General features: G+C 41.6%; 1 protein-coding gene across 3 annotated transcripts; it reads right to left on the bottom strand.

The window, feature by feature from the left end:
• Positions 1-7,997: 7,997 nt before the first annotated feature.
• LOC147018869 (C-X-C motif chemokine 10-like) lies at positions 7,998-39,962 on the bottom strand. 3 transcript variants are annotated; one of them, XM_085898981.1, is made up of 5 exons: positions 39,824-39,927; positions 39,276-39,356; positions 16,591-16,720; positions 8,493-8,619; positions 7,998-8,258 (listed from the first exon to the last, which is right to left on the bottom strand). In XM_085898981.1, exons 1-5 carry the CDS (start codon positions 39,924-39,926, stop codon positions 8,253-8,255), a joined length of 447 nt encoding a protein of 148 aa, XP_085755107.1. In that variant the 5' UTR covers position 39,927; the 3' UTR covers positions 7,998-8,252. The 3 variants fall into 3 exon arrangements, with proteins under 3 accessions (XP_085755107.1, XP_085755106.1, XP_085755108.1); XM_085898980.1 differs by having other exon boundaries at positions 39,276-39,398; XM_085898982.1 differs by lacking the exon at positions 39,276-39,356 and having other exon boundaries at positions 39,824-39,962.
• Between the last annotated feature and the right edge of the window lie 32,127 nt (positions 39,963-72,089).

The following is a 72,089-nucleotide window of genomic DNA, read 5'->3' on the forward strand; positions in this document are numbered from 1 at the left end:
TTCTGGTATTGAACGGGCTCCCAGTGGTAATTGGAATTGGTATGGGCAATGGCCAAGAATGACCATGAGAGCCGAGCATGTGGACCGGGTGGAATGGGTTAAAATATTTGTGTTGTGAATAAAATAATTTCCACTGCTGGTTGTGTTGTTTGTTTATTGGTGATTTAGCATGTATGCCGGCCATGGCAGGTAGCAACACCACAAATAGCATGTATTGCAGGTGTAGGTGGAGAATGTATGGTCCTGGGGAGGGATCATTGTGTGTAAGGTTTGTGGGTCGGGAAGTAGTGTGTATCCGCATGTGGATCAGGCTCTCAGGGAGAGTGAGAAAAGTGGAGCTCTGCTCTGCCCCACCCCCGGTCGCCCAGCATGTGAATGAGTATGGGAAACTCTCCAGGAGGAGGATCGGTTGGGTCGGCCATAGGGCGGAGGACCCCTGGTGACCATAGAAGGCCACAGACAGCCAATGGGTGACCCCCTCTGGCAGGGTTGTGCAGCAAAGAATGGTGTTGTGGTGCTGGGGGCGAGGATGGGGAGTCCAGGGTTTCCCTTGAGATGGGACTTTGTTTGTGCTGTGGGTACACGCACACTGCTACACCACCACCGTCACAGTTAAGGACCTCCCCACTGCTGAGTTGAGGCTACACCTGCAGGTAATTGAGGTGCCATGGCCTTGCAGGGAATGACTGGTAGTTCTGGTAATGGTGGTGGTTGTTGTTGTTGAGTATGAGTGTGGGAATGTTTCACTCGATCCCATGTGACTTGATATGTGTGATGGAAGGCAGGTAGCCCATGAAATTGGATAGGTAGTTTCTAAATTGGGTATTTGGACTCAGCTGACATTTGGAGCATGTGACATCCACTGGGGGATTATGGTCAATTAAATGGGATTGTTTATTTGATAAGTTGAATTTTGGTTAAGGTAAGCCTGCTTGCTTATTGTTTTTGGAAGTCGTTCTCTCCCTGTCCCAGGACATCAGAGCAAAGAGACAAGAGGGAAGACCATTGCACATAAAAATTGTACATTTTTAAATTGATTGAAACAAAGGGGGTAGTGTGTTAAGTGTTAATTGAGTGTTAAGAAGAGTAGGTAAGATTAGCTGTGGTTTGCCTGCCACAGCCCTCTCCAATTTATTTGGGAAGTTAATCAGGTGTGTGAGAGTAAGAGCTAAGGCCAGAATCTTGAATTCCCGATGGAAAACCTTGGCAGGTGCCTAAGGCTCCGGGGAGGGGGCTGTGTTACATGGAAGGAAGGGGGGGGGTCCATAGCTAGACTGTGGTAAGCATAGTATGGTCCTTGTGTGTTACGAGGAGGTTAGATTGCCGTGTAACAGGGATCTGGCAGAGTAAGTCATTTGTTACACATGACGCCGAGGAAGCAGTCAGTGTATGTAATTTATAGACAGGGTAGACAAATTAATTATGCATGTGTAAATACCTCTTGTTTGTAGGCAAGTCGAGGTGAGGACTTGCCATCGCAGAGGCACACGTCGCATGTGTGCAAAAAGGCCGATTATGATCTCTCTCTCTCTCGTCAGTTTGTGCCAGCCATTATGGTGTAGTGGGCTATGGAGCACAGAAGAAAAAATGTTTATTTATTTTTATTCGGGCCAACCCCATGGGCTGCACCTCAGAGGAAGACTTCGCTTAGGAGGAAGACGAGAATGTGAGGCCACCAGGTTTGGATTTGTGGAGGCTCGTGTGTCCACCAGGAGAGGAGGAGAGATTTTTGTGAAAGGAGGACAGACACTTCATTTGGAGGATTAAGCCTCGTGTGAAAGGAGCACAAACAAATGGTTCATGGAGTTTTGTCAGGAGACATTGATTGTGGCCGAATCGTAGGGTGGTGGGCTTGGGATCCAAGGATCCTGAGTTCAAATCCCACTCAGCTGTTGAATTAATACCAGGTGGAGTTGACTCTGCCTGTCATCCTGAGGTCGGCAATATGAGTGCCAGCTTGCTGGTATCCTGTGTTGGAGTGGCGACCCATCCAGGATTGTGCCCAACAGCCAAGGAGACTGCTGAGGCAGCACCAACACTCTGCATAGAGTATGGTCCCAATGGATGGATAAAGACCAGGAGGCTTCTGTCTACAAAGGACAAATGGGGCCACGATGCCTGGTTGAGGAGCTACTTGTCGCGACCACTCCTCGAAGCTGGGTCACTTGATCGTACTCTGGATTTCTTCATCTTTGTGGCTATCCATTGCTGGTCCTGCTTGTTACTGGCTCTCATCTCTCTCCCGGTCCCTCAAGCGGGCTGCATCGGGTCCTGTGTACACCCTATGCATCGTAGAGCCAAAAGGGAAGTACCCGACTGCATTATTGTGTTGTTATATAAGTGTGATCTTTTGACATCACTTTTTGTGTCTTTTGACTGACTTGGTTTGTTCCGTTTATGATAGCATCTTGTCGACCCTATTCTCTGTACTTTGCAAAACAAAATAAATCCTTTAAAAGGTAAGAAAGCGTGTTTCAGCCATCTGCTTTTCATGTGTGTTTGCCATTGATTTTGGCTCATTTGGGTGACCTTGGGGAACAGTAAAGTAGAGTAATACTGAACACAGTGCCATTGAAAAAGACGTCCCGGCTTTGAGGAATTCCATATTAATGGGTACTCAGACGTGACAATATCTTTCAACTACGTCAATATTTGGGCCATTGCTTTGACCAAATAATACATTGATAGGTCAGCTTGATGTGATGTGGATATTGGATAAATTGGGCCTGCATTCATTATATCAGAACTCTCATGTAACTGTGCAGCACAATTTACTTTATAAACATGAATACTACATATTCGTTTTTACAACGTGTGTTGCACCAAAAAGTGTACCAAGATAGAACAACCTGGGCATTGGACCACGATCTGGGGCCTTGGCTGAGGAAGCGTTAATTAAATTATTTGATCTCCCTATACTCATATGAGTGAATTGTGCTGCATGGGTGGGAGGTATAATAGATTAGATATCGTTTAAATGAAGATGTTCTTGTTTCTCTCTCATAGGCAATCACTCATTGGAACTTTGCCATGACTGCCATTTACTGATTTACCTAGATGTGCGTCAAAACCAGAGTATCGTATGAAATGAGTGAGATCATCAACCTTCAATCGCCATATGCAAGAATGTATTTAGATCGGAGGGATTTGTTGGAAGTGGGTGGTAGTGTGTAGTTTGAACTGGGAAAATGGAAGTCTTTGACTGTATTTTGTGAAAATGGTGATGTATCTAATCATGATTCGTCTTTGATTGATACTTGTTATCACTTGTGAGAGCAGATGAAGCAATGTGATGGAAAAATGAAATGTTTCCTTTTGGAGGATGCAAAAGTCTTGAAAGTCTTTTGAACACAATTTCCTGCTAAACAGTTTCAATATAACAACAATAGGAACTCCAAATTACATCAAACGAAAGAGGAATTGTGAAATATTATTACAAAAATCGAAATTTTCAATTTTTTTTTCTGAATGCTGATTAGTTCGCTGTTTTCGATGACATGTTTTGCTTCTGTAGTATTTTACCTTTAAGATACTCGTGATTATTACTATGCTGCTAAAAATTGTTTAGTGTGTATATATATATATATATATATATATATATATATATATATATATATATATATATATATATATATATATATGTGTGTATGTGTATGAAGCTCTTTCTAACCACCGACTCACTGACTGACTGATTGATATTAGAGATCTGTACCTCACAAGTGACATAGAAAGCTGAAATTTTGTGTGCCGACGGACATCGAAGCCAATACACTGGGAAAAAATTGCAGAACCATCAGACAACATCCATAAATGAAAATATAAATAAATGAAAAAAATACAGAACATAAATAACTGAAAAATCAAATGCAGGTGAGCGACATGGTTTGTATGCTTGCACAATGTTCAAGCATACCCTGCTAGAATGTATATATATATATATATATATATATATATATATATATATATATATATATATATATATATATATGTCAAAGTGACATGAATGTAAGATCCAGGAATCATGTCATTGGTAACAGCCAGCAGGGTTTTCTGATTGAACAGCATTTAATTGGACATGAGTTCAAAGTTCAAAAGCTAGTATTAAGATGCACTACATAACATTGATAATATAGTGATTATGTCAATGTGCGTTGATATATGTAGTGCAGAATGAAGAACAAGTCAGACCTCTGACACCATTCCGTCGATGCATAGACTTCTGACTCACTCCTAGCCGAAACCAACATTCACCCCGATCCCATCTCCCTCTTCTGCTCCGTTGAAGGGTCATACCCTATATCAACCTTTTCCCCTATCCTGCTTTCATTTTTGTTCCGACGAAGGGTTAATGCCAAAGTAGTCCACTTCTCCTTGTTTCCCATCGCAGTTGGTCCTGTTGATTTAATCCATTGTTCTACCTGTCGGCTGATGCTGCCTTCAACAGACCGACAGCAGCCAACAACAGCATCACACAGTGATTAACCCTCACTTTACCTCTTGATTATAGAGTGATTTTACACTGAAAGTAATAAAATGATTACTATACCAATCACCATGTTGTGTGGATAGATGGTGACAGCTTCCTTGCTTGATGTTCAGCATTTAAAAAGCATGTCATGAAATTAACTAGCTCACTTCCAGTCCATCTAAAAGCTATTTTCTCTATGCTTTGCCATGCTGTTTCCTTGATCCCATCATCCAAAAAGTGTATGCAATAAATAAATATATCAGTATAATCTTCATCTAAGTTCTTTATCATTCCATTTCATAAATTCTACTTCGTCATTCTATGGTTATTGAACAAATCAAACCAAAAGATATATGATCAATGAGAAATATTGCAAGGTAAGTGGAAAGTATTTTGTATATAATTATTATTTCATTGGAATTGCCCGAGTCCTTCGTTCACATCTCAAGTTGCAAGGTTTCAATTCCGGACTGGTCCGACATCTCTGCTATAGCCTTGGAAATTCTGTCAACAATAATGTATGCCTTCTAAAATTATTGGACAGGAAACTGGCTTGTTTTTCATTTTGCAGAGAGGTGTGCTTGTGAAAGGCAACAGCATCCATTACAATATGTCTCTAGAAATCAGCAATGCTTTGATGCCATAAGAAAAAATATATGTGAATATGTCACCCCTTCAACACTACTTTGAAGGGGTGACATATTCACAAAAAAAAAACTTGGGAAAATAATAAACAAAATAAAAAATAATTATATTTTTGCTACCTTTTTGGGTATAAATTGCAAAGATAACTTCATTACTGCTGCACGCAAGTTGATTTCAAGTGTCGACTTCATAAAGTACTAAATTTGGCAATTCCGCACCAATACTTAAATATTATAAAATCACTGACTGTCTTGAGTTGTTTACACCCTTCTCCTACACCTGTCCTCTTTGATTCATTGTTCTGTGTCTGTCCGTGTTTCTTGTCTGCCTATTCCTCTCGCCTTTCCGTTTGTGGGTTCACACTCTCTCTCCCTCTGTCATCTCGCAGTTTCACGAGCCTTGACCTTTGTATGAAAAGACATTGCAACCTTGAAGGTCGCTGGAGTGTGGCACGGTATATGCTCTGACGTTGTTACAACGTCATCGATTTTGTTAAACCACAATCGTATCAATTTGAAAGATTTTTGTGGTGACGTGGAACAGCACTGTTGACATGCGGAGCGCAGGTCTGGCCGGTTATTTATTCTTCTTCGTTCCTCAATAAGTGCTTCATCGATCATATTCTTGGTGCCTCATCAAGGCAGTAAAAGCATCAGACGGAGGAAGATGTTTGGGGACCGAGTGGGTTGGCAAGGTGATCTCGAGGTACTCACACTCTGCTCTCAGCTGTTTAGCCTGGGTTTGAATCCTGACGCAGCTCTAAATTGTCATCCTGGTATTTCACAGGTAGAGCGATTCATCAATGTGTGTGCCATCCCTCGGAGGACGTTAAATGGGAATCCTGTCTGCCAGAATTAGTTTGTGGATGTTAATGATCCCACAGTGTCCTTCGCGAAGAGTAGGCGAACTATCACCGGCACCATGACCAAATTCCAAATTCCTGCTCTCACCAGCAGAGGGCATTGCATCAACGGAATAACCACACCCTCAGCCAATGATGCTACCCAGCCAATGATGCCCAACCATCTTCAATCTTGAATTTGTGAGGCTACCTCTATGTAATGTTCACACTACTTTGGAAAGCATTTTAGGAGGTCTTCACGTTCCGTAAAAAAGTAAAAACTTCTACGGTCTTGGTGTCTTACTCGACGGGACCACACATTTTCTGATATTGGCTTTAAACTGGAGGAGGTTGCAGTTTGCTTTTTGCTGCTTGAGGCTCCTGTACATTGCGTTCATCAATGTGGTGCATGTTTGGTGAATGAAAAAAACAGTTCAGCATTTTAACTTTAAGTTCAACTAATGAAGAGGGTTGGAAACAGCTACATTATGGATGGCTTTATCATGATAACTCCCTGCTTCTCCCGTTCTTGTGATCATGAACCAGGCATGGCAACCAATTCCATTTGGGAGATTTTGGTGTAATGTACTGACCTGTGCAGGAAATTGGTCGGACAGCCAGGATTTTAATTGGTTAAAAGACGTGACAACTGCTTAAAAGATCAGATATACTGTATTTTGCTTCCATGTCAAGTGTACACGAGACATTATCTATATTTTAGTGATAATGAACTATATTTCTGTTGTGGTATAGTTCATAGGGGATGGCCGAGAAGTACGCACACTCGTCTCAAAGCTGTCTCGCCTGGGTTGGAATCCCAACCCAGCTATAAACTGTCATCCTGGTGTTTCACAGACAGGGTGATTCATCAATGTGGGTGCCGTCTCTCGGATGGACGTTAAACTGGCATCCCATCTGCCGGCATTAGTTGGTGGACGTTAAAGATCCCACGGTGTTCTTCATGAAGAGTAGGTGAGCTATCGCAGGCACCATGGCCAAGTTCCAAATTCGTGCTCTTATAACTGCTGGGAAGGCAATGGCAAACCACCCAGTTTAACCTTTTCCAAGAAACTGTTTCGGTCGCACCAACGCTCTATAAGAGAGGATGGTACATCAGAATCAGATCACTCATAAAGAATTCAGACAGACAGAATTAGGAAGTATCCAGGCAAAAATACCATTCATCATTTCCTTTGACTCAAATTGATTGGTTCAAATACTCTGATGAGAGGAAAACAAAAGTTTTTAAAAAAAACTTTCAGGATGTTTCCAAAAACAATCGAGTTTCTTGATACACTGGTGACCAGACGTATATGCCTGGTGTTGGCTTAATGGTTAGGGTGGTGGGCTTGGGATCCTAGGATACTGAGTTCAAATCCCACTTGGCTGTTGAATTAATACCAGGTGGGGTTGACTCTGCCTGTCATCTTTCCGAGGCCAGCAAAATGACTGCCAGCTTGCTGGTATCCTGTGTCGGAGTGGCGATCCGTCCAGGATTGTGCCCACGAGCCAAGGAGTCTGCTTTGGCAGCACCAACGCTCTGCACAGAGTATTGTCCCAATGGATTGGATTGGACCAGATGTATGTGTGTTTATGCACCAGCAATGCAACCATGATCACCATCAGATGAATTCAATGTGAAGCCGAGAAATCAAAAAACTGGTCTCGCTCATCAACGACCATTGAAAACCTTCCAACGTTATGTGTGGTACACTATAGATAGCACGGAACATAAGGAATGGGAGTGCAAAGTTTATGATGCTTTGTAGAAGAAAGGGGTGCGTGCAAAGTTAGTAGAAGTTGAAAAGGCACATTTGGCTCAGAGAGCTGCAACATCCACATGATTTATAGCATGAGAAGCTTAAAAGGAAGAAAAGTGGTGGAGACAGTGCGGTGCTTTATCACAAGTGCAGCTTATCAGACGCTCGCTTGTCGAATATCTGCGGAATGAGCTCCCAAGGACCCCGCTTAGCCTTGGCTCTGACTGTGGCCACCAAGCTGAACACATTTTATAACTGCCTCGAAAAGAACAAAGAACAAGTGTGCACTGAGATTTTTTTATTTGATTCATTCATTGGTTCATCGGCAAATCCGTGCCCCACAAAAATGATACAGCCATGTGCTAGATCTATTGGCAGGCAGATAGTACGCAGGTCATTTGTACATCTCTAACAATAGATGTCGATTATTACATCTCTAACAATAAAAAAAACAACAAACAATTGGTGTAAATACAGTAGATTATATAAGAGCCATGCATTATAATGATGTTAAAAATGTCGACTTCTTCTTGAAGCTCTAACCCTATAATACAAAAAAAAAATAGGAAATCAAAAGAGGTGCATTAGGGTTAGGGTATTGGTCATGGAAGTACACTGTGTTTGTGATGAGTTTACACAAATATTAGGGGAGATAATAATACAATGGAAGATTTTGTCTGGCAACAGATTAAAAGGGGAAAACCACAAAATAATTTAAACCCCAGAGCCTGGGATGATCGCCTGCAATCTCCCCTACATGTGCGTTTGTAGCCCTTACCAACTTTGCTGATCGACGTCGCATATTCCGACTTCTATGGCAGCGCCTATTCATTTTTTTAAGCAGATTTCTAAATGATGTGCTTTTCGGATCCAAGCAGAACTCCGATCCAGTGTAAGTCCGCACTCTGCAAGAAAACAAATATAAGGGGTTAGTACTATCGCTCTCGTCTTTCTGGTTTTTTTTTGGCACAAGTCCAGTTATATCTATGTCAGCATGTGTATTATTCTTTATTGCAAAGCAGCACAGGCATGATGTAGGTTGAACGACCTTTTATGGCTGTGATCTACTGTCCAACAGCATTCATTCTTTGGTGTTTGTGTTGTTTGCATTGACCGGAGATTGTTTTCTCTCCTTCGATACATCGCACCCTTCTCTCAACCTTGTGATTGTTGTTGTATGGAGATGGCTGTCATTCGTTTCAACCTTGCTTTCGTTTTGGCACACAAGTTTGAAAGTTTGCAACAACATATTATCTCCACAATATGACTACGTTTTGTCTCTGCACCTCTATCAAGATTTTTTTTAAAAAAAATTCTGATCCTAAGTTAACCTTTAACTTCATGCCAATATATTTGCTTCTCTTCAGTACGTGCCATCAGACTCCCTGCCAAAAACCTTGCCCTTGTCTGTCCATGAACTTTTACCAGCCTCTACTCCTGCGCCGGCTCTGACGGACCCTCCACATCCTTGGTTGTAAAAATCCGACCTTCACAAAGTAAGTTTTGGCAGCTCAGATTTTGAGCTGTTGGCCACAGAGGCACCAGACGGCTCTGTGACTTCACCTTGATTGAGCTGTTGTGGCTATTGGATGGAGGGACTGGGTCCTATTGAGTAGAATATCCACTTGTGGTGTAATCATTCTGTCCTTGAAACATCGGTGTGCAATGAAAACTTTTCGACAGAAATAAAGTAGTGAAAGCTTCTGGAGAACTTTTGCACATATTCGAGAAAATAATTGTGTACATCCCGAAGAAAATGTGGTGAAATGCAGGTGTCTGTGAGTGTGTGTGTGTGTGTGTGTGTGTGTGTGTGTGTGTGTGTGTGTGTGTGTGTGTGTGTGTGTGTGTGTGTGTGTGTGTGTGTGTGTGTGTGTGTTGTTTCAGTTGGGAATGGGTCGAATTTCCATTTTTAGGCATCACTATGTGAATGCAAGGTGTGAAAAGTATGGGTAGGGTGGGGGGAGCACAGGGTTTGCGGGGATGGATGAGCAAAAAAATTGAGAAAAGCAAAGGAGATCAGGAAAGAGATTGTATGAGGCACACCAGGGAGGAGAAGGAGGTGTGTGTGTGTGTGTGTGTGTGTGTGTGTGTGTGTGTGTGTGTGTGTGTGTGTGTGTGTGTGTGTGTGTGTGTGTGTGTGTGTGTGTGTGTGTGTGTGTGTGTGTGTGTGTGTGTGTCATTGAATGTGAACTCCAGCACCCCTGTCTGTTTGTTTGTGTGCAGGATATCTTCAAAAGTTATGCACGGAGTTGGACGAAACTTGATGGACAGGTAGGGTATTTGATAAGGAAGAATTGATTCGATTTTGGTGAACATCCGGATCCGATAATTAATTTTTTTTTTTTTAAATGATTCTTTATCATTGAGGAATGGGGCCAAAAATGATATACTGTGTGGCGCGGTATCTCAAAAAGTTGGGTATGGATTATGATATTGCAAAGCTTGGTGGACGAGTTGGTTCGGTGACGAGAACAAGCCAATTCGGTTTTGGTTAAGGTTAGCAGATCCAGATCCGGTCTATCATTGGGATACAGAATGTAAACTAATCAGCCTGGCAGAGGGACACACTCTACCGAGTGCAGTTCTAGTTTATTATTTGTTCCCCTCCACTCGATATTCGAAAGCCCATCAATAATAATGCAAACTTTTGAGCTTGGATTCCGAAGAGTATAAACTGTCTCGTTGTGATTAACATCACGTTTGTTTCTACTATCACCCTGAAGAGGAGGTAGGCCATTACAAAAACAAAACAAAAACAAAAAACAAGGCAGTTTGAAACTAGTGAACCCCATGAGGTTTAGTTCTTTGTGTTTTGTTGGTTTGCAATGGGTTCCCTCTTGCCTTCTTTATTGATAGAGTTACGGATTTGGTGTTGCCTCTTCAAGTTAGAATTGTGTATCGATGTTTTGGCAGATGAAATTTCTTATGGCTTTTTGGATGCATATTGTAGCTTTTATGAACCTGATTGATTGTTGAACTTTTTGTTGTTGTTGTTGTACAAAAAAAAGCTTTATAATACACTAGCGGGGTGTGCTTACACATTGTGTAAGCATGCGAACCGTGTTTCCCCATTGTCTCGGGCCCCTCATCTGCATTTGATTTTTCATCTATTTTATTTACTTATTTATTTATTACCCTTGCTGGAGGAGGGGGTATTACATTCAGGTCCGTTTGTTTGTTTGTCTGTCTGTCTATTTGTTTGTTTGTCTGTCTGTCTGTCTGTTTGTTTGTTTGTCTGCACAGAACGTTAGTGTTTTTCTCCATAACTGCTTGTCGGATTGAGATGAAATTTTCGCCATCGGAGCAACTACTCATGTGGAATGTTTAATTGATAATTATGACATCATAGGTCACGTGGTGTGGCAGCCATGTTGGAAAAACAGAAAAACGTTGGACCTCGACATCTCTGAAACTGCACCAAGGGGAAAAAATAATTGAAACTTGGCACATGGCAAGTACTCCCCATGGGGAATGTGTGACCTTTTATGACATCATAGGTGCCTTCATTATGACATCATCATTGCATTATGTAGAACACTACATCTGATCAGTATGATAATTTTTGAGGGTCATCTAGGGATAAAATGGTCCATCGAAAAATATTTGATGACGTCATTGGTTACGTGATATGGCAGCCATATATATATATATATATATATATATATATATATATATATATATATATATATATATATATATATATATATATATATTTTGTTTGTTTTTGTAAAAACCTTCAAAAATCTTCTCTGAAGTGGCTGAACAGATCGAGATGAAACTTTACATGTGTGACTGCCTGTCCATGAGGAACAAGAGGTTCACACATATGATGTCATTGGTCACATGGTTAGGTAGCCATATTGGAAAATTCCCTAAAACCTATAAAAGCTCTTCTTCTCCAGAATGGCTGGACAGATCGAAGGAAAACTTCAAACACATGTTCCCCAAGCCATGGCTGTACAAGTTTGTGAAGGAATAATTGACAGGTCACATGGTTTGACCACCATATTGGATTTAAGAAAATATTAAATAATGTTTTCTCTGGAACAATTCAATTGATGTGTAACTTCACAATTATGATCTCGTAATGACGGGGAATATATGTTTTAAATTTCAACTTGATCAGACACATGGTCTGGCAGCCAGAATTATTTAATTTTTTGATCTGGTTTTTTTTTGGGTTTTTTTTAATAAGGCTCACTTGGCTGTGCCTCGATGGGTTTGAAGGTAGAGAAGTAGCAGCTGAAATACAATTCCTATCCAGGTTCCTGCTGATGACTTCATCTTTGCTTTTTGCTTATTTTGGTTCCTTCTGATTACTCCATTGCAGGACTGTACCTATTTGGTCTTCCATTTGATTTGAATTGAATTTATTTTAATCCCATTCTAAATTCAAATGAATAATAATTAAAAAACGTCATGGGTCAGGGTCAGCTGTCCAATCAAAGGGGGGTTGTATCAAAGCAGGACATCTTGGTACCCGGTCATCACTGCCAGCAGTTATACAGTGACAGTTCTCGTGATGCTGTTATGAATTGTGTAACACCAGTACAAAAACGCCACACAAAGTAAGTCCTGGCAAGGGTCTGCAATCTCTGATTGCTCTTTTTCTTGTTTACGTTTTCATTGACAGATGCTTTCCGACAGTTCTGTGATTTTTCCTGGTGTATCGGCTTCGATGTCCGTCGGCACACAAAATTTCCGTGCTTCCCCATTGTCTTGGATCGCTCACCTGCATTTTTTTCATTTATTTATGTTTTCATTTATGGATGTTGCTTGACGATTATGTGATTTTTTTTTCCAGTGTATTGGCTTAGATGTCCATGGGCATGCAAAATTTCAGCTTTCTACGTCACCCAGAAGGTACTGATCTTTAATATCAGTCAATCAGTCAGTTGGTCAGTCAGTGGTTCGAAAGAACTTTATATATTAGATATCTTTTTGTGAACAATATTTAAGTTGTGGCAGAAGGGCCGGCAGGATAGGTTAAAAGTATGTGCGCTCACCTTAGAGCTGACTCGCTTGGGTTTGAATCTCAACCCAGCTATCTCGGCAAGGCAATGCATCAATGAGTTTGTGCACTGTTGTCCATTGGAAGGATGTTTCAGTTGGAGGACCTGTCTGCCAGCACTGGTTGTTCATGAATGTTAACAGATACCATGGTGTCTTTCATGAACATATGCGAGTTATTGCGGCACCCTTGAACAAATTACAACTTCATGGCACTTTCAGTTGAATGTGAGGCTTAGTCAGCTGGTTCATGATGGATTTGGGCCAAAAACGACCAACCACACAAACAACTTGGAATAATTGAAGCCGTTAGTGAAGTTGTGGTTGCAGTAGATTTATTATGTTCACCCACTCTAATATATGCCTGGTGTTGGCTTAATGGTTCTGGGGGTGGGCTTGGGATCCTAGGATTCCGAGTTCAAATCCCCCTTGGCTGTTGAATTAATACCAGGTGCAGTTGACTCTGCCTGTCATCCTTCTGAGGTCGACAAAATGAGTGCCAGCTTTCTGGTATCCTGTGTCGGAGTGATGACCTGTCCAGGTTTGTACCCAATAGCCAAGGAGACTGCTGAGGCAGCACCAACACTCTGCACAGAGTATGGTCCAAATGGAAGGATGGATGGATGGATAGATGGATGGACTCCAATATACATTTACATTTGTGGGTGTTTTTAAGATTATGCACTTGGTGAGGGAACAAAATGATATGGACATCTTCTGATGTTCTTGATTGCAACCTTTCCTGGGTTATATGGGGATGCATGTAAATGTTTGATCTATGTGAAATTGTTGTCGCCATCAGATAGTAAATGTATAATGATGAAATTGTCCAAAGATATAATGAAAATGTTAATTAATTATCTATTCTCCCCTATTGACTGAATCTGATTCCACGGAGTACATTGTTCTTTAGAGGGCATGCAATTCATCAAGAAGAAGGGCATTTTGGCCAAAGTAAATCAGTAAATAAAGATTTTTGCTCATTCACCATTGAAATTGTACGAACACCAGCCTGATAAGCCCCCATAAGCAAAAGATCCCTGTTTGGATGGATTCTTTAAAGATAATTTTACTCAACATAGTTCAGTATTTCCCTCATTAGGAAGTGCGAGTGGCAGATGTGATCTGATAACCCATGGTGAAATCAGCAAAGGAAAGACCCATAGGGAAGTACTATGCCTGTCGAGCTTTATGCTTTGAAAAAAGGCAACGATTTGGTAAAACAGCCATTTAATGTTCTAACTGAGTGCTGAAGAGTTGGATAATTACCTTCGCATTCTGCGAAAGGTTATGTTTTGGTCGGCGTGTATTTATTTATTTATTTATTTATTTGTAATCTTGTGATTCGTATAACTCAAAAAGTATTAAACCGAATTGCATGAAATTTGGTGGGATGATTGGTTATTAGCCAGGAAGCATTCGATTAGATTTTGGGATCGTTCGGGTCAAAGGTCAAGGTCAAGGTCACGAAAAGGTCAAAATCGTCTTTTTACAATAACACGGTCAATTTTTATTCAATTTGCATGCAACTAACGCCAAAATGTTCAGAATTCAACGCCTCATCTTGTGATATGCAATATGACACAATGATGCCCATACTCTTGTTACCGGTTAGGGGTCAAAGGTCAGGGGGTCACGACCTTGAAAAATATGCGGTTTTTGTCATAACGCGGTCAATTCTTGTCCGCTTTACATGAACCCAGCACCAAAATGTTCAGAATTTAATGCCCAATCTTGTGACACAATGACGTCATAACACATGTCACCGGTTGGGGTAAAATGTTGGTGGGGGGTCACGCCCTTGAAAAAATGCGGTTTTCGGCATAACTCAGTCAATTCTTATTCGATTTGCATGAAACCAGCATCAAACGAGATTACCTTCTCTTGTTGAAACGTTGTATTCACCGAGCTTGCGAGTGAAGACTCGCCAAAACGACGTGAGTTGATTGTTGTTTAGTCCGTAGCCCCCGAAAGTCGGGGGGCGGGTCATGACATTATAGATATGTGGTTCGTGTCATAAGACCATTCATATGAAACCAGTTCCCCACACTCATCCCAAGAACAAAAAAAGTAGTGGCGGCAAAGGTATGCGCTCTATGAGTGCCCGTTCTAGTTGCAAATGCATGGCGTTGCTCCTTGGGAGAGGGGGGGGGGGATGGATCTGAGTGTTTCATACAAAACCATCCTTGTTTGCTTTTTTTGTATGCAGTGTCGAGGCTTGTGGAGGACCGAGCACACATCACTGATCAGTATGATCAGACCGAAATTAACAGTAGAAACAGAGGTTGATAGTGGGTACAGAGCATGGAGAGGGCAGAGGGTGCAAGACCAGAAAGTAAGTGGTGGAAGATAGAAAGACCAATGACTTGTCTGCGATGTGAAAGTGATCGGCCCATAAACTCAGCTTCTTGTTTCTTTGTGCGTTGAACACCCGAATATTTTTGGCAATTCTCACTCAGCTGGTTCTCAACTGCAAGGTCCTCCAAAGATTTTTGACCAATGTTGGCAAATTCCACTTCGATGTCCTAATCCTCGCATCGACCTCAGTATTTTTACCGTGTTTTTCACATGTTGTTTCTCTTTGAGCATCTTCCTATTTTAGTGTTATTAGCCCATCTTCCGTTACAGCGGGAGGTGGGGTTTTGGAATTGTGTGTGTGTGTGTGTGTGTGTGTGTGTGTGTGTGTGTGTGTGTGTGTGTGTATGTGTGTGTGTGTCTGTCCAGGCTGTAACTTTTCCTCCATTTCGGCTTTTGTTTTTCAACTCATCAAACTGTTTTTCAACTGTTTTTATCCCCCGCCGTGTGGCAGAAGGGGGATATTGTTGTCACCCAGGTCGTCCAGCTGTCCGTCCGTCCGTCTGGGCGTCAACATTTATAGCTGTGAGTGCGATAACTCATAAACTGTTCACCATGTCGATTTGAAATTTGGGTCACACATGTACCACCTTAAAAGGAAGAGCCCTATTGATTTTGGGCGTGGCCGTATCCAATATGGCCGACTGGGGTGGCCATCTTGAAAAAAAATGTTTTTTGTAATAAATGGAAAACCGCTTATCTGATTTCAATTATTTTTGGTTACTACGTTCCTCACCCCTGGGGAACTTTTTGAGATGATGACCAAATGGTGTCTTGTTTCCAATTCACCTCCCTCATTATCTGGAATATGTATGACCTTTTTCATTCAATGGTGGGGGATTCCCCATCTCTGATGGTATATTTCAACTTTGTTGTCATCAAATTTTCAAAAAATCTTTATTATGAGGATTTGGAGAAGAATAATTAATAATTGGGTCAAAATGTCAAAGGGCAAACTTGTAGTAATTATAAATAGCCCTTATTAGCTGTCTGTGCTGCACAATATTGGCTGCGTGAGATGGCAGTTTTTTATTTATTTATCATTTTTGTGATCATTTATCATACCGAATGACGGTGAAGCTCTTTTGATGCAACACCCTGCCTGCAAAGCATTCGGATGAAAACTTCTAGTCTAGCCTGGAATTGAAATGCCAGTGACAACATTGCCAAATGTGATGTTCAAGATTCTGTTGAAATAAGATGACTATTATGAATGTTCTCCTCTTTGAACCAATTTTGAGTGTTGCCAGCAGGGTGGGTTGCTGCATTCATGTGTGATAAGTCACATGCTGCCAGATAATTATGTGCAAACACTTAGATGTTGCAATATTGCAGTTCGGTTCTTCTTCAGCACTGTATTTGCTTCTGTTAAAAAAAAAAATTGGGGAAAACGTTCATGTTGTGCTTCTACTCGGCTGGTGATGTTAATCGCATTCCAGATGGTAAACTGAGCATGCATTGTATTGATCTCGTGTCTGATGTTGTGACATCATCTCATGCAGTCAACTCACATGATTTGCCACACTGGGCACCAAAATGTGGGTGGTGTCATGTTGAGTGTCTGCACTGAGCACCGTGAAATGGGGTATTTGGACAACACTCGGCAGCGGCAGCGAGAGCGATACGTTGGGATCGCATCACCTGATGAAGAAGCTTTTGGTTAGAAGCACATTCTCTGAATGCATTTGCATTTACAATGGTTTATCATTTATATGATGATTTATAATCATTATATCTGATTACATTTGTAAAAAAAAAAAACATTCATTAATAAAATTCCTATTCAATTTGGTTGATGTATATGCAACTCTGTGTAGGTCATACTGCTCTTCCAACCAACGATGAAAAAGGTTTCTTAGACTCAAGGGCATGAGATTAAGGGCAGGAGTAAGAAGGGTGTTTAAATTAAAGTTATGGGTGAGGTTAATAAAGCTAGTGTAGCACATAAAACCCAAATGCAGCTGTAATCATTCAAATTGTGAGAGAAGCATGAAATTAATCATGAATAGTCCTGAAAAGGAACATTTTTCAAAAAACCCATTGGACATCAAAAAAAACTTAAAAACAAATAGGGTACGTTCAAAGTACCTCGCACCCATGCCAAATAAACAAACAACAAACCCTCCAGCGCACGACATTGCCAGGGCGCCTGGCGATGCTGTCGTGCAGCACATGGAGACGGAATTGGGAAGGAGCGGTGTACAAGAATTGATTGATTAATTGCATAATTAAAATAAATAAATAGTCATTGTAAAATAGTAAATTTCTTAATGAATTGACTAATGGCATACCAAAACCACCACTGTTTCATCCGAATCTGTACCTTTCTGAAAATTATGTAATTCATCAAAAAATGAATAATTAATTGATTAAGTGGTTAATCAATAAATCACAAATACCCTTTATAGACAAATCGTTGTTCACTTTCATGTCCAAATATCAGCTTCTTAGCTCAAAAGGTGCCTGATATATTGCCCAGATGAGAAACAAAATAAATAAGTTAATAAAAATCGACATTAATTAATTGATTAATCAAAAATAAAAAAGTACCATTTTTCCAAAGCAGATCTTCACTTTTGTCCTCAAATTTCAGCTTCCTCGCTCAAAGGACGGCTGAGATATCACCCGGACAGACAAACAAACAAACATACGCGTTGCTCGGATATAGAGTTGGGAAGGAGTGGTGAACAAAAAAATGAAGATGAATCCTACAAAAACATTTGCTTTTGCCTCCTTTCCATTTGTGATTTCTTTCTCACTTTGACCTCATTTTTCACAAAGGTGTACCTCGTTTTGAGGAAAGTTGTTTGATTGGCTTAACGTCGAATAGACCTCGCATTGATACATAAAGATGACTTTAAATCAGTGCAAGAAGGTACATTCTATTATTTGGGGGAAGCCCTCCCAATATTGGGGATGGAGTCTTAAATTGGTAGATGTAATCACGAACGCAAATTATGTGTTAATAATCGAGATTTGTTATGCATTTGCCAACTTTAATTTTGTATTTAGCGGGTGGGACCGACTTTTTTCTTCCGTGACATCCCTACATCGAGAGTACTAGTGCACTATGATACCCACACTCTCAGTGGCGGAGAAATCAACAGGGTTGGCGAGTTTAATATTTTCATCCGAACCCTGTGACTTGTAACCCAGGTTCAAATCCCATATACCATAGGTGTGTTGTTCATTGTCCACAAATGCTCTTGTAATTCCTGCTAAACTGGTGCTGTTGATTCTTCTGAAGTCTTTTCCTGCATGTGATTTATGTACAAGATCCTCCATGAGCGTGAGATTACTACATCAAAATTAATTGGCTTTCTCTGTGTGAATTCCATGACATTTTGGTATTTTCAGCAGGAAGGAAACAAATAAGGACTGAAACATCGATGTGTATTGACCTTACGATATAAGCACCAAAAATAAGAGTCTTTTCAAATCAAGTGCTTCACCAGGTATTCAGTTCAGGAAACAGATACTGTTTAAAGCCTCATTATCTAGTTTGGCTATCATGTGTAGTTTTGCACATTTGCTATCTTATCTTTATTCATTTAGGAAAAATTGATACGCATGTCATACATATATTATATGTTGGTTGGTTGTGATCTTACACATACACAGTAATTGCTTGTAACTGGCTCGCTACCATGTGCAATGCTAAAGGCTGACCACACACACAGGATTTTACAATATCACTTCAAGGGTGCTCATAGGGATATTTGTTTTACTATTTTTTGATAATAATTGCTCAAATCGATTATTTTATGGAGGTTTCATTGAACGTATTTTAACATTGACACGTCAATTTTAGCACATTCGTTTCTGATTTAATTCTTTACATTTTCAACTAACAGGGTACCCGTGCTGTACGCACAGTTGGGAGCCCGAAGTCTCAAAAAAAGAACGTTTTGAGAAATTTTATAATTACAGCTGTACGATGTAAAGGTTTATTTATATAAGTTGGTTGTAAAGATGACATCTATTTGCCAATGTTTGCAATTACTTGTAAAAGTGATGACATCACTGGCCGACGGCTTGCTGGACAAAATCATGTCGGCTGACGTTGGCCTAAAGTCAGTGTGTTAGCTTAGCTGGGTTATCACACGTTTAGAACTGTCCTATATTATTAGGGCTGCGACTCATCACGAATGTGCTCTATACCCCCGCCAGGAGCGTCGTGGTACACTGCCAGTGTTTCAATGAATCGCTCAGAGCCGGTGGACCAGATTGAGTTTTCAGTGACTTAGTGAAAACTGAAAATAGAGAGGGGGGGGTGGGGAGAAGGATGAGGAACGAGGGAACTCTCTTTGAAATTGGGGAAGACGTGAGAAGTGGGAGAGCAAAGTTGTTTTATGAATGGATCTTCAGTCCTTCACCACCTTCGATGGTGGCTTGGGATCCTAGGGTCCTGAGTTCGAGCCCTGTTAGCCACTGAATTAGCACCAGGGGGTTGACTCAGCCTGCCATCCTTCTGAGGTCGGTGAAATGAGGCACCAGAGTACTGGAAATAGGGGCACTGCATCAGCGGCATAGCCACGCCCCTCGCCAATGATGCAACCACCAACCAAAAAGGCTGTCCATGATCGGAACCACCTTCGCGCGGTGCTAACAAGTAATAATTGCAATCTATGGTGAGGAAACGCTTCACTATTATTTACCGAATGCATTTCATGCTCAGAGGCTGCCCAATTATCACGTACACAAATATGGCTGAAATACGAAGGTATTTTCAGGAGATATCACGAGCTTAGGGTTCAGCATGGCAGTTAGCTGAGAAATGATGACGAAAAGTGAAAAGGTGAATAAAGATAAAACTTGAGGGCCCCCATCCTAAGCTCCTTGGGCCCCGTTGTTAATCCAGGTGTGAGGTGCAGGGACCCCAAAAGGTGCTGCACAGAAAATAATTTGGTGGGGTTGGCCCCAAAACTGCGGGAGTAGTATTGTGTAAAATCAATGTACCTTTCATGATGATGATGAAATTGATAACAATGGCAATGGTTTACTGAACCAGTGAATGTTTGCACATGCGGTAAATGGTGAAACTGCTAATGCCGAACCCTTGAATGCTTCACATGTGGAGAGAGAGTAGTTTCCTGCAGGTGGAAACTCCAAATTATAAATTTATGAAACTCCCCACCCACCTTAGGGTGGACAAAAAGCAGCGTCGTTCAGGTGGAAACTCAAAATCACAATTGTGTTAAAATATTACAGAGCCAGCAAATGATTCCACGTGCAGTAAATGGATAAAACTGAATGCTGAACCCATGAATGTGTTTACAGAGAGAGAGAGAGAGAGAGAGAGAGAGAGAGAGAGAGAGAGAGATAGAGATAGAGATAGAGATAGAGATAGAGATAGAGATAGAGATAGAGATAGAGATAGAGATAGAGATAGAGATAGAGATAGAGATAGAGATAGAGATAGAGATAGAGATATTGGATAGAATAGATAGATTTCATAGATTTCATACAGGTGGAAAATCAAACTGAGAAATTTATGAAATCTCCGACCCACCTTAAGACTCCTGCTTTTACTCCAAAAGCTTCCCCAGAAAGTGTGGCGGGGCTCACCCCAAAACTGAGAGGGTAGTTTGGGGAAACTGAGGGAGTCCTGTTTATTATTCCGATAATACATGGTCTCATGGTATAAACCACTGATTTCTGGTGCCCCCCCCCCCAAAAGTAAAGTGGCGTTAAATCTGGACTATGTGGGGGGCAATATATCAGTCCAAGACGTCTTATCCACCTCAGAACCATCGTCTCAGAAAAAACAAAAAACTAGAGAGTCCATAGAACACTTCACCTCACACAGACTTGAGAAACAAGGACGTAGGCATATGGGGCTTACGAGCAGCAAGTTTGATTGGTCAAGATGATCGAAAATGCCGTAATATTTTGTCCAAGGATTGCCAAACAGAAGGATTTTGAAAGTGCAAAATAGGAGATTTGTATTCTGCAGTGTTCAAGTATATAATTAATCTATACTAATGAATGTCAATGTGTGTGTGTGTGTGTGTGTGTGTGTGTGTGTGTGTGTGTGTGTGTGTGTGTGTGTGTGTGTGTCCCATAACTCCAAAACTATAAAACCTAACAGCCTGAAACTGCATGCAAACGAAGAAAACTCCAAGGAAGTGAATGAGTGAAAATTGGGTGTTTGAGTTAATTAAAACTCCACTTTTGAAGATAATCAACGGTATTAGCGAACGCAGTGAGCTTCATACTTAACGCGTGCACGTGAGAGAATAGGAAACAACAACAACAACACAATAGCCCTGGCTAGAGTCCCTTTATAGAGAGAGTAGCGACATAGAGGGTCCGGAAAAATCTAGTCACGTGATTGCGTGGAGTCATTTTGAGTCCATCGCGGACAGGATCGGACGCATATCGTTCAGCGTTTTAACGTTCCCGCTGTACGCAGCGGTCTCATTCGTGTTTTACATCGATTTTACGACAAAATGACAGGTTGTTGCGCCTTTGGGCGCACAAATAGAACGGAGAAGGGATTCAAGATGTATAGATGTCCATCAGATGCTAAAAGACTGAAAATCTGGGAGAACAGAGTCATTCGTGTTGGATGGAAAGCAACTTCTTTGTCAGTTCTCTGCCAGGTCAGTGTGATTGTGGTCATGGTCCCATATGCATATATTTGTGTGCTGCGAGTGAGACTGGCCTTTGCTTTGGCTTTCCAGGCTTGTTATCCATTGCTCGTGGATTAATTAGCACTTGAAGGGGAAGGAATCTTTATGTAAAATTAAGTTTGAGTTGGAGTCTTCAAGCTAGATCAATTAATATCGGGTCTAGATCATGTCTCCAAAGTCAGACTCGGACTCAAAGTCACTAAACTAAAGTCAAAACAAAGACGAATGAATGGAGAACGGGCTAACACGGCCCACTCTTCAAAGGCAGGGTTAGGGTCAACACTAACCCTAATTCTGACCCTAACCCTAACCCTAAACCTGACCCTAAACATAAATCTAACCTTAACCCTAACTTTTAAGAGTAGGTTATACCAAAGATTTAAAATCCATTGGTGTGGGTGTAGACTGCCAGATCTCAGGATACTAAACAGGTCGACACCCCATAGAAGCATAGAAGGGAGCCCATCTAACTTCGGAGTGTAGAATGGTCGGGACTGGCTTTTACCTTCAGGGAATGAGGAAAACATGAGGGAAACATAAGGGAAATGAGGGAAACAGGGAATGAGGGGCTGGGTGGGGTGGGCTACTCTATTTTTGGTGGGATTAATATTTGATCGGCAACATGCAGCAAAGTTTCGATTAATAATTTAAATATGAAAATTAAACAAACACAAATATATACCCACACACGATAAACAAGGTCAAGCAACTGCAGAAATACAAAGATAACTCTTAACATTGTATTGTACATTGTACACGTATAAGCAGGGAGGTGAGAGTTTGAGTCTCGCTCTCGCCTCCCTGAAATTAAAATGAGGCTGAAATAAGCAGCACGTGTACTTGTCATGTTCATTCCTTCTTTGTCATGATTCTAAATGTCTGTGACTGTTAAATCACAACCAGCTCTGTGAATTTCTTCTTTATCATCTGGCTCTTAGTTGTCATAAATCTTCTATTTTGTCATCTTCACATAATTTGTTCATTATCAACATGGAAAAGACCATTCCCATCTCTCATACACGGAGAACATAATGGAATACACGGTTCAATGCACGAGCGCCATATGGCGGCTCCGCACGCTCATCGCACTGAATGGACTCAAAATGGTGTCAAATCGTTCGTTGTCGCTACTCTCTCTATAAAGGGACTCTCGCCCTGGCTATTTGGAATCCGTGTCGTTGGCTATGACCTTTTGCTTCCGGTTGTTGTTAAACGCTGTGCGGTGTATAAACACGATTGGGTTTTATTTCTATCTTGTGAATATTACTGAACGCGTGCACATGAGAGAATAGGAAACAACAAAAACAACACAATACCCTGCCAATTGTGAATCCGTGTCATTGGCTATGACCATTTTGCTTCCGTTTTTGTTTTGTTTGTGTTTTTTTTTTTGTTTCCGGTTTTTGTCATGGGGAATGATGCATGCCGGGAGATCATGACCAGAAGTGTTTATTTATTTATTCAAATAATTTTTTTCCCAAAGATAATTTTATTCTTCCGAAAGTGATTTTTTTTCATGACAGGAAGTGTTTATTTTGTATTTCACATTACCGGGAGTGATTTTGAAACTCTTTCCGGAACTTTTAATTTCTTTTATTCTTGACCAGAAGTGATCGTTTATTTATTTATTTATTCAATTATTTTTTTCCCAAAGTTAATTTTTAATAAAGACATCTCCCGCATCATGAAAAAATATTTTTTAATCGTCATTTACATTATTTGATCGCTGATCCCGAATCCAGGCCGAAGTAACCGGAAATTGCGTCAACATCATCAGCTGTACGGCGCTTACACGTACCACGGTATGGTTGACAAGTATATAGTTGTGAACAAGTTTTATGTAAAGTCAGAAGCGAATGTAAGAAGAATTCTACGTTCGCTTCTCGGCTTTGCCTATTCCATATTATTTAATTGTAACCTTCATCAGGCGATCCTCGGCCACCTCGCTCTCTGGGGTCTTCAGGTATTTCCTGGGTAACCTCACTTGGGTCTGAAGCCGCCATGTTTTTTTGGCCTGCTCGACCACGCCTTGACTTGTAACAGGCCGCAACGATTTCTGAATGATAAAGTTTTTTTTTCACTTTCCTCACTCATATTATCGAATGCCTGTTCATCAGAGCTCGAATCGCTGTATACATCCCTTTTGTCAGTAAAATAGTTTTCAAATTAGGAACTTGGAGCGATTTCATGCATTATATGATACAATTTTCCACGATTTACTCCCATGGATGAATTAAAGGATTGCTGAGAAATCTGAGAATTAAAAAAGAACTAACGAGTCTGATAACTCGGCCGATATACCTATTTACTTCAAGCAAGCAAGACTATGTTCCCTCCTCCATACATCCACAAGAAAATGTGAAATTTACAAAGCATTGAACTTATCTGCTTCTACTGCTTGGAGAATTACATAGAGTGAAGAAAAAATTTAGGAACGTGCCAAAATTAATGAGAGTCATTGAGCTATATGATTTAATACATTCACTGCAAGACCTCGCGCCCTGTCCCCCAGAGGGACTGCCTATCCATGATGTCTGCCAGATCTGTGTCTATATTTTCAGAGGTTTCGCAAGGTGCTCTCCAGGGAATCAAAGAAAATCTAGTAAAACATGGACGTTAAAAAAAGGTATAACGTTTGCACGGACCCCGAACTACGCCGCGTGACACGTGCATAGACGAGCATGCAACATGGTGGATTTATATATTCATTTTAATTCATTAACTGCAGTGTGTGTGTGGTGAAGACCAGCTTTAATGTTAAAGGGATCCTTTATGGTATGCAGCGACAGCCTGGCCAACTGTTCCTTATCAACCATTGAATTGGAGTGCATAAGCCACTTGACGAGCACCCATTGTCGATAGCGTTACCGCGCTACGTCATCCTGAGCGAATCGTTCACTCACTGTGGACGTTTTTTCCATTCATTCAAAGCGAGTCATTCCATTCTGGACTTCATTCAGAGCGAGTGGGTCATGCTCCATCATCCTGAGCGAGTTGTACGTACACCGTCATCCCGAGCGAGTGGCTTGTGCTCCATCATCCTGAGCGGGTGGTTTGTACACCATCATCCTGAGCGAGTTGTTTGTACACCGTCATCCTGAGCGAGTTGTTTGTACACCATCATCCTGAGCGAGTTGTTTGTACACCGTCATCCTGAGCGAGTTGTTCGTACACCGTCATCCTGAGCGGGTGGTTTGTACACCGTCATCCTGAGCGAGTTGTTTGTACACCATCATCCTGAGCGAGTTGTTTGTACACCGTCATCCTGAGCGAGTTGTTCGTACACCGTCATCCTGAGCGGGTGGTTTGTGCACCGTCATCCTGAGCGAGTGGCTTGTGCTCCACCATCCCGAGCGAGTGGCTTGTGCACTGTCATCCTGAGCGAGTGGTTTGTGCTCCATCATCCTGAGCGGGTGGTTTGTGCTCCTTCATCCTGAGCGGGTGGTTTGTGCTCCATCATCCTGAGTGGGTGGTTTGTGCACCGTCATCCTGAGCGGGTGGTTTGTGCTCCGTCATCCTGAGCGGGTGGTTTGTGCTCCGTCATCCTGAGCGGGTGGTTTGTGCTCCATCATCCTGAGCGGGTTGTTGTGAAATAACATCCAATTTCCGAGCCGTTTGCCATATTAATGTTTTGCTTTGGCTGAATGCTTGGGGTCATTGTCCTGTTGGAATGGAAATCTTCACCACAGTCTCAGGTCACTGGCACACTGAAGCAGGTTCTCCTTGAGGATTTGCCTGTATTTGGCACCATTCATTGTTCCCTCTATCCTTACAGGTATGTGCCTGGTGTTGGCTTTATGGTTAGGGTGGCAGGCTTGGGATCCAAGGGTCCTGAGTTCAAATCCTGCCCAATCACTGAGTTAATTCTAGGTGGGGTTGACTCAGCCTGCTATCCTTTCAAGGTCAGCAAAATGAGTACGAGCTTGCTGTGATGATTGATCCGTTCAAGTATCCTGTGTTGAAGTCGCAACCCATCCAGAATTGTGCCCAATAGCCCAGGAGACTGCTTCAGCAGCACCAACACTCTTTCCAGAGTATGGTCCCAATGGATGGATGGAGCAAGTCACAGATCTCATCTGGCCTGACCTAACAATAGCTGCAGCGCACTGCTAAAGTAATGACAGTGCCTCTAAAAAGTCTACACCCCCTCTCAAATTTTTCTCCTTTTGTTGCCTTATAGCCTGGAATTAAATTGCATTAAATCAGACTTTTTCCACCTTTATTTACACATCATAACCCAAAACTTCCAAGTGAAAAACAAATTCAACAAATTTCACAAAATTAATTTCAAAAATACAAAACTACAATATCTTGATAAGATTAGTGTCCACCCCCCTGAGTTAATACTTGGTGGAAGCACCTTTGACAGCAATTATAGCTGTGAGTCTGTTGGGATATGTCGCTACCAACTTTGAACAACTTGATTGGGCAATATTTGCCCATTCTTCTGTTCAAAATGTTCAAGCTCAATCAAGTTGCGCGGAGAGCGTAAATGGACAGTAATCTTGAAGTCGTACCACAGATTTTCTATCTGATATCGGTCGGGGCTCTGACCAAGGACATTTATCTTTTTGTTCCTTCGCCAATCCAGTGTAGTTTTGGCTGTGTGCTTCGGGTCGTTGTCATGCTGAAAAGTGAACTTCCGTCCCAATTTCAGCTTGGCCACACAGTGACCACTCTTGGCCATAAAGGCATGTAGCTTTCTCAAAGTTGCCATTGGCCTCTCTGATCAGTCCCCTCCCTGCTTGGCCATCCAGTTTGGAGGGACGGCCTGATCTAGGCAGGCTCTTGGTTGTACCATACACCTTCCACTTCTTAATGATTGTCTTGACTGTGCTCCAAGGGATATTCAAGGCCTTTGAAATATTTTTATACCCATCCCCTGATCTGTGCCTTTCCACAACTTTATCCCAGAGGTCTTTTGAAAGATCCTTGGTACTTATGGTTGAGTCTTTGCTGTGAAATGCACCACCCAGCAGAGGAAACCTCCAGGAACAGCTGATTTTATTCTGAAATAATCAGAATCACTGCAATTTAACAGGTGGAGACCAATTAACTTGGTGTGTGATTTTGAAGGTGATTTGTTACACCTGAGCGAATTTACAATTGCTGTTGTAAAGGGAGTGGACACTTATCCAACCAAGATATTCAAGTTTTGTATTTTTCATTAATTTTCTGAAATTTGTCGAATTTGCTTTTCACTTGGAAGTTGCGGGTTATGATGTGTAAATAAAGGTGGAAAAAGTCTGATTTAATGCAATTTAATTCCAGGCTATAAGGCAACAAAAGGAGAAAATATTGAAAGGGAGTGTAGACTTTCTATCGGCACTGTAGTTATTGTTATAGTCATGATATGATTTGATATCTAGATAGCCATAAGATACGAGCTAACTTTCATACAGTGTGCACTCTACATTTGTTGTACCTTTCCCTACACAGTTTAGAGTTCAGAATTTTCACATGCTCAAAGTACACTTCTCTTGGCACCTTCATGTCGTGCTTGGGAATGTAGTTAGAAGTATTACAACAGTCAGGGTTGTCCAAGAACCCAGACAGGTTCTATACTTTATTTGATATGTACTCTGGATGGATGGATTTCTTTTCCTGTTCACACTTTGAGTGTGAAGCAAGATGCAAGGATGGACTTTGTATATTTTTGTGCGACCATCTCTACATCGCTTGCATACTATTTGGCATCGCCATCCTTGTATTGCTTTTATGTTTATAAATACTCTTTTTGCCTCCACCACCGAAGGTGAAGGAGGTTATGTTTACACCCCTTTCTATCTGTTTGTTTGTGACTTGCAAAATCGAAGATTTTTCAAGAATATTGGTCAGTCGATTTTGTTATTTTGTCTGTTTGTCTGTCTGTTTGTCACCTACAAGTCATAATCAAAAACTGATCTTCACGAAGCTTCACCTGCATATCAGGTCACTGAATTCAACCACCAATTATTTCTGAAGTCAAAATAGGCGAAAAGGTCAACATGGGCAAAGATCAACTTCATATCAGTGAGATTTATAATCTTGTTTCTAAAATTGTCAATTTTTATCCATTTGACTTAAATTTGAAGAGGATTTTTGTATTTTGTCATTGAATTCAACCACCAATTATTTTTTAAGGTCAAATTTGTTTTATGGATTTCACAAGTATCGTGCTATGTATGACATCATTCTTGTTTGTTTATTTGTTTGTTTGTGTGCAAGATATCTCAAACAGTTGTGGATAGATTCAGATGAAAGTTGGTGGATAGATTAGGTGTGACAAGGACAAATTGATTAGATTTTTGAGAAGATCTGGATCGAGAAACCAGAATTATTTAAGTGATTCTTCACCATTGAAAGATAGAGTCAAAAACGATATGTAGCAGAATATATCAAAACGTTGTGGACGGTTTCAGACGAAACTTGGTGGACAGGTTGGGTGTGTGACAAGGACAAAATGATTTGATTGTGGTGAAGTTCCGGATCAGGATCCGGGTGGAGGTATGTACTCTACGGAGTGCCCTTCGAGTTACCCTCGCCAAAGGAGAGGCTATTGCATTTCGGTCCGTTTGTTGGGTGGTCGCTAGAGTACCCTTATTGTCGGGTTTTCCGTGTGTGTGTGTGTGTGTGTGTGTGTGTGTGTGTGTGTGTGTGTGTGTGTGTGTGTGTGTGTGTGTGTGTGTGTGTGCAACGCGAGGCTCCACAGCACAAACCAGCAAACCAATTTCGATGAAACTTGGCGAACAGGTGCCATATGGGCTGGGAGTGTGCGCGTTTGAGTTTCGTTGCTAAGCAATTTTCAATACTTGTCCTACAGTTTTGAATGTGGAGAAACGAGACTTCGGAATTAAACACTTCGAGATATTTAGAAAATTTTATGTGAGCTGATTTTTGATTTCGGTTTTATTTTTCAAATGGTCGTCCTTCAAAAATCGGGTGTCTATTTACCGTCATTTTTTTTTGTTGTTGTTTTGTTTGTTTGTATGTAATGGACAGCTCTGGAGGCCAGAGGAGTCAACCGATTTTGATGAAACTTGACAGGTAGGTTCATATCAGGATCTAGTTCTATGCTTTTGAGCACCGTTGCTATGGACACCACCGTTGCCTAGCAACGGGACTTTGAAATGTTTGAAAAATCATAAAAAATTAATTTTTTTCGAAAATCAAAAATGGGCTTCCAGGCTTTTATGCGCACTACAATCATCCTCTTTGTCAAAAAATTTCAGCCCGATCCGTCAAAAACTGTATGACTCGTATGCAATTATGTTGCGACCACCCATGTCGCCTACCGGCTTGTTTGTCTGTTTGTTTGTCGGTTTGTTTGTCCACACAGAACTTTCGTGTTTTTCTCCACAACCGCTTGTTAGATTAAGACGAAATTTTCACCATTGGTGCGACGACTCGTGTTGAATGTTATAATGATAATTATGATGCCAATTATGATAATTATGGACCTCTGTACCTCTGAAACCGCACTAAGGAAAAAATTGAAACTTGGCACATAGCAAGTACTCCTAATGAGGAATGCTTGATTTTTTAATGAAGTCATAGGTGTCCTCGTTATGACGTCATAATTGCATATGAAGGATGCCACATCCATTCAGTATGAAAATTTTTGAGGGTCATAAAATGGTCCACAGAAAAAAATTTTTATTACATCATCGGTCACACGATTCGGCGGCCATATTATTTAATAAAAAAAACCTTTTAAAATCTTCTTCTATGAAGTGGATGAACAAATCGAGCCAAAACTTTACATGTATGACCGCCTGTCTATGTGGAACAAAAGGTTCACACATATCATATCATAGGTCACATGGTTGGCAGCCATATTGGATTTATCCAAAAACTTATAAAAGTAAACCACTCAAAATAAGTTCTGGCAAGGGTCTGCAATCGCTGATTGCTCTTTTTCTTGTTTAGTTATGTTTTCATTCCAAATTAAATGTGCTGTTAGCTCAGTTTTCATCTCAAATTGAAGTGAATTTTTTGCTTTTCCAAAGTGAAACTTCAAATTTAAAGGGAATTAAATATGCAGGATTTTTTTTCTTGAACCCATTCCATCTCCCCATCACATTCCCCATTTTTCCCACCACCACAACGCACAAATGGCTAGGTAAAGAAAGAGCGTAGTAACGATTGGAGGGATGTGCAGGGGTGAATGGAGATTTATAAAAGGTAAAAATTATTGTGGGACCATCTTTGATGCTTAAAATTTGTAACTTAATTATAAATGAATGATAATATTATTAAGTTAGAATTTATTCACCCATTAATGTGGTAAGGTTATTATAAAACATTAGTAAATTGATAGACTAGCTTCATGGGTTAGCGCTTTCAAGAAACGTCAAAGCTTCTTAAATATCATTGACACATTGAAATGAAATGAACAGTTAACATTGGAAAAAAAAAATCAGAGGAAAATGTGACAAGTAAAACATTAATATTTATTGAAGGTGATTCGTACGTTTGTAATGGCGCATTGAATCTCCCACCTCCTTGTTTTTAATATAGGGTAGTGTGGGGAGAAGTGGTGCCCTGTCAATTATCTTATATTCTAAATCTGTAATGTTGGAGCTGCCTTCATTCCGATATGTGTAAAGAACAGCGTTTGGAGGTGAGAGATCTGTCGAAAACAAGTATACACGAGAAGGGCACTCGGTATAGCACATACCTCCGCCACACAATGCCTGATCCATGAAAACATATCGGGCCCATTGCATTTTTGAGATATCGTGCTTTATATAGTTTTTGGCTTTATCTCTCAATGGTGAAGAATCACTTAAAAAATTATCACACTCGGATCCGGATTCGGATCTTCACCAAAATTTAATCATTTCTTCCATGTCACACATCCAATATGTCCACCAAGTTTTGTCCAAATCCGTCCACAACTTTTTGAGATATCCTGCACACAAACAAACAGACAAACAAACAAACAAGAAGACACCGTCGTGCAGAGCACGATACTAGCAAAATCCATAAAACAAATTTGACCTCAAAAATAATTGGTGGTTGAATTTAATGACCAAATATGAAACTCCTCTTCAAATTTCAAGTTAATCGTATGAAAATTGACAATTTTAGAAATTCAGCCTATGTTGACCTTCTGACCGATATGGACCGACAAAACAAATGGTGGTTGAATTCAGTGACCTGAAATATACATGCTCTTCAAATTGCAAGTCAATCGGATGAAAATTGACAATTTTAGAAATTTGGCCTATGTTGACCTTTTGGCTGATGATGACCTCAAAAATAATTGGTACTTGAATTAATTGACGTAATATGCAAAACAAGTTCATATTTTTAGTCAATCGGATGAAAATTGAGGATTTTAGAAAATTGACATTTGTTCACCTTTGGCCGATGTTGACCTTTTGACCTCAAAAACAATAGTTTTCTTGCTTACGAGTAACTCGACCATGTGATGAAGTTTCGTGAAGATTGGTTTAAAATTGTGACCTCTAGTCAATAAACACAAAAAACAGACAAAGAGACAGAACAAGTAAAAAAGATAAAATATCATTGTCCCCGCTCTTTTAGTAATTTTGCTGTATGGAGTTAAAGGGCTAGCTCATATTGATGTACAACTAAAATGGACGACAGTCCAACAGTCAGCTATCTTTGATCAGATCGCAAAATAAAGTAAGGGGCACGTATAGGCAATCATGTACGGTGCTTGTGGCAAGTTTGAACAAAATCGAACCATGCATGTTGGAGAAATGGTTGAGGACACGTTTAAGTAACAAAATGGCTGCCAGTCGGCCATCTTTGATTTGATCTCGAAAAAAAATGATGTGCATACCATCATTCGTTATCTCTGTGCCAAGTTTGAACAACATTTTGACCTCAAAAATAATTGGTGGTTAAATTCAGTGACTTAATATGGAAATCCTCTTCGAATTTCATGTAAATAGGATGAAAATTGAGGATTTGATAAATTTCACATCGTTGTTGTCCTTTGGCCTATGTTGACCTTTTGACCTCAAAAACAATAGGCTTCTTCCATATGACAAACTCTTCCAGGTGGGGAAGTTTTGTGAAGATTGGTTTTAAATTGTGACCTGTGGGCGATTGACAGACAAACAAGATGAAAACGTCGTGCAGAGCACGATACTTTCAAAATCCATAAAACAAATTTGACCTCTAAAATAATTGGTGGTTGGATTCAATGAGCAAATATGCAACTCCTCTTCAAATTTCAAGTGAATCGGATGAAAGTTGAGGATTTTAGAAATACCACCTTAGTTGTTGACCTTAGGACTATGTTGACCTTTTGGTCGATGTTGACCTCAAAAATAATTTGTCGTTGATTTCAGTAACCTGGTCTGAAAATCCTCTTCAAATTTCAAGTCAATCCGATGAAAATAGAAGATTTTAGAAAAACAATCTTAGTTGTTGACCATGGGCCTATGTTGACCTCAAAAATAATTGGCTGGTTGAATTCAGTGACCTGAAATATATATCCTCTTTAAATTTCAAGTCAATCAGCTGAAAATTGAGAATTTTAGAAACTCCACCTTAGTTGTTGACCTTGGGCCTATGTTGACCTTTTTGTGGATGTTGACCTCAAGAATAATTGGCTGGTTGAATTCTGTGACCCTGAAATTTAAATCCTCTTCAAATTTCAAGTCAATTGGATGAAAATTGAGGATTTTATAAATACCACCTTAGTGGTTGACCTTGGGCCTATGTTGACCTTTTGGTCCACGTTTGCCTCAAAAATAATTGACTGGTTGAATTCAGCGATCTGAAGTATAAATCTTCTTCAAATTTCAAGTCAATCGGATGAAAATTGAGGATTTTAGAAATACCACCTTAGTTGATGACCTTGCGATTATGTTGACCTTTTGGTCCATGTTGACATCAAAATAATTGGCTGGTTGAATTCCGTGACCTGAGATATGAATCCTCTTCAAATTTCAAATCAATCAGATGAAAATGGAGGATTTTAGAAATCTCACCTAAGTTGTTGACCTTTTGACCTCGAAAACAAGAGGCTACTTCATTATGACAAACTCTACTATGTGGTGAAGTTTCATGAAGATTGGTTTCAAATTGTGACGTGCAGGCAACAAGCAGACAGACAAACAGACACAGACAGACAGCATAACAAATTCGACTAACCAATAAACTTGAAAAATCTTAGATTTTGCAAGTAATAAACAGACAGACAGAATAACGCACACAACCAACCAATATACTTATATTAAAAATTCTTCGATTTTTGCAAGCAACAAACAGACAGACAGGGGTGAAAACATTACCTCGGTCAGTGGCGGAGGTAAACATACAGTGTGGAGATCCGTTTTGGTGGAGGATGGAAGTGGTGTGGGGAGAGGGGACGGTGGATTTCAAGATAAATATGTTTGTTTATGTATTTGATGCCAAGTGTTAATTTTTTGTTCTTATTTAGTGCTGTTTAAAAGTTTCAATGGTGGAATAACAATAAAGTAAAAGGTTTTCGGTTTACATCATGTGTTAAGGCCCTGTCACACCTTGAGGAATGAGCCAGCGTATGCCTAACGTATGCAAAATTTGGCTAAAACGCTGGCACACGTCAAATACGTTATGGGTAAGTTTATATACGTTAAGAGCACGCTGGCATACGTTGTAGTACGCTGGCTTTTTTTCGTAGTACACTGGCATACATCGTAGTACGCCGAGGTGTTAGACAAATTTTCCATGCTTGAAATTTTTCGACGTATGCCAGCGTATGACTCACACGTTCCGCATAATGCTGGCCATAAGTTGTAGGCACGTTACGCGATCGTTGACACACATCGACACACGTTACTTGTAAGTTACTCATAAGTCGAAACACGTCAATGTAATGGTTAACGTCAGTGTTCCAGACTCCCTGTTTTTTTTTTTTTCGTTTTTTTTTCTTCTTCGGGATGACGGTGATGTTAATACATCGATTTCTAGTGCGGTTATAATATAATATAAATGATAGGCTGCCGCTCAATGATTTAAATCATAAGCGCACTGGAAATTGAGGTGTCAACATGACCGTCATACCGAAGAAAAAAATAAAATAAAAAACCAGGGAGTCTGAAACACTGACGCTAACCATTACCTTGACGTGTTTCAACTTATGAGTAACGTACAAGTAACGTGTGTCGACGTGTGTCAACGATCGCGTAGCGTGCCTACAACTTATGCCAACGTATGCGGAACGTGTCATATGCCGAGTACGTTGAGAAATTTTCAACATGCTGAAAATTTCTCGACGTACTCGGCATATGCCAACGTACTACGATGTATGCCAGCGTGCTCTTAAAGGCCCGGTCACACCTTGACGTTTTAGCCAGCGATGGCAACGTATTAAAATGTATGTAAAACGCAGGCTTACGTTGAACTTTTGATGTTTTTTTTTTAAAGATTCGGACGTATTCATAACGAGTTGGTCTTATGTATAACGCATTGATAACGGACACAGAACGTTTCGTTGTGTTATAGATAACTTATACCAATGAATGCTGAACCTGTTGTCGGCCTACACAACTGATGCCCAACGATAGTCTAACTTAGGCATAGCGCGTTGCACGCATGGCCGACGATGTCGTGACGTAGCCTATTAAAAGGCTGACGCACAACGATTCGAATCATAACTGCCGTAGAAATGGACGTGTCAACATCGCGGTCACACCTTGGCGATCTTGCCAGCGTATGCCGACCTAAGAAAAATGTGTCTAAAACGTTGGGGCACGTCAAATACGGTATGAGTAAGTTTGGTATACATGAGTACAACGCTAAAGTACGCTATCATACGTCGTAGTAAGTAGAGTACGTCAAGAAATTTTAAACATGTTCAAAATTTTACGACGTACTCGGCGTATGACACACGTTCCGCATGCGATGGGGATAAGTTTTACACACGATATGTGGACGATAGACACACGTCCACAAACGCTACTTATAAGCTACTCATAAGTCGAAACACGTCGCGGTAATGTCTTTTTTATGCGAAACTTATTTCTAACTTATGTTTGACGTGCTTTGAACCAATTCTGTACGTAGTCCCAACACACATCGACGTATGTAGACGTATTCCAATGACGTCTTCCAGTCGACAAAAAAAATAAATGAACGTGTTTCTAGCTTACAACTGGCATATAAAGACGTGTTCCCAGCGGTTTTGGGAATTGGTAGATAAAAATGGTGTTCATAAAAGGGGAACCCAACAGTGTTTTCGAGTCCTTTTTGAGTCGATGTCCATGTCAGCAGTAACAGTATCAGTATTAGTATCAGTAGTAGTATTAGTAGTAGTTTGTTCATTTTGGCAGTAGTAGGTGAGGGGGAGGGTGTGGGTTATGATGGATCATCCTTGCGTCCGCGTGTCCACGGGTAGGAGACATCTTTTCACCATTGTTCGAAGTTCTTCGTGGCTAATTTTTTATGGGGCTTTTTCAACAATGAGCTATAGCTTGTTTTTACGATTTAGGTCTATTCACAACGGGTTGGACAAATGCACAATGAACTAATAATGTGCATAGAGCGCTTTGATTACTTATAGATACGGTATACCAACGAATAATTATCGTGAAGCCGGCGTTCACAAACTATGCCCAACGATAGACTAACTTATCCATATCGTGCGGCAGTTTATCTTTGCTGGTGACGTAGGGTTTGCTATTCATAGGCTGCCACTCAACGATTTAAATGGCTGCATCTCCACTATTGAAAGTAGACGCTTGCGCTCAACAATTGGATTTTTTTTACACTCAACGACTTTCAAACTGTACCACTCAGCTATTTTCATTGTTTACAATGAACGATTTAAATTGCTGTCACTCGCCTTTGTTTTTTGACGCTGGGGTTTGGAAATTTGAAGCGTTTCTTCTGAACGTGTTAAAACGCTCAAACTCGACTATTTTAAATAGACGCTGCCGATGGACAATTGGAATCATAGCCAAGCTAGACATCAAAGTGTGAACATCCTCGTCATGCCGAAGAAAAGTTTGAAGAATGCTGCAAATAAGTGTCCTGGCCGTGGCCGTGGATGCTGACGCAAGGACGATCCATTATACCGACGTCTTTCAGCCTATGAGTAACTTAAAAGTAACGTCTGTCGACGTCTGGCAACGATCGCGTAACGTTCCAACAACACGTTAATCATAGGTTAGAAATAAGTTTCGGGTACGCTAAACATTACCTCGGCGTGTCTCAACTTATGATTAACTTACAAGTAGCATGTGTTGACGTCTGTCAACGATCGCAGACCGTGCATACAACTTGTGGCCAGCGTAGCGGAACGTGTGAGTCATACGACGGCATACGTCGTGAAATTTCAAGCATGAAAAAATTTGAGGACAACCAAAAAGTACAACGTTTAAAGCCAACGTACAACGACGTATGGCAGTGTTTTTCAGCGTGCTCTCAATGTTATCAAAACTTACCCATAACGTATTCAACGTGTGTCAGCGTTTTAGAAAAAAAATTCAAAAATCGGCATACGTTGGCGAAAACGTCAAGGTGTGACCGGGCCTTAACGTATACAGAACTTACCCATAACGTATTCAACGTGTGCCAGCTTGGTTCGGAAAATTTTTCATACATCGGCATACGCTGGCTAAAACGTCAAGGTGTGACAGCGGCTTCACACTTCGATGTCTGGTGCGGTTATGATTTGAATCGTCAAGCCGCAGCCTTTGAATAGGCTACACCACGTGATCGTCGGCGATACGCTGCCGCGCGCGATGCATAAGTTAGACTATCGTTGGGCATAGGTTGTGAACGCCGACAACACGCTCAGCATTCGTTGGTATAAGTTATCTATATGTGATTGGAACGTTCTGTGTACATCGCTAATACATTATGCACACGTCCAACACGTTATTATACGCCCGAAACTTTTAAAAAACATCGATAGTTCAGTGTACGCCAGCGTTTTACATACATTTTGAGACTTTGCCATACGCTGGCTAAAACGTCAAGGTGTGACAGGGCCCTTAGCTCTTAAAAGAGCAGTTCACACAGTATTTAGCTCTTTTAAGAGCTTACACATGGTGTAAACTGTAAACCTTTCACTTTGTTTTAATTTTTAATATTGGTAGTTGGTGAAGTTTTACCTTTTGGGGCTGGCAGGATAACTTGGTGGTTATGTTCTGGCAGGATAGCTTCGAGTACCTTTGAGCTGTCTAGCCTGTGTTCAAATGTCGAACCCGCTATAAACTGTCACCGACATGCAGATTGACACATCAATGTGTGTATCACCCATCAAATGGACGTTCAACCAGAAGACCCGCGTGACAACACTGGCCGTTGGTGGATATTAAAGGTCCAACGGTGTCTTTCATGAAGAGCAGACGAGTTATCGCCATTCCAGGGCGAAATTTCAAATTCCTGCCACCTTCAGTAGAACATCAGGACTGGCCAGTGGGTTCGTGGAAGACAATTGAGTACATGGTGCCAATAGTGGGGGATGATTTGTAAAATGCTCCATTATATTTAACCCACGCACGTGAAGCGAAAAGCGGGGTTAAGCAATGGGTTCCCTCCTGTCTGTCTGCCCATCCATCCACAAATGTCAGTTTATGATCGAGGAACAAGTTGACTCCAATTGAATATCATATTTTGAACACCAATCGGAAAACAAACCTGTAGTTTAGCAGTACTTTGACTCTGAATTAGTCCCGATGGCACATGCTTCGAGATCGTTGAGATAATTTTGTTACTCTGTCTGCCTGGCAGTCAAGCAAAATTTATCATCATTCCAAACAGGAAACTTGATACTGTTTTTAAGGAAGTCAAAGGACACAACAACATGCACCAAGAACTCGTGTAACACGTTAAATGAAGTGATGTAAAACACACTGCACCAAGTATTTACTTCCAGATTAATTTTTTTTCTTACGACCTTTAAAATGCTTTATTTCAACTGAATTACAGACTTGAACACTCCATGTGGTCAGGTGTTCTCTGAACTCTCTAGTTACCACCACCCTGTGGAAAGGATTGAGGTTACGTTTTCACCCTGTGGAAGGATTTGGATGAAATTTGGTGGAGAGCTTGGGTGCATGACAAGGAAGGAATAATGAGATTTTCGTGAAGATCTGGTTGTACATACTAGAATTTTTAAGTGATTCATCACCATTGAAAGGTAGGACCGTAAACGATATATGGCACAATATCCCAAAAAGTTGTGGACGAGTTATAACAAAACTTGGTGAGTGAGTTGGGTTGGTGGCAAGAACAAGTTGATTCGATTTTGGTTCATGTCCGGATCAAGATCCGACCTATCAGTGGGATACAAAACATACCTGGCAGAGGTATGCGCTCTACCGAGTGCCATTCTCATTGTATATGTACTAAACAGGTGGCAGATTTTCCTAAATTTGTCATACTATCCATTTATTTCCAGTTCCTGTAAATATATCAATCAATATACTGTACTTGTACTTTAGTTTCACTGTACTATCCAGAGTTTGCACTGTTCTACAAAGGATTTTTTTTTACAAATTTCTCTTAAGCATAAAGTTCTACAAGAGGTAAATCAGGAATATAACTATCATAAAACTACAATACTTTTTCTTGAGGGCAATGACAATAAGAGTAACAAAATTTTATTATGTTATGCATACTCTTCCAACAATAAGTTAGATGGGCACTGGTTTAGAACGCATACCTCCACCACGCAATGCCTGATCGATGAGAACATATCGGGCCAATAGATTTTTGAAATATCATACGATATATCGTTTTTGGCCCCATCTCTCAAAGGTAAAGAATCACTTAAAAAAAACAAAAACAATTCTAGTAGTCGGATCCAGATCCAGATCGTCACCAAAATCTAATCAGTTCGTCCTTGTCACACACACACACACTAGCTGTCTTCAAAATTTCATCCAGATCTGAGCACAACTTTTTGAGATATCCTGTACACAAAGAGACAGACAGACGGGGGTGAGAACATAACCTCCTTCACCTTCGGTGGTGGATGTAACAATGTACAGTATTAACCAATTCCCCTTGTTTTGTACATTTTCTAAGCAACCCACTTACCAATCAAACCCATACCCATATATTTAATGAAGAAATGTCATTCCAGAAAACTCAGTGTCATAAATTTCACTTTGATGAATCATAATGTCAAAAATAAATCATTTCTTTCCCTCAGCAGGTAATACAACCAACTCGCCACACCTTGTCCTGCATTCATATCCGAAGACGGAGGCAGCCAAACAGGTTTTTACAAACTAGGATTGTATAACATGACAACCATTTTCCTGGGCTGACATGATACTTCAGAGGAAACTAACTTGAGTTGTCTAGCTTGGGTTTCATTTTAGGCTATAAACTGCCACCTTGGTGCTTTGCATATCAATGACTATCAACAGACCTTCGGAGGGGAAGTTTACAAACGGTTGAACCGTTTGCTCGATCCCACCAGTGCCCTTCAAAAAGTTTTAGGCATTGTGTGCTGGTTCCCTGACTAAAGTCTAAATTACTGCTCCTTTCTACAGGGGTATGTCAGCGACGAGGCTGAGCCCCCATAAATGATGTAGCTGGCAGCCCGGTGCTGTTTTCACAGAAGCAACTGTTTCTCTGATGGCAAAACGCTTTAACACCTTTTTTTGTTGTTGTTGTTGTTGCTTTCTTATCCTCTCCTTGAGTATGCAACACCGAGCTGCTCATTTCATCAATGTCCTCTGAAAAAGGAAGGCTTGACCTTTGAACCTTTGATGCAACAACTTGCAAAAAAAAAAGCATCAGGATGACATTTTATAGTCAGGCTGGGAATCAGATCGAAAAGAGAGAGCGCCCAAAAGCATATTATGCTATCACAAGTTCTAGTTTTTCTAAGAGCATGCAAGCATGGGACTCAGTTAATACGTAATGCATGAGGCACTTTTTCCTGTTCCTGTGTTCCTTTCTTGAGTCGCATCTCCATGCACTGCCGTTTTGCTGCATTCCTAACATCAAGTTTTGTGAGCTAATCCTAAAGTTAGCTAATATAAAGTTTGGTTAGTTCATGCTGCATTGTTAGTAAAGCTAAAAAAAGTTTTGTATGCATTTATACACTTAACCAATCTCAAATCTGAGATGTGCAAGTTGATCATTTGGTATGTGTGCTCATAGGAGTCAAAGCAGCAATGAAGGGTAGAAGAGGACCTACCTTGAAGAGCCGAAGAGAAAATGAGGCAGAGAAGGAGCAGAGCGCTCACGAGGCGTGGTGCCGCTGCCATGGTTGGAGTCTGGCTGTGGATAACACTGAGCATGGTTTCGTTTATATTTTAACAGTAGGTGTGGTTGAAGAGCTATATGGGCATGGACATCAACCCAGAATTGGAAACGTACCCACCTCCAGCGTGGGAGTATCAGGCTGCCGGGAATTCCCCGAATGAGGGGAAGTTTAACACCCAAGACTAAACAAAACGAGGTGCCATAACTTATCTTAAAAAAAAGTTGTTTACAAACCGGCTGTAGGGGCAATAAATTTTCCATATTGTACTCTGCGGTTATTGAGATTATTCATTGGACATATCCTACAAATCGATACATTTAGTCCCAACATGCAACAAATGGAGGGAATTTTATACTGGATCTTCCAGAGTGCATCTTCCCAGCATGATTCTGACTCGGGAAGATCTTGGAAGTACATCGCTGAGCAATGTGATGCTAATCTGTCGAGGTTTCCTTGTTTCAGGAATAGATGAAGGTTTTGCCAGTTTGCCTCTTCTTCCTTTTCTTTCTTAATCCCTGACCTAAAGTGGCTCTGTGCCTTGTTTGGGTCAATTTCCATTAAAAAAAAAGGAAAAAAAAATGCAAAGTACAGCCTCTCTGGCTATTGTTTACAACTACCTTATTATTTTTTGCAAATTTTCTTGTTCCAATGATGTAAATAATTAATTTTTGCCAATATTGGCAGTCACCCTTCGCAACATCATTGAGAAGGACATGAGCCTGAGTGGCGTTGATTTAGTCAATGCTATGTCTAATCGAGAACACTGGAACAATCTCATCATGTCACTACGTTTCGCGGACCTCAAAGGAAGACCTCATTATTTATAGTCGTGATGGAAATGGGTTTTGTGTAGTATTTTCGTGCCCATCCAAAATTGCCCTGAGGGCATTAAGACACAACAAATGAGTACTGGACCCACATGAAGACAAGACAAGATGAGGTAGGCAGATAACTTCCCAAATAAACACCATTAGTGAGCCAGCCGGGTTTTTTGACAATCAAAGGGGGTCGGGTGATGATGTCACCGCCTTGGGTTTCTGCATTTATTTGAATGGCTGATGAGTCCAATTATTGAGGAGATTTCATGGTTGCACATGTCGCAAACGTATATCCGTCCCTGAGTTCCACCAAGATTTCTCCTATTGGCACATTTTCTCATTAGAGCCGTGGTGTATTTCTCATTTGCATTTTTGCTCCTTGGTGTGGACCTCCAGGAGGAGGAGCTGCGGTTCTTTGCTCTTCCAGGAGCTGCGGTTCTTTGCAAGCTCCTCCATGTTGTCTTTCTTGATATTGAAATTGTCCACATCTCTTTTCAAGATATCCTTGTAACAAAACGTTGGATGCCCAATTGGTCTTGATGCATTTTGGAGCTCACCATACAGGATGTCCTTTTGGATGTGTCCAGCCAGCATTCATACGATGGGTTTCACCAACCCAACATAGGTGTCTTTTCCTCATGAGAGTACATATTTAGAAGTGACATTTTATATTTCTCAAGGGTAGTGATGTTTGGAATTTTGTCATACCACTTCACCGTGAGGATGTGACGAAGACAGGGAGGGTTGAAAATGTTAACATGTCGCTCCGAATCAAAATTGTCACAAGCATCACTGCTGTACAGTAACATGTTAACGTGTTCATTCACCTTCTTCTTGGTCATGATCATCAGTCTCTTGTTGTCCCAGACAAATTTTTTCAGGCTCCAAAAAGTAGCAGAAGCTTTACCAATGTGAGTGCTGATTTCTGCATCGAGTTGGACATTGAGCTGTTACTATTGAACCAAGGTAGTAGAACGTATCCACTACATTGAGGTTGGTACCATCGATACAGATGTGAGGAGCCTGTGCCACACCTTGTGCTTTTACTCCTGGTTTCCTCAAATTCGGTTACACCGAATTCTTTGCAAGCAGCTGAAAAGTCATGACACACAGCTCGAAGGTCTTGCTCGGTGCATTCACAGAAGGTGCCAGCGTCAGCAACCAGATGCTCAGGAATAAGAACTTTCTGCACCTTTGACTTGACACTCAGTCTTGCACAATATTCCAACAGATCTAAAGAGGGACTGGCAGGATATCCCAGTGGTATGCAGACTTACCTTTGAGCTGGATTGCCTGGGTTTGTATCTCAGGCCAGCGATAAAACAATCGTTCTGATGTTTCACATCCGGGGTGAGGCATCACTGTGTGTACCATCCCTCGGATGGACGTTAAACTGGACATCCTAACTGCCATCCTGGGTTGGTGGACGTTAAAGATCCCACAGTGTACTTCATGAAAAGTATGTGAAGCATCGCCGGTGGCCACATTCCAAATTCATGCCCTGACTGCTGTAAAGGCAATGGTAAACCATCCAGCATAACCCATGTCATGTAATTGCTTCAGCAGCACCGACACAACGCAAGAGTAAAACACAGCTTAAATCTATAGGTTAGGTTAGGTTGGTATGGGAGCATGCGCCTTTGGATAGCGCGTCGCTGCATCCCCTTTCCGTTGGTACTCCAGGGGCCTCCGTCGAGTTTATTTAATCTTCTTTATTGTAAAAAAAACCCACAACTTTACTGTCAAAAAACTCAGCTGGCTCACTAATGACGTTTATTTAAGAAGTTATCTGCCTACTCCATCTTGTCATCCCCCAGGTAGATGCCTGGCCCATCCCCCATCTTCTTGAGATCTAAAGAGACTAACTTAATACCCAAAAGCTTAAAATACAAATCCTGAAATATTCAGATATGAACCCATGGCCTCTCCATTGCCAATGTGCACCAGTCTCTGTAGTCTCCTTCATGTATTTCATGCAAACTAGTCAGGTGTCTTCATTTATAACGACACCACCATACCTGGTTTGTTTTGCTCAAACAATATTCCAAGGCTACCGAATCATCCATCCTTGGATGAGTATGATCTGTTACATAAAATGGTTTATTAAAATAACGTTTTTACACCATGACAGTAACAGAGTGTGCATGGAACTGATGCATGGACATCAATCATGGTGAAAGTTGGACATCCAGGAATGTAGCTGCTGTTATAGAAAGGCAGCGAGGAAGGGTCGATGGGAAATGTAGCATGCAGTCATGTTGCTTTGACTGGGCTTTTCAAATTGTTGTTTGGAGAAAAAAAAATGGGAATATAACTGGTTATTTTGTCCAGGTGTTCGTTCCAACCCACTGCACATAAATCCCATAATTATTTTGTGACAGGCTGATCATATGTTCCAAGAGCCTGTGGCACACACAAGCTTCTTAGTTACTTTGTGTGTTCTAGTTCTGAAAGACTGAAAGTTTTGAGATTTGAAACGTTTTTCAGTTTCTGTATGGAGCTGAGTGTGCGAATGTCTGCGGGAATTGACGTGCATATGTGCGCAACATGTCACCTGTCTGATCACGACACAGCATCGAGAAACACCAGACATACCATTTTCCATTTTACTGGCTGTAATTTGAAGTGTGCCAGGAAATGTCAAATTTGGTTGTGTTGTTACATTTATATTGGAATGACATGGCTCAATAGCATGTTTCATTGCTGCATTTGTGGCATTTACATCGCACTGAAATACACACACACATACTTATACTGCATAACACACAGGTAGTGGACAACAAATGGACACACCTGGGTAAATGAGGAACACCAAGTAACAGCTTCCACACAGGTGTGGCCCATGTGTTAATTAAGCATGTGACATCCCAGCATGCTCAGGGTCATGTGTAAAAATGATGCACAGGCCTGGCTGCCTATAATCATTACTAGGATGGCTGCAAGAGAAGAAAAACTCATTGATGAGTTTTTGCCTTCTTTTAGCACATTGTTAGCCTTGCTGTGTTCATTATGCACACTTTATTTTCCTCCTATCTCATCTATTTATCTCATACTTTTTGGCTTGTTAATCCAATGTTTTCCTTCATCTTTTCCCTGGCCTTCCTTCTGTCTGGTAGGCCTCGCCTACCAGGCAGGAAGGTAGCCTCACACTTCCTCACTACCCCCGTCTCTCTTGGTGTTGTCCCCACCCTCCCAAGGACCTCAGATTGGTGAGCAAGTGCCATAACTGCGTCAGGATCGTGTTTGCCAAGGAAGGGGTCATGCCAACAAGTGAGGTATTTGGTTGGACGGTTTTGTTAGACATACTGGGGTTCAAGGCTGAGGATTTCTATTGCCTCATCTCCTTGGCCCATGGTTTTGATGCGTCCTTTCAGTCCGCTGAAATGCTTGCTGAGTTCTGGGTGTGATGGACTACTGCTTGGTCAGCTGGATATCTGGCTGATTGGTCGGTCGAGGCCCTCTCTGACAAGGAGAGGGTCCTGACGGCCTACCTCTACAATGACAGCGTGTCTGGTTATGATGTGAAATACTGGTTGGCTCATTATGTTGATGTGAAAACCTCACCACGGTTTATCCGTAATGGTCTGGGTATGTGGACTGGAGCTCAGCAATATCGTGTACAGTTCCGAGTTTAGGATGATGGCACAGTGACCCATATCCCGAATGGAGTAATCTTTGAGATGGACCATTGGCAAGTTTTTTTTTTTTTTTAATGTAGGACAGCTGAAAATATGCCGCAGTTGTGGACAGCTTGGCCACCTAGTCTCTGGGTGCAAGGAATAATTTTACTTACAGTGTGTCCAGTTGTGACACGCAAGGGAACACTGCACCTGCTAGGTGCAGTGCAACCTCTGTGGTTCACCGGAGCATACCTTCTGCCCCTGCCCACAGAGTTATGCGAGCAAGATGTGCAGGTCTTGTCCTGGGACCAAGTATTGTGTTGCCGTTGCCTGTCATGTCACCATTCCCCACCGCAGTAAGGAGGGAAGGAAGAGGTCAAGGGAAGAAATGAGGAGGGGAGCAAGGACCAGTAGGTGGCTGCATTAAGCATTGGGGTGGGGGCAAATACCCCTCCAATGGAGATGTGGTTGCTCTGGCGGTGGGGGAAGAAGGAGCAGCCTTCACTTGGGAGATCCTGCCACGAGAGGATGAAGGATCCGGCTCCTCTGGCTATGAGGAAATTAACCCAAATGGTTGGAAAATAAAAACGCATGAGAGGAGGGGCTGGGACAAAGTAAAAGCTCCCCTGCACATGGGCCCAGTGGCCGCTTATATGAAAAGGGTCCGCAAGAAGATAATCCACTACAGATGCCCAGACATTGACAAAAGGGAGTCAATGAAGAGGGATATTGAAAAATTGAAAACCATTCCAAACAGGAAACTTACTTAAGGATGTTACAAAGGACACAAACAACAGACATGAAGAATTAATGTAACTTGTTAATCCTTAATTGGTAAACTTCAACCCACAGTACACACAAGGAAATTAGATGCAGGAGGAGGCAATTCGGTCCATCATGCCTGTGCCATGTCAACACCACACCAAATATATATATATATATATATATATATATATATATATATATATATATATATATGTATATATATATATATATATATATGTATATATTACGGAACCTGCCTTCTTACCCCCCCCCTCCCCCAGGAATTTTTTTTAAAGACAGTGATAAAATGTTGTCATTTTATTGCAGTAACATTATGTACATACTAGCGAGGTGTGCTTACACATTGTGTAAGCATATGAACCGTGTTTCCCCATTGTCTTGGGTCGCACACTTGCATTCGAGTTTTAAATTTATTTACTTAAATTTTCATTTACAGATGCTTTCTGACGGTTCTTTGAGTTTTTTTTTTCCTGGTGTGTCAGTCTCAATGTCCGTTGGCACACAAAATTGCCACGCTTCCCCATTGTCTGCGCTATTCACCTGCATTATTTTTTTTCATATGTATATTTTTCATTTATTTATATTTTCATTTATGGATGTTGTCCAACGATTCTGTGATTTTTCTTTCCCCTGGTGTACTGGCTTTGATGTCCATCGGCATGCAAAATTTAAGCTTTCTACGTCACCTGGAAGGCACCGATCTTTAATATTAGTCAGTCAGTGGTTAGAATGAGCTTTATATATTCGATTACATTGAAACCTTTTGCAATATTTTAAGACTAAAACTATATTAATCTACCATTAATAACTGTCTTAATTTTTTTGTTTAGGAAAAGTGACTAGAATTTTTTTTTTTACTTTTATTTTTGAAAATATCTGTTGGGCTTGGGGTCCTCAAAATCCCAGATTACCTATAAATGGTTAAACAAGGTGGTGTAAAAGATAATTTCTGAAGAAAAGTTTTCTCAAACGTTAAAAAAAATTCTTTCAATATACAGTAATTGTTTGCACACTCGAACACTGTAGAACACAAATTGCCTTTTCGGCACTTTCAAAACGCTTCCATTTAGTGGTACTTCGACAAAATATTATGGCATTTTACGTCATCAGGACCAATCAAATTATTTGCTCGTAGACCCCGTCCATGTCCTTGTTTCTCAAGACAGTACCAATGCATGGGGTAACGTGTTCTATTAACTCTCTCTAGTTTTAGTATGTTCTTCAGAATGTTCTTCCTCTGAATGACATTCATTAGGAGGTTGCTGACATTCGAAATCAAAGCCATTTGGATGCATTATTCAATTCCTTTTTTTTTGGATTGTTGAACGGTCTGTATTTTTTTGTTTGTATAGAACAAACTTTAATGTGAACATTCCTCGAGCTATTTTCTCCACCTATTTTCTTGCTATTCTTTTCCTCCATTTCCTCCATTTGGTTTCTCTTGATATACTCTTCCTTTTCTTTTACTATTTTTTTTTTCCTTCATATCTCATCTTGCCCTAATATCTTTCCTCTACCCACCCCTTTTTATTCTACTCATTTTAACTCTATCCCTCCCCCCCCCCTTCAACTGCTTTCCTTCTTCCTTCTTCGCCATTCCCACCTCACTCAATCCACTCATTCATTATAATTCCTCTTTGTTTCCTCTCACGACTGTTCTATGCATTCTTTCACATCCATGCTTCTATTTAAGGGTGTCATGTTAACGTCATCAATTTCGACAAGATGGATAATTCCTTCCCAGACATTGTTTGTTTCATTCCTGTTGAGATGAAATGTTCATCGCCCCCAAAGCCCCTGAGGGCCTTGTTTACAGACAGACAGTCAGACAGAGAGGCCTGGTTTATATTGTGGCAATTTTTTTCAATAATTAACAACTTCCCACACAGACCATTATTTTTCACCACCCATGATCACTCTGTGTACTTCTGACTATTCCCCCCTCCCAGCAACAATCCCTCTGTCTTCCTCTGTGTTGTTTACCATCACTGTTTTAGTGATGATCACTCCATCTACCGATAGATTCATTGGTTTGTAGATATGGACTTTCTGCAATCCACCAACTCTTAAGTCTCCTTTCCTGTTCTAAGGTAGTTTCAACTGAAATTTGACTGGAGGAGCTCAACTGTCAGAGCTCAGCAATATACAGAAAACAATCCTCCTCAGGAGGTAAAATTTCTACCGACCAGGGTGTGTTCCCCCACATCCCTGTTTATTGTGTAAAGACTTATCTTATTCACTATCCACATTTGCAAAAGGAAAATTGCACCTCATCTTTGAAGTGATTAGTTGTGCAGTGAGTTGATTTGAAAGGAAGTGCATCATTTTCCAGTGAGAATTGTGCTTTCGATTGAGGTCTGTAAATATGAGTCTATCTGTCAATTCAATAAAATTTTGAAAAACTAAATGAATAAAAAGATAAAAAAGCATCAATCAAGATTTTTTTTCGACTGGATATGGCTCTGATTTACCTGATGATGACATGTATGTGTATATATATATATATATATATATATATATATATATATATATATATATATATATATATATATATATATATATATATATATATATATATGTATAGTATGTATAGTATATGTATGTATAGTATATATATATATATATATGTATGTATAGTATATATATATATATATGTATGTATAGTATATATATATGTATGTATGTATAGTATATATATATATATATGTATGTATGTATAGTATATATATATATATATATATATATATATATATATATATATATATATATATGTATAGTATATATATGTATAGTATATATATATATATATATATATATATATATATATATATATATATATATATATATATATATATATATATATATGTATAGTATATATATATATATATATATATATATATATATATATATATGTATAGTATATATGTATAGTATATATATATATATATATATGTATGTATGTATAGTATATATATATATATATATATATGTATAGTATATATATATATATATATATATATATATATATATATATATGTATGTATGTATAGTATATATATATATATGTATGTATATATATATATATATATATATATATATATATATATATATATATATATATATATATATATTTTTTAGGGTGCTTCTAAAAAATGAATTTTTTTTTTAATGCGCAGAACCCGCCATTCAGTGAGGTTCCTACTAGAAATCATTGTGTTAAAATGTTTTTTTCTTGAGTCATGTTCTTGAACTTGCACAAGCGATGCAAAGTTGCACAAAGGGCATCAAAAACTGCCAAAAATGATTTTTTTCCTCTTTTTGCAGATCAATTTAAAGTTTATTTTGAGATAATCTGAATTTACTGTTTTGAGGGTTTAATTAATATATTCGTATAATTAAATGCATAAAATGATATTAAATATTGATGTGAAGAAATGAAAATCAGCTCATAAATTGCAAAATCTAAAAATAATGAAGTCCCAACACAGTCCAAAATTTGGAAATGGAAAATTTTCTTGTTGAAGGTTGCGCAATCACACAGCAGTGAGCAGAGCCTTTCTTCATGCTTGCATGAATTAATGCGCAAGCTTGGCAAAAACTTGTTACTTTTCAATGTGTACTTACCACTCTGTAACATTTCCCACTTAACCATGATGTTTTTATCTTTTTTTCAGACCAGAAATTTCTGCATATTTTGGGGGTAATGGCCTCCAGAACTAGATCGAAAAAGGCCATTTGGCTGATTGGATCCCCTAATCCAACACTTCCTGGCCAGAAGCTTCCTTCTAAGGCCGAAGTTCTCCGCTTTTTGATGTTCCTTCATGTGGAAATGAATGAGACCCTAACTGCAAGTGTGAATCAAACATCACTAGAGCTAATGAACATCTGGTCCACAGAGGGGATTCCTACTCAGCACCTTCCTGATGTGGTAGTCCATGTGCGAAAATTACACACAACGTGGCAGGGTTTAAAGAAAAGCATCAATCTGAAGACTGCTACCAACATAGAGAAACAAGACAATTTCAAGGCCGACCTGGATGAGCTGTTTGACATAGCTCACGCTGATGCTATGAATCTTATAAAAATCGATGAGGACAAGGAGTTTCTTGTTTCTCAGCGTGAAAAGGGGCGTCCAGGAAAGATCGGGGGTCTTGACTACAAGACTGCCAGGACTTCAGAGAAAATTATGAAACGTAAGGATGAAGAGAAAAAGAGGAAACAGAAGGCGCTTTTAGAGATGGCCGCAATTTCTGAAACAGCCAACCTCCAGTCTTCCTCCTCCTCCAGCTCTACTGAATCTAGTCCAAGTCGACAACCATCTTCTTCCATCCATCCAACCACCTGTGATTCCCAGCCTCCGAAGAGAAAACGTGGGACAACTGGATTAACATCTGAAGTAACTGAAGCCCTGGATAGAACTCTCCTTAGCGATCGTTATGCAAGTCGGGTTCTAATTCCATTTGCCAAGCAATTGGGACAAGACATCAATAAACTTTCTCTCAGTCCAAGTGCCATTCGTGCCGCTCGTGTTAAGTATAGGAAGCAACGCGCTGAAGTGATAAAGCAGAGCTTTAAGGTTGACACACCCCTGGTAGTCCACTAGGATTCCAAGCTGATGCCAGACCTAACTGGAAGAGACAAACTTGACAGGCTGCCAATTCTGGTCACTGGGAATGGTGTGTCAAAAATCCTGGCAATTCCGATGCTGAAAGACTCCAAGGCGGAAGAAACAGCCGCAGTCATCTTTTCAACAGTTAAGGAGTGGAACCTGATTGGACGTGTCAAAGGGATGTGTTTTGACACGACAGCTGTTAATACTGGAATCTGGGGTGGGGTCTGTGTTTGTATTGAAAACATCCTTGATCATCAACTTCTTTATTTTGCGTGTCGGCGCCATGTCTTAGAACTTGTTTTGGAAGCAGTTTACTCTTCTTCGGTCGATGAAGCATCCCGAGGGCCAGACATCACCTTATTCCAAACCTTCCGGGACTGCTGGCCCCATTTTAATTTCACGCAGTACTTGACTGCTGCTGATGATGCAAGCACAGCCACCGATATCCATCCATGGGCCAATTCTGTCATTCAGCATGCCCAAGAGCTTCTGAAGCAGAAGCATCCCCGAGACGACCACAAAGAACTTCTCCAACTGACGATCATTTTCCTTGGAGGCGTCCCTTCTGGACATCAGGTTCCAACATTCAGGGCACCTGGCGCCGTTCACCGAGCGCGTTGGATGGCTCGTGCAATTTACTGCTTCAAGATCTGGATGTTTCAAGGGCAGTTCTCGGATTTTCTCACTAAACGCGTGTCATCATCCCGCAGTACATGTCGCACAGAACGCCTGTTTAGCGGGATCAAGCAGGTCTGTCTTTTTGTTGCTAAGCACGATATCAGGGCCTGGTTCGACGCTCGAAATGCTGCTTCCGCGCCAAAGAATGACCTCCAGCTCCTTCAAGCCCTCCATTCCTTGAATCATGCTGCATACAAAACAATGAGCCGCCATCTGTGGTACCTGAGCGAAGTTAACGTCGGCCTTGCACTCTTTGATGACAACTTAGATTCGTCAGAAAAGATCTCCATGGTAATAAACATGAAGGACGTGGAGGGTTCAGAGGATCCATCTCGACGAGTCTGGCTTCCCAATCCAGAGGGAAAGAAGCTGTCTGACCTCTGCTCCTCCCAAACTAAAAATCTCTTTAAGCTCCTTGAGCTGCCAGAAGACTTTCTCGAGGAAAAGGATCCATCAAACTGGAAGAGCTTTGAATCCTACGGCAGAGCAAAGCAGAGGGTTGACTCTTTGAACGTCGTGAATGATGCAGCCGAAAGAGGCGTCGCCCTCATCCAAGATTTCACGAAAGCTGGTCGAACAAGAGATGAGGCTCAAGTGCAGTACCTTGTTCAAGTGATGGAGGATGACCGACGGAAATACCCAAAGGCCTCAAAGGAAACTTTGATTTTATAAAGGCATATTATTTACTTTTCAGGATAATTTTTTAAAATTGTTTTCATCAAAAGAGATTTTCATTTTAATTTAGCCATGTTGTACTAATGGAGAAGGATGTCAAGTGCCTGCGCAAGTCCTAAATATTATTTAATCTTCATAAAACTTGGAAGATTTTAGTTTTTCATGAAACCTCACCATTTGGAAGGTTCTGCAAACTTCTATTGCAAATTTGAATTTTTACCATAGTAGCTAAAAGCACCCTAATATATATGTATGTATAGTATATATATATATATGTATGTATAGTATATATATGTATGTATAGTGTATATATATATATATATATATATATATATATATATATGTAGAGTGTATATATATATATATATACATATATATATATATATATATATGTATGTATAGTATATATATAAATATATATATATATATATATATATATATATATATATATATATATATATATGTATGTATAGTATATATATAAATATATATATATATATATATACGTATGTACAGTACATATATGTATGTATATATATGTATGTATAGTATATATATGTATGTATAGTATATGTATGTATATATATATATATATATATATATATATATATATATGTAGAGTATATAAATATGTATAGTGTATAGTATATACATATTGTTACGGGCCTGGAGTGAGTGTGGGGTTCACGAGGGGAGTTGCTCGGACTCGCTACTCAACCTCCGAACCTGAAGCCATAAACCACAGATAACACAGGTCCCTGCTCTAAGTGTCGCATTACCTCACCGGTGACTTAAGGCCCTGTCACACCTTGACGATTTAGCCAGCGTATGCCAACGTATGAAAAATTTGTCTAAAACGCTGGCACACGTCGAATACGTTATGGGTAAGTTTTGTATACGTTAAGAGCACGCTGGCATACGTCGTAGTATGCTGGCATACGTCGTAGTACACCGAGCTCGTCGACACATTTTAACATGCTTGAAATTTTTCGACGTATGACTCACATGTTCCGCATATGCTGGCCATGAGTTGTAGGCACGTTACTCGATCATTGACACACGTCGATACACGTTACTTATAAGTTACTCATAAGTCGAAACACGTCGAGGTAATGTTTTCCATCAGTGTTCCAGACTCCCTGGTTTTTTTTTTCTTCGGCATGACGGTGATGTTGACACTTCGATTTCTAGTGCGGTTATAATATTGTTACAGTGCCAGGGTCGGCTGCCAACCGACCGCTCTGACGGAGCCACAAGTCGAGTCGGCCCGACCGATCACCCGGAATATAGATCGCCGCCCAGATAACTCTGAGTCGACGGGTACTTACTTGTACAAGAACCGAAATTCGCCAATGGGCAGACCACGTGGGGTAGGGTCGATTGCCAATCTTCAATTTACCTAAATACCCACGTGATCCAACTACCGGGGTATTCCACCCTCGAAGGAACTCGTACGGAACAAACCGCTGAGGCAAGCCTGTCCCGTGCACGATTCCGAGCGGCTTAATCGCCGAGAACCGTCGGTCTGAATGTCCCCCTTTTATGGCAAACCAACGGCTTTCTAACTCCCAACACACGAAATGCTCAGTCAATGAAAGAATCAACGCGACGAGCTGAAAACAATTAACAATTTGGGTATTTATTAATAATAATGGGGAACTAGGGAAGCACATAAGAGCAGAACTATACCGACTTTACGAAATGCTATACAAACATTTACAGCACAAAAAGCACTTAACAATTTCCTACTTATTAGACAGGCCCACAGACACACGTACGCACACACACACACCCAAGAAATGGTGGCTGAGGCCTTTAATAACGGACTCCAGCTCGGAGGACGGGTGAGCTGAAACCCAGGACCTATCTCGAACCTCTCCACCTCATGTAGTCTTCAAGCTGTTTGGACCCAGGCTTCAGCGAGAGCGAGCTGGACCCAATCGCCGTGAGCTGCGATCCTTCCTGAGCTCCAGGGAATCCTCCCGTGCTTCTGAACACGTGCTGGTGAGACGAGGCGCCGATCCTTCCCGTCGATGCGCCGCTTCCCCGCGGAACCACCACCAAGATGAGGCCGATGAGTCGCACCAAGCCGGGAACCAAAACAGAGAACAAAGAGCTCCACGAACCAAGAAGAAGAAGAACCACCACCAGCAGCTCGAGCCGAGCAACCGGCTCAACTCTCTTCCAAACAAAGCAGCTCTCCAAAAAGTCTCCACCCGAGCCAAGCCGAGGCCGAAGCTCCCTGAGCCACCAACCCTGAGGGAGTTGTTGACGTCATGAATCACGGGACGGGGGGGCTCTTCTTCCTCTTCGCAGAAGAGGGTGAGGGGCATCTCCATTGTGTTATGATCGCTCCCTAACTATTAAATTGAATCACGCAGCGCACTTAATCGATTTCTGCCCATTAAACAATGGAAGGTGAGCTATCTAGGGAACAAGCGCTTACCGACATAACTGAATAAAGGAACCTGAATGTTGTGTGCAATCGAATTCCCAAATTCGTAACAATATAATATAATTAATAGGCTGCCACTCAACGATTTAAATCATCACCGCACTAGAAATCGAAGTGTCAACATCACTCACCGTCATGCCGAAGAAAAAAAAAAAAACAACCAAGGAGTCTGGTACACTGACGCTAAACATTACCTCGACGTGTTTCGACTTCTGAGTAACTTACAAGTAACGTGTGTCAACGATCACGTAACGTGCCTTCAACTTATGGCCAAGCGTATGCGGAACGTGTGAGTCATACGCTGGCATACGTCAAAAAATTTTCAACATGCTGAAAATTTGTCGACGTGCTCGGCGTACTATGACGTATGCCAGCGTGCTCTTAACGTTTTCAAAACTTACCCATAACGTATTCGACGTGTGCCAGCGTATTCGGCAAATTTTTCATACGCTGGCTAAAACGTCAACGTGTGACAGTGGCTTGACACTTCGATGTCTAGTGCGGTTATGAATTGAATTGTCTAGCCGCAGCCTTTTAATAGGCTACGCCACGTGATCGTCGGCGATACGCTGCCGCGCGCTATGCATAAGTTAGACTATCGTTGGGCATAGGTTGTGAACGCTGACAACACGCTCAGCATTCGTTGATATAAGTTATCTATATGTTATCGAAACGTTCTGTGTATGTTATTAATACGTTATGCATACGTCCAACTCGTTATGAATACGTCCAAAACTGGAAAAAAACATCAATAGTTCAGCGTACGCCAGCGTTTTACATACATTTTGATACCTTGCCATACGCTGGCTAAAACGTCAAGGTGTGACAATGCCTTTAGCACTGCCTGGATGGGGAACCGCTCTCTCAACGTCCCACCTTTGTATCTACCTATTACGTACGACTAAATGAAACCATAGGTGGGAGGTCAGCTAAATTAATGGAGCAAATTACGAGAGTAAAATGTCCCATCTATGTATTACACACGCTATGTCGAACCAATGATGGAAAAACGACAATCGAGCAGGCTTGAAACAGTTTACCAAATATTTCAAAAGCACGTATTTTTGGCACAATTCAAGGCAAGTATTTACAAGCACAGTGTCACAAAGAAAAGCAATTGTCCCTTACCACGGAAAGATCCCCTAAACAATCTTACTTAATGAAAGACAGGACAGGCACGCCTCACTCACTCCAGGAAAAATAGAGAGAAAGTGAGTGGGAGAAAGTTTTGGTCGTTGGGTCTGTCCCTCGCTCACCATACACAAATAGGTGGGCTGCGCTGGTCCAAAGTGGAGGGTAGGGAAGGGAAGGGGAGGAGGGGAATGCAGTGCATGTGTCAGTGCGATGTCAGGAGAGGTGCAGCATATGCGATGTGAGCTCAAGAGGAAACGGCGTGAGGTGGTATCAGTACCTTGCCCAGCCAGGACAGAGGTTAATCGTTGAAAGCTCTCTTCATCGCTTTCTGTGTCTCAAGTAGACAAATTCAGTTTTTTTGAAAAAGAAAGGCAGATCGTGTAAATCACTATGGAGCGGCTGTCACTGTCCGCTTGTGGAGCCTCACCCTAGTGTGACTTTCTCATTCCATCCTTCAGCTCGAACAGCAGGCAATCTTTGGTCATGTTCAACAAGTAGGCAGGCACTCTTGGTTCTACGTCCAGATTGTTGGCATGCAAATCAGCACTCAGCTCAGGTGCACTCTCTCTTATTGGGCCTGGCCGGGGCATGCTTCCGAGGGGAGCAAGGGTCATGGAGACATTGTCTCACCCCATATGAGGCTGGGTTTCAGGAAGCAAGGGCCACTCCATACTCTTCGACGCTTGGGTGTCATGTTCCCATTGGTGTGCTCAGAGGTGACGTTAGGGGCATGCAACCCATGCAATTGCATGGACCCCCGAGGGAACAAGGGGGCCCCTACATGACTGATCATGATTCACAATCTTTTGAGATGGGACTCCCAAGGATTGTTGGGCCTGGGATCTCACTTTGCCACAAAACATATCAACTTGTGAGTGGTGATAAACACAGAGCACAGGGAATGCTTCATCTCGAGGAAGGAAAGCACTGCCATAATTAACCAATTAAACAAGACAGGATGTTTAACTTAACCCTGATGTTTAACTAGACAGGACTATTACTAAATTAGGAAAGCAAATGGAATAACTAGAAAGAGCAATCACAGATTGCAGATCCTTGCCAGGACTTGATTTGTGTGGCGTTTGTGGACTGGTGTTACGTAATTAATATGAGACATAATTAGAAGTGGCACTTTATAACTGCTGGCAGTGATGACCGGGTACCAAGATGCCCCACTTTGATTGGACACCTGACACTGACCCATGACGTTTTTCATTATCATTCAATGGAATTTTGAATGGGATTAAAATAAATTAAATTCAAATCAATTGGAAGACCAAATAGGTATAGTCCTGCTTTGGAGTAATCAGAAGGAATCTGAACAAGCAAAAAGCAAAGATGAAGTCATCAGGAGGAACCTGGATAGAATTCGCATTTGAGCAGCAACTCTTCTACCCTCAAAACCATCCTGGCACAGCCAAATGAGCCTTTTTCAAAAAAAAACAAAAAAAAGAAAAGAAAAAAAAGAACCCAGATCAAAAATAAATAAAAAATTCTGGCCGACAGACCATGTGTCCAATCAAGTTGAAATTTAAAACATTTATTCCACATCACTACGAGATCATAATTGTAAAGTTTCATGTCGATTGATTAAGCGGTTCCAGAGAAAACATTATTTAAAATTTTCTTCAATCCAATATGGCTGCCAAACCATGTGACCTATGATGTCGTATGTGTGAACCTTTTGTTCCTCATGGATAGGTGGTCACACCCAGTAAAGATTCGCCTCAATCTGTTCAGCCACTTCACAGAAGAAGAATTATGAAGGTTAAAAAACAACAACAACAAAAAAACAATATGGCTGCCGAATCAAGTGACTGACTGACATCATCAATATTTTTTTCTGTGGACCATTTTATCCCAAGATGACCCTGAAATATTTTCATACTGATCAGATGCAGCATTCTACATATACAATTATGATGTCATAACGAAGGCAACTATGACGGCACAAAAATTACACTTATTCCCCATCAGGAGTACTTGCCATGTGCCAAGATTCAATTTTTTTACTTAGTTCGGTTTCAGAGATACAGAGGTCCTCTACACGTGGTGGAATGTTCCAGTTTTTAAAATCAGAAATGTGTCAGAGCACCTGTCCTGAGGATGTGGAACAAAACGACCCCAGCGGTTCTGAAAAGCGAAAACTAACTCGACAGGAATGGAAATGGGTCCTCGGCCGAGCACACGTGATGGGTTATGTTCAGTTACCAAGCAGCTCGCTGGTGCTCGCCAAGTGGCTGAAGTACTCAAGCAAGTGGCTAAAGTACTCAACAAAATGGTTGTTGATTTAAGGAACAGCTGGCTGGGCAAGCGATAGCAAGCTGATTGATAATGGAGCACACCCCTGTGGATCAGCTTTTGTGTGAGTTTGTGTTTACAGCTGGCGGTGTCAGGTGAGTTAGGGGGTTGCTGTGATTTTAGTTGAATAAAATAGTTTGAAATTTATTTATGGAAGAGGGAGGGTCACGTTATTGTTTTGATTACTGTATTATTTTTGCAATACTGTAATGTCAATATTATTACTAATATGCGATTGTCATTATTGTTGTTATTACTTTTAACATTGGAAGTGGCCTTGGAAAAATGCCATGATAAGGTGGAACGACGCTCAAGCTATGATATATATATATATATATATATATATATATATATATATATATATATATATATATATATATATATATATATATATATATATATATATACATATATATATATATATATATATATATATATATATATATTTCCAATGCAGAAAAAGGCAATAAATCGGGAATTCCTCCGAAATTCTTTTGTCATCGAGGCTAAAGCAACATGGCTAAGTGAGTGTGAAAAATAACCACTGACTCGTGATATAATTTAGGGTTCTCAAGGTCACTTGAGATACCCTCTCCCACCACTATGACCAGGAACGGCGCCACACTGTACTCATTTATGAAGATAATTTGCGTCACGCCACCTTTGGAACTCCTGCTGAGAAGGGCAAATTCAGTCCCCATAACCTTTACCATCTGACCCGTTGTCTCCTTGGCAAGTTTAGTTCGTTGAGATTGGATAAGTAACGACTGAATACATCGGCGTCAGACAGACAGATGCCAAATTGTGTATGTTTGTGGAATGACAGATTGACAGGGCCCGGGATGGGGGGGGCTCACTGGGCCACTATTGCTTTGGGCATGGGACCCCCAAATGACTAACACCGCCTCTACGTGTGCTGCAGTTGCACACCGTGGGCTTAGTCTGGACGCAGGTATCCTGTCGGTGTGGGTTACGTTGTGGTGCATTGTAGGTTATGCACCCAGTGCACAAATTGCCTTGTACATGAGTATTTTGTAGTGTCGGTGTGATGCAATATGTGTGTGGAAGGTGTGAGGGAAAGAAGGATGAGAAAAAGGGATTCGAGTGGATGGATAGAATGGTGGGGGGGGGGGGGATGAATGTATAGATGGGGGAAGGATGGAAAGTGGGGAATCACAATGGGGATGGAACCTACTAACAATCAACGCATTTTCCCCCATCCCTGATATGAGGGAAAGTACCCAAAGAAAGCACAATTTTTCATCAGATATCTAAGGGTTCCTTTATGTGTTGAGTGTTACACCCTGAGGTCATTTTCCATCTCCTTCACAATACGTGTGTGTGTGTGTGTGTGTGTGTGTGTGTGTGTGTGTGTGTGTGTGTGTGTGTGTGTGTGTGTGTGTGTCTGTGTGTGTGTGTGTGTGTGCGTGTGTGTGTGTGTGTGTGTGTGTGTGTGTGTGTGTGTGTATGTGTGTATATATGTATATATATATATATATATATATATATATATATATATATATATATATATATATATATATATATATATATATATATATATATATATATATATATATATATATATATATATATATATATATATATTGTTACGGCTATGGAAATTCGCAAACCACCATTCAGGTCCCGTAGGTGAGATATCTCAAGTACATGTGTAGTTAGCCCCAAACCCGTTGTTTAGAGGGAATAAATGTGATTCATTCGGGCTGCGACGCTTTGAGTCGGTCGTTTTTATTTCTCTATCTTTTATTTCAAATAAAAACCAACGAGGACGCTTGGTGCGCTTTTCGCGCCATTCTTCTCCGCGCTTGGTGTGAGGGGAGAGAAGCGAGGGGAGGGCAGCTGGCGCTCGATTGGTGGATGCGTGGTGTGACGCGGCCAGGGAGGAGGAACGCCCCTCTTCGAGACCTTTCTCGAAGCGCCTCGAAGGGGGGTGGAGCAAAGAATGGGGCGGAGCAACAGGGCGGAGCTCCGAGGATATAAAAGTCGGAGACGGGGGAACCAGTTGTGTGGATGCTCTTGCTCGGTGGATATTCTTGCTTCGTGGTTGCTCTCGTCTTCCGGCTCGCTCGTCCTGGTGGCTGCTGGCCGGGTCTTTTGTGGGGCAGTTGCAAGACCCCGCTAGCAGGAAGGAGCGTCCGCCATTCCCCTCTCCCGACTTCGGGCATCCACGTTTCCCCCCCCCCCTCTATCTGCGCCGGGATAGCGCCGAACACTCGTTCCGTGGCGTCGAGTGGCCAACACGTGCAGGCGCGAGGCATGCAGGAGAGGACTCGCCTACCACGTAAGGGCACGGAGTCGCGGCCAGACGGGACCACGTTGACGGATATAGGAGAGGGACTCGACGGCCCAAAAAGGGAAGTCACCATTTCTTTTCGGGTTTTTTTTGTATGGAACTTGTGGCGCCGTGTCTTGAGAAGTAAAACTGTTAAGTGTTGCTGTGTGTCGGTCTTAGTCGGTTGTAGCTCTGCGACGTCATTGCTTTATTGTTTTTTTCTTCTTGCATTTGCTTTATGTGCATTCTGATCCTGTTTGTCTGTATATGTGCGCTTGTGTCTGTACCTGTGTGAACTTGTTCCCCGTTTCGCTGCGTCCTTCCCTTTGTTGAATCTCCATCTTACTTCACGTAAAGGGTTGGTAGTGGGCTTAACACGCCCGATAATTAATCGGAACCGTCGAGGCCGACGATAACACCGCTCGGTTATCCCGATAGCACGGAACGGACCGCTTAAGCGGCCCGTGTCCGGAGTCGACCTGCGGCGAGGTGCGATCGCCCGGTTTACCATCCGCGTGGGTACTTAGGTAGGTCGAGTTTGGCGAACAACCCTATCCCACGTGGGTGGCCGATTGGCATGATCGTGGTGAGGCCGAAAGGCCCACCCGTGACTAGCTCCCGGCGTTAGTCAGAGAGGGTCACGACAGAATTGTCCAACCGGTGGGCGACGTGCCGCAATTCGAGTCACGTGGCCGATCACACGCCGGCGGGCACGAATTCGCAACAATATATATAGTGTTGCGGTTCTGTAAAACTGCATGCCTCTGAGGCAATGGTAATGGCATATGCCTCCGAGCGATCCAAAGATAGTTATTTCAATAGTACGTGTCCAGTTGGCCCTTTCCATATGTCGAGTGGGTAAATGGGAAAGATTTGTTGTGTAGGGCTATTTTAGTTCGGTCTTCAATCTTTGCACTTCTTCCACTTTTTCCATGCTTTGTCTCTCTCACACAAAACATGCAACCAAGCAAGCACGATACGAAAATAATAACAAAAAGCACCAAGCAAAGCACAGCAAGCACCTCATTTGTATATGCATGCCAATTTTCAACTGTTGTCTCACCTCAGACCTTCATTCTGGTCACCACACTACTATCACGCTCACCACAACCACTCCACACGAATGCCAAAAATACCCGCAACAACTTATGCTTACATTTTCATTACAAACGCCTCCATTCGGGACAAATCTCTCCCTTTCCACTGGGATGGTGCCACGACAGGCAACTTCCACCTCTTCGCCATAACGCCTCATTACAATCTCTTCACGACAAAATGCCACAACATAATTCCACCTCTCTACAACTGCCGCAATCACCACTTATTCGTGGAACACTCACCGCAGCCTCAAGGGACGCGAAGGAGATGAGGGTTGGGTTATTACGGGACATGGTTTAAGGCCCGAATGTGCGCTGGAGCTCGTTTGAGGACACATGGGTAGTGCAGGGATTTCTCTAAAATACCATGTTTGAATGGAGCCACCGCATGTTCAGGGCCAGAGGGCGCTTCTGAGACCCATGGCCCCATGTTAATATCAGAGCTCCAACGCGTGGGCATGTCGGCGAGCAAATGCAGCCATTTTCGCATTCCGGGCCTGGTGGGGTGTGGCTTCGACCGCTACGGACCAATGGGGAGGATTGAATTTACCAACAGCTCCATTTGATCCGATTCTTGGCTCCTCTCCCACCCGGGGATCATAAAAAGAGCAAACTCAGCTCAGTTCAGAGAGATATCACTGAACTTGCCAGACGCCGGACATACCAGGAGAGAGACTTGCCAGATGCCAGAGCTCACCAGACAAGAGACTGCGGCAGACTTCGGACCTCGCCGGGGAAGCAGGCAGTGGCAGATGGCACAGGAGGGCAAGCATCGATGCTGAGCGAGTGGCGCCGCGAGTCAACGCAATGAAGCATGGAATCACGAGTTACTACTACGAGCCGGGGTTCCTCTCATTCTATCGAAGCTCAGTTCAGCTACATCCCGCATCAACCTTTACACATATAGATTCTTGCTCTGCTCCGATAGGGTATTTTCTCTTATGCATCTTTCTCTACCATCTATCTCTCGTCTACTGTGGACATGTTCGAGCAATTAACACGGGCAAGCCTGACCAAGACAGTTCTTTTCAGAGTGAACCCAGAGCGAAACCACCATTCTCTTCAGAATGAACCGTACTGACTTGCACCTCACATCTTCCTCTTGAACCACGCTGCACCCCACATTGCACTACACTCGCACCTCTCACTCCCACACTATTGACACCCTCAGTATTCCTCCCTCCTTCCCTTTCCCAAGCATTTTGGGTTGTGAAGGTCCACCGACCACACCAGGTATTGAGAGGTCGCTAATCTTCAACTGCTTCTTATCTTTCTGGGCTGTCTCTAATTTTCCTCTGGTGTGTGTGCGTGTGTGTGTGTGTGTGTGTGTGTGTGTGTGTGTGTGTGTGTGTGTGTGTGTGTGTGTGTGTGTGTGTGTGTGTGTGTGTGTGTGTGTGTGTGTGTGTGTGTGATGGCGTCTGTCATAGCATAAGTTAGGACTGTCTCAGAATATTCAGGATAACTCTGCACTATGTCTTCTTCTTTTGGGAATATTGTATAACTTTTGCTGCACCCCACAAATTCCTTTCTTTCCCTGCTGTACATTTGCAATAAATCCCATACTGTGACACATAACTTTGCTCACTTTGTTAAATAAATGTGCCTTTTAGAAATGCACCCAGCTCATTTTTGTCTTTTCCTCCATTGGTCTAGTATGGTCCGCACCGTAGTTTAGCTGGGACATTATTCCCCAAAATCTGCTATTTAGCCGAAGCGTACTTGGTAGCTCCGCTTGTCTGCACCTGATACGGTAAGTAACTTAAAGTAACACAAGTACGCATCAAGGGCGTGATTCGCCGATAAGGCGATCACATGTTTTGAGGTAAACAATTGTCAGATGGAGGACCCTGGGTCGCATGGTCAAGTTATTGGCGTTTGTAGTCGATTACCGACCCGCCGTGACACAAAGTTATTCATGTGCAATGGCCTGCGATTCCCGGTGAGTCCGGAGAGGAACCAGGGATCGCCCTCCCTCATGGTTCCTTCACGACACCAGGGCCACGACAATATATATATATATATATATATATATATATATATATATATATATATATATATATATATATATATATATATATATATATATATATATATTTACATTTAGTCAATAATATACCAAAATTGAATATCAAACCTAGTGCTAATAATGGTTAAGATGATGAATAGGGAATCAGAAGTTATTGGGTCATCATGATCAATTGTGTCAATTTTCATGAAAAAAAAAAAACACAAAAAAATCAGATCTTTTATTGTGGTTTTAGGAATAGCATGACTTTCCTTTCATTCGAAAATAATAAATTAACAGACTTTATCACTTTTTACCAATTTAAACATAACATTTCTTTAATAAAGCCCTCACCATTAACAAGCTGTTGAGAATTGAAACTCATGTTCACCATGCAGTTTTGTCATTTAATGCAATGATTAATCATAAAGGTGACACATTTCAATTTGGTTCAGTTTTCCATGCTGGAGAGATTGTAGAGGAAACAATACCAAGGAAAAACACGATGTCTGTTCTCGCAAAAAAAAAAACACGAGTATGACCTACACTCCATAGCACATGTTCATTGGACATCCTGTAGACAACAGGAAATGTATACACAATCCAGATGTTTTAAACCATGTCCACAAAGAAAGAAAAAAACACTTTTGAAGTCGGTTGAATTCGGTAAATGCTTGACAGATTCAAGTGGTCTGTGAAATTGTGAATCCAATCTCTTTTAACTCAACACATGGATACACTAAATCCCAAATGAGAGATCTGAGCCATCTCTCTGGACATACATATCTCGAGCTTTTGATAATATCCTTGCACCGACATTACTTTTCAAGCTGTCTGCGAATCGAAATCAAAAGGTCCTTCCTTGAATAGTTATCAGCTTTTCTTTTCTGTCTCAGGATTTCCCACTTGACGCTGCTATCCTGCCTGGCAGCGTTTAAGGAAAGACTTGATTATTGTTTTATCTCACTGACCTCTCTTCTTCCCTGGACAATCGTCTGTACAATTTTGTGATCGACTCCTTCATGTGAAAAGCAGTACATCACACTTCTGAGACAGGCTGTTGCCGTATGTGGCATCTCTGAAGATCTGGAAAAGAACAAGTTGTTCATAAGATAATTTGAAAATGCAGGAAAACATTAACTTCTCACTCCATCCATGCATAAGAATCAGCATTTAAAGCACCCATTTTACATCTACAGCCAGCCCCAGGAACAGTCGTAGTCCTCCCTGGAGCTCCTGAGCCTCACAAGCTATCCCAACTTGCTTTGGGCAGAATTACATCCCCAAACAGACTTATAAGGCATGCCGACACCTCGATATTTTCTGAAGAGCAAAGCCCATGGAGAACCACTCAGAGCTCGTTGCATGTAAGAGGCTTTCATCCGAAGTAACATGGAATAGGTGTGACGCTGGTGCAGCTGCTTCCCATCTGGCTCCTTTGAAGACTATCAAGAACAAGGCTTTCTGTGTTATTAGCATATATGGGCAGAAACCTCATCCCAAGGTCTGATTGTCTACTTCAGACAGGTTTGTAGGTTCTCACTTTTTTTACTTCTGGCCTTGCTCCTCCAGCCCTCTCATCCTTACATCTCTCCCTCCAGCCATGCAAGGTTGTATGTAGTCATCCAGAAACCCTCACCAGGTCACGCTTACAAATTCCTTGCTGAATGATCACCTCCAATACTTCTCCCCTCTATTCTATTATATGTGGATCCGATTCCTTGCATCAGTTGTTTTATCCACCTCCCTCCCTTTAAATCCCATAACCCACCCATCCCCCAAGCAATTCATCCACTCACATGTGATTTATTTGGCTCTTCTGTAATTCTGTGATCCTGCTGTCCTCTGTCCTTTAACTTCTACATGAGCCTAGATTTCTGAATCCAAAATGTTCAAAAATATAATTCTTAAAAGAAACAAACAATGTAATTATGAGAATTTTCATTAAAATTTAATAAGTTTTGTGCAAACCATGCTCACCTTTCAGCGTTCACTGTAATTATTCATCATAGTGAGACTATACATAGATGCATTTATTTTGTGGACTTCATTTGCAATAATAGTACACCAAAGTGGTTAAAAACAAGTTGACCCTCCCCATTTTTTGTCCTACAACTTTTTTTGTACTAACTTCTCTTTTTCTTTACAGGTATGGATAGCTGAGAAGGTATAGATAACAACAGACACAAATATTATTACTCTTAAACAAACCCACCTGTCTGTTTACTTGGTCATTCACTGGAAGAGGTTCAGTGTCTTGACCTTGTAGGCCTCACATCAGCAATGACCTTTACCGGGCTGATCATGTATATAACAACTCTAAAGCCAGCCACAAAGTGGGTATTCTCCATCGATCCAAATCTTAAGTCTTTGATTGGAAAATCAGAGCTACTCATCGTCTAAAAGGCCTTTGTCCATAGCTCAACGCAGTACTGCTCTCCACTCAGGGCTTGTGCTGTAGCATCACATCTGTTTCTCCTGGATTCTATGGAATCTAAATTTCTCAAAATTATTGGAATCTCCCATGATGAGGGTGAATCACTAGGTCTGTTTCTCTCACATTGCAGGCAAATCCCATGAAACAGAGCGACCACTGTGAAGGGAGAAAATTTTGCTTTCTTTTAGAAGCCAAATTTTCTCACATCAGGGTGGTTTCTTTGCCTGATGTTGGCTTCATGGTTAGGGTGGTGGGCTTGGGATACTAGGATCCTGAGTTCAAATCTCACTCATCAGTTGAATTAATACCAGGTGGGGTTGACTCTGCCTGTCATCCTTCTGAGGTTGGCAAAATGAGTGCCAGCATGCCAGTATCCTGTGTCGGAGTGGTGACCCATCCAGGATTGTGCCCAATAGCCAAGGAGACTGCTTTGGCAGCACCAACGCTCTGCACAGAGCATGGTCCTGATGGATGGATAATGGTCTCTGTTTTCAACCCTCTATTCTCCAACATTGCTCCCTCTGCTCTCAGTCCTCCAACTCTCCCCAGAAATCCAGGATGTACATGTTCTTCCAGTAACCTTCTCCTGGTGAAACTTCCAAAACTGCGCACCTCACCTCTTTTATTCCTCACTTCTCCCATCTCCCAACTGGAACCACCTTCTGTTTCAACATCCCTCAGGACTTCTACCAAGTAGTGCACTGCCATCTTTTGCCATCCTAAATTCTGACTCATAAAATTTGTTACCCTAATTAAACTTTCCTCTTTCAACCATTTTACTTTCTCATTTCATTTTCCTCTTTTCCTCCCTCTCCTCTTTTCCAGGTCATTCATTCCCTTGATGCTCTCTCACTGTCAGTTCTACCTTGCTCTGCCATCATCCTGACTCCTTTAAAGAAAAAGAAAAAAAAAACACAATATATTATTTTCATGGAAAGATTTATCTGACAATGTTTCAGAGGTAGCGTACTTTGCCTCTTAGGTCTGGGTTCGATTCTTGACACAACTCTAAAATTTTGGACTGGGGGTTTGAAGGCAGAGTGGTGCATCAATGAGTCCACTGCCGGTTGGATGATGTGTTATGTAAGGAAACGACCATTGTGTCAGCATTTACTGGTTGACGATAAAGATCTTAGTGTTTTTTTGGAGAAGAGTGTGAGGGTAATATGACCTGTTCAGTGTTCCCATTTGAACCCTTGGCTCATGATGCTGGGATCTCAGCTTCACATCCCACATTTGCTATGTAGGATTTGCCAACTGCCTACTATTGTCCTTGCATTTCATGCAAAATCAAATTGATGTTTCCTCATATCTTTGTTCTATAAATGACATATACACAAAATTGCCCATGAGACATAAATTGGGACATAAATTTCTTGAAAAAGTCATTTTCCATATCTACTTCAAATATTTTATACTCCCACTAACCCATGCCAGAAAAGGATATAACATCATACCCACTGGCTTGCTCACAGATGGTGTGTACCACTGAAGAAGCCCATTCCCGAAGCGCATTCTGACCAGTCGGAAGAAAACGTTTTTACAGATGTCAGAGGAAATGTTTGGTAAGACCCCAATAACTCTTGGAAGTGTGCACACAATTCTGATGGATGCAAGTGTGCAATTCATGGCTGGAGGTTGCACTTGGTTTAGTGAAAACCCAATCAAAAATTTCTCTGCCAATGTCGTCAACCTGCAGTCAAGTATGGAAGTGGGATTATTGTGATATGGGGAGCAATGTGATACAGAGGAAAGAAAGGAGCTGGTATTTTTAGAAGGATGTGTCAGTTCCACCAGTTAGGTGGCTTTGTGAAATTACCGTTACCCGATGGCCAAAAGTGTCATTTTTTTTCACTGAAGCATCGCATGGAACCATACTGTCTGATAATCCATGGCTGCAAAAAAAAAAAACAATTATAGTACGACGTCAATATTACGGAATTTTCACGAATGCATTTAATAAAGCTTGAAGTTCAGTTCAAAGATCCTTATATAAATGGCGAATGTGCCATTTGATCACTGGAAACTGCCACTGGATCATACTTTAAGAAAATATATGCCTGCGTGGAAGAAAATGTAAGTAAAACGTCAAAATGACATCATAATGACATCATTTTGACATTATTTTCACTGATTTATATATAGTGGGGCAAGCTAGCTAAATGTAGCATAACAATTTCAGCCGCTGATGGCTGTGGCAACCATTTTCCACTGCCATCAAAAATTTTGAGATGGCCCAATATCCAAATCTATTCATAATATGATAGGCTACTAGTGTGCCAAATTTGGTGCTTTCTTCACAAAATGCACAATTGTTATGCTAAGTTGCCCCACTAATATAAAAGTTGAAAATCTTAAAGATGACTCCTAACAAATTAACCATTTTTGTGGTTGCTGCGAAATTTAAATGTTTAGCAACTGCTGAGTTGTTATGGAATCACCGTGATTATGGTAGCTACCTAATTAGAGTTGTTAATCATTGAATAATTATCACATGTACGTGTTTTTCGACGTTGTATTCTTGCTGATCAAACGCAACCGTTTGCTTTCAAATATAACTAAACATGGCTTCCAATACCGATTGGCTTCGTTGCATCATCCATCAGACGAAGACTTCTGGAGACCTGCGTTGTCCTCTGAAGAATCACTTGGAAGTATACGTGAATTTTTTGCAGAACATTGAGGATTTCCAAGCTCTTGATTGAGCACCCATCCATGTCAGCATTGGGAATGTTAGTGCACAAATACTCCTGGAAAATGGTGCATCCTGGCTTAAATCGTCACCAAAAGTTCAATAATACAATGCTGGGACGTGCAAGGGCAAAGAGATGGAAAGAATGAATGGACTCAGATGACATGTCTCGTCTGAAACGTCGGCCCTCTGCAGTAAGCAAGAGTCGATGTATACAGGGTGTGTCAAAAAAATGTTAACCACTTCAAATGACCGTGGTACTTTTAGTCATTACCTTAATTTTTGTTTGTTTTGCAGGCGTGATCAGTGATCTTTGGAGAAGTCAATCAAGCATAACCAAAGTATTCTACGGAAAAAATGATGTTTTATCTGGAGCAAAGACTAAACACTGTCAAGTAGTATTTTGAAACCAAATCAATTGCTTCCATCCAGATGAGGTTCTGTAATGAATATGGAGTGCATCCCAGAAACAAGCCAAGCAAGCCACTTGGAAACTTGTGAAAAGTTCAAAAGTGAAGAGACTATTCTCAACATTAACAGGGGAAGGACCGACCGCCCAAGAAGTGTACGGTGTGAAGGAAACATGGAACGAGTTTGTGAGTCAGTCATGCAAACTCCGAAGAAATCGCATCAACAAAGATCGGCTGAACTGGGTCTCACTCCCAGCAGTATTAGAAGAATAATGAAAAAAGATTTAAACCTCTTTCCTAACCACATCACAACAGCCCACAAATTGACCTATGGGGGATACAACAGCACGAGTCGCTATGTGTGAGATGCTGCAGCAGAAGATGGAGGCAAACCTAAACTGGATTTGCGATGCGTGGTTTAGTGACGAGGCACACTTTCACGTCAATGGTGTTGTCAATTCACACAACAACATTTTCTGGGGAAGTCAACATCTCGATGAGGTTGAAGAAAAGTCGTTTTAAGGGTCAGAAAGTCACTGCTTTTGTGGCTGTCAGCTACAGAGGTGTGTTTGGGCCGTGTTGGTTTGAAGACAAAAACGCAAGAATGGTTACCACCAATCAAGAACAATACCGGTCGATTGTCAATGCATTTAACGAAGACTTGAAGCAATCGATGAGCACTGCGGCCCTCCGGCGACAGTGGTTCATGCAAGATGCTGCAACCCCGCATACAGCCAATGAAGAAATTGCCTTTCTGCGTCAAAAATCAGGACGAGTTCTCAGTTTGCGTATGGAAAATGAATGGTCTCCACACAGCCCCGACCTCAATCCGCTGGATTTTTTTTTCCTCTGGGAAGCTTGTAAGGATAACATCTACAAGAACACCCCACAGATCTGAATCTGATCTGAAGGCAGTAGTTGAGGTTTATGTGCTAACACAGTAACCATTAAAACTTGCAGAAACGGCATTGAAAACTTCGCTATTCCATGTGAATGCATGTTGTGTGCGTGTGGGTGCACACATCGAACACCTCAACGATAAGCGCATTAACACGTAACGAGTTTCATTTCTCCATTATTTGGTTTTCATTTTTTAGTTAATTTTTTGTTTTACTACTCAATCTTCTGGTTAATAAAGTTTGGAAGTGGTTAACCTTTTATTGGCACACCCTAGTGTTTTCTGTGAGGATGACAGCAGTGAAACTCTTCACCAACTCACTACATTCAACGTAGACAAGTCGTTAAGGACCATGGCCATGGAAATGACGGACACAGATCTGTTTTCGAAAATATCCGGTGGTTATCTTGTGGTTGCAGAAGCCACGTACCACCTGAGCTGCTTGACGAAGTACCGCATTCACTATCGTTCATACCACAGAGAGCAGACCGGTGCGTCAACACTATCGATCATACTCGCTTCCACCATCTCATGCCCTCAGTGGCTGCGACACAACCTCCTTGTTCTTTGGCAAGAACAAGCTGTCTGCATGGTCAACTTGGAGCTCTTATCCAGAGGTGATGCAAAGCCTTCTTGAACGTTGCCAAGAACCCCTTTGAGACGATCACTTCCTTGTCTCCTCATTTCCTCTCCTTGGAAAGATTTGCAGTGTGACTGCATGACAAGACCAGTGCGATTGGTTCGGTTAATGAAGTGTTCGGTTAATGAAAGTTAATCTTTATGTGGAAACAAGACCCAACATGTATGTGAACGAATGTTGCTGTTGCTATGATATGATGTGATTTTAAAATAACTGTTTTTTTTAGGTAATCAATGATTTTACTTCAAAATGCTCTACTTCAACACACAAAACGAGCCGTTTCTCAGAGTGGTATCTGGACAAAAAGCCAAGCAGCTGTTCAGTCCATTCCGAAGCCAGAGGGATGTGGATGGACGAAAGACATGATGACTTGGACACTTGGCTGGATGACTCTTCCTGAAGCAGCTAGGATCTGCAGCGAGCTCATCAAATGTGGAGGCAAGTCGGAGAGAGGATGCATTCACTGCAAGTGCACAAAGGCAGGACTCCCATGCACAGATCTCTGTTCCTGTAGATGTGAAATTTGAAATTTAAACACAATATCCAGTCTTTATCGAAGTTGTGTGTGGGACTGTTGTGAACATTGTGAACAGTACTGCTTTGACTTTTGGTTCATTGAGACAGATTGGGACAATGAACAAATGCTTGATTTTGCCTCGAAGAGCACCTACTTTGAACACTATGATATTTCTAAGCAATAGGTGAATTGTACAGTTACCTCATGGGGTTGGCTCTTTACCAGCTACAAAAATACAAGTTGAATTCGGAGAAAGAGGTGAAATGTTTGACTGGAGTTTAATTTACTCTTTCTGAGAACTAAAGCACCAAAATTATGCTTGATGTTGGCTTAACGGTTAAGATGTCTGGCTTGGGACATCAGAGTCCTGAGACCAAGCGCCTGTTTCCTGTTGAATTAACACCAGGTGGGGTTGATTCAGCCTGCCATCCATCTGTGGTCAGTGAAATGAGTACCGGTGTACTGGGGTAATAACCATTCAGGTTAACCTGCGTCGGAGTGGCCACCTGTCCAGGACTGTACTCCTTGCCAATGAAACTGCCTCGGCAGCCCCATGCGCCTTTATGGCGCGAAAGGAATGGTATATATATATATATTGTTGCGGGGTCGGGTGAGAAGACCATGAGGTGGGGGAAGCTACATCGATTCCCACCAGACTCCCCGGAATTGTTGGCCGTCGCTCATGGATAATTCCGTGACGTGGGAGGGGAAGGGATGCTCCGTGGTGCGGTACCCGACAATGGTTGCGTAGTTCGGGCCACAGCCGCACGTGTCGAGATCGTGTCTGGAGGAAGAGCTTGAGTGGAGAAGGGCGGAGTCCAGAGGGCAAGGGTGGAGCAATAGGCAGGACACTTGGTCGACCTCGTCTGGTCGGAGACAAGTTGCCGGAACACACACTTCACTCCTCCTTCAATTCCCTCAATTCTCCTCCATTCTCTTCCATTCACGGAGGACCCCTCAGTCTTTATAGAACCCGGAGCTCGGGGAGGAGCCATGCCGAAACCAACGTCATCGTCCGAGCTGGGCACTCCGACTGGCTCCGACCCTTCATGTGGTCCACCTTCCTGGGCTGGGTTTTGGCCAGACGCCGGTATAGCCTGCCCACCTGGGTGCAAAACTTACGTGACACGTCACGCACGTCTGGCCTTGGGTGGATGGATGGTGGTGCAGCTTAACGCGCCCGTCCAGCCAAACGTGACATGGAACGTGACGAACGTCCAGTTGAGTGACATGGAAGGCAAATAAAGGCATGGGCAGGTATGACAAATGCAGACCAGGTAAGGTGTGACAGTGCAACAGGTCGGCACATTAAGCTGGCCGGCCTCGGTGTGGTTTTGTGAGGTTGTGGAGGGAGTGTGGTGGCTTTGGCCGGTCCGAAGACAGGCTCGGTCCTACCCTACGGTCTCCCCCCAACCTGTTGCCTATGCCTGTCCTTGTCCATACCCACCCCCATTAGCTTGCAACAAAAAAAACAACTCAATTTAGACTTTTTTTCTTTTTAAACAATTACGTGTGTCCCTAACCCCCTTATTGTCTTTGTTCGGCTAACCTGTCCTGACTGTCTGTTCCCAATCCCTGAGATCCCTTTTGAGAGGATTAAGGAAGACACAAGTGAATCTGTCTCGAGGCTCAATGTAGCCTCAGAATAGCTCCCACTGGTTTCACAAATTTCCAAGGTGAGTCCAGCGGCCTAGGAACAGTGAAGGATGGATGGTGCGAAGGGGTACACGTTTCCTATCTATCCTAGCATTTATTAAATGTTAATCTATCCCCGGGGCTTTTCAACACGCCTCTCTTAAAACTATCGGTTCAAGCAACCGCGATTCCCGTCGCCTGTGTTGGTGTTTGTTATTAATTTGGGCCTGGCCCGCAAATTTTCTCCTGTGCTCTTGCACAATTTCGTGGCTGGGCAGCGTGGCTCCACTGGCAGGTCTACCCACCTGCCGAACTCGATCTTTTGCACCCTCAGGTCACTGAGGCTGTCTTCGAGCCTATGAACTCCTTATGAACGTGGGGAATGCCCTTCCTGGCATTTTCCCCATCGATGCCCACATGGCATTTTGGTGCTCCTGGTCCCTTTCGCGTGGGTACCCGTGCCCATTACACTAACTCGGTCGCTTGGACCTATG

The sequence above is a fragment of the Eptatretus burgeri genome, chromosome 10 (assembly GCF_056783735.1).
Source record: "Eptatretus burgeri isolate ZD-2024b chromosome 10, Ebu_testis_v1, whole genome shotgun sequence".
NCBI lineage: Eukaryota > Metazoa > Chordata > Myxini > Myxiniformes > Myxinidae > Eptatretus > Eptatretus burgeri.

Coding starts and splice junctions, on each gene's coding strand:
- LOC147018869 (XM_085898980.1), bottom strand. CDS start 39,926: ATGCTCAGTGTTATCCACAGCCAGACTCCAACCATGGCAGCGGCACCA. Junction 39,399..39,823: donor TTTCTCTTCGGCTCTTCAAG/GTAGGTCCTCTT, acceptor TTTTTTTGCAAG/TTGTTGCATCAAAGGTTCAA. Junction 8,620..16,590: donor TGCCCAGTGTGGCAAATCAT/GTGAGTTGACTG, acceptor GTTTTCTTGCAG/AGTGCGGACTTACACTGGAT.